Source organism: Bos grunniens, chromosome 24 (genome assembly GCF_055505025.1).
Source record: "Bos grunniens cultivar Pamir isolate PY7600 chromosome 24, Bosgru_T2T1.0, whole genome shotgun sequence".
Classification (NCBI taxonomy): Eukaryota; Metazoa; Chordata; class Mammalia; order Artiodactyla; family Bovidae; genus Bos; species Bos grunniens.
In genome coordinates this window covers 48642182-48714270 of record NC_141188.1, presented here as the reverse complement: position 1 = coordinate 48714270, position 72089 = coordinate 48642182, and the positions used below count along the sequence as shown (strand labels likewise).

The 72089-nt window shown below is 46.4% G+C and overlaps 1 long non-coding RNA gene and 1 pseudogene across 3 annotated transcripts; one reads left to right on the top strand and one right to left on the bottom strand.

Annotated features, from left to right (window-relative positions):
* The first annotated feature begins 11991 nt into the window (after nt 1-11991).
* On the top strand, nt 11992-13144 carry LOC147346231 (ADP/ATP translocase 2 pseudogene; annotated as a pseudogene). Its single transcript, XR_015153489.1, has one exon. The product of XR_015153489.1 is annotated as an ADP/ATP translocase 2 pseudogene (transcript).
* Nucleotides 13145-31670: 18526 nt separating this feature from the next.
* On the bottom strand, nt 31671-43643 carry LOC147346230 (uncharacterized). 2 transcript variants are annotated; one of them, XR_015153487.1, is made up of 5 exons: nt 43505-43643; nt 40287-40418; nt 39572-40022; nt 37671-38394; nt 31671-33579 (listed from the first exon to the last, which is right to left on the bottom strand). It is a non-coding gene; the product is annotated as an uncharacterized LOC147346230 (long non-coding RNA). The 2 variants fall into 2 exon arrangements; XR_015153488.1 differs by lacking the exon at nt 39572-40022.
* Nucleotides 43644-72089: the final 28446 nt, after the last annotated feature.

Genomic DNA, 72089 nt, shown 5'->3' with positions numbered 1-72089 from the left:
ATTAAACCATTAGCCATTTTGGTAAATAACATGGGAGATAAGAGAAAATATAGTCTCATATACTCTTCCAAGAAATTATCCTCTACTGCTGCTGCTAAGTCACTTCAGTCGTGTCCGACTCTGTGCGACCCCATAGATGGCAGCCCACCAGGCTCCCCCGTCCCTGGGACTCTCCAGGCAAGAACACTGGAGTGGGATGCCATTGCCTTCTCTGAATTATCCTCTAGTTAGGCATAAAGATACATTGCCTGTAAAAGGTTACTAAGCATTATAATGGGAGATTCTTTCCTTATCCAGAGTAACCTTGAAAACAGAACTTGAGGCGAAAGCTTACTTTCTGTGATTTTATTGGGACCTGCAATCCCAGGGAAGTAAGAGGAAGGGTGTTGTTTCAGAAATACATTTACTTTCTGTCCATGGTTCCTGAAGCAGAGATCCTATGACCCTGGTAATTTCATAAGTGAGAGAAATCTTGTTGGGTTTTGAAACAAGGGCTTTGAATCAGATGAGGTTGGGCACATTCAGGGTTGTATAGCCATAGACAAGGGCTTTGAATCAGGATCAGGGAGGAACGGGTTTCAGAAGCTGAAACCATCAGGATCTACTGGGCAGAGAATGAGGAGATAGGTGTTGTCAGTGGGAAGAGTAGACTGGATAAATAGGGCAAGAAAGCACAGGTGACCTGAATGCCAAGGAGGCGTGGTGACCTGGCCAAGGAGGGGCTATGTGGCAATGCGGCTATGTGGGGGTGAAGCAGGATATCGGAGCGTGCTCTGTAAGATGGGAAGTGGAGAGTAGGGTAAGGGAACTGGGCCGGCTGTCAGTGGAGCTGCCGTACATGCGCCCCTGTGAGCCATGACCCACCTCCCTCTGCACGTGTGCACTTGTAAGCCTGACCCACCTACCACCTGCTGGCGGGACCGGAAGGAAAACAGCCTCCGCCTCCAGAGGGTCAGGGCGGCCCTGGACCTAGAGCGGCTGCCGGGGCTCTGTCCTCCAGACCCCTCTTGTCTGGCCCCTAGTAGACCCTTTTCTCACCTTTTCCCACTCTCTGCTAACCCAGTTGTTGTTTAATCGCTAAGTTGTGTCCAACTCTCCGTGACCCCATGGACTATAGCCCGTCAGGCTCTTCTGTCCCTGGGATTTCCCAGGCAAGCATACCAGAGTGGGTTGCCCCAAATCCTTCCAGGAAAGAAGCACTGAATATTTGTCCAGTGCCTGCTAGGAGAGACACTCATCTTCCTCTCTGAATTCCAGAGTAACCTGGCGAAGTGGGTGGTGATAGCTTCCAGCTTATCAAGAAGGACTTGCCTTGGCCTTGATGGGGCCAGTCTCAGAGGCTGGCGCTGGGTGAAGCTCCAAGGGCCAGCTCAGCTCCAGGCCCACAGCCTGGCTGTGCCCACAGAGCACCTCTAACCTCCAGATTCCCAGGTGCCCCACCCACATCTAGTCCTGTTCTGTTATCCCTTTCTCAGGCAGGATGCCACCATCAGCCTGATGGCATGAGCCAGCTATTCAGAATCATTCCTTCATTCACTCATAAAGTATTTTTTGAGAGACCGCAAAGATTCAGACACGACTGAGCAACTAAGCACACACACATGTGTCAGGCAACATTCCAGGCTTGAGATAAATGCATTCCTGGCCTCATGGAGCTGGCATGAGGGCTGGCATTTATCAGGTGATAAATAAATATATATGCATTATATATATATTTATTTATAAATATATTTATTAATAAATATATATTTATTTATATATATTTATAAATAAATATATAACACAGTGTCTGATAAATAAATGATAATATATATAATGATAAATAAATAATATATAAAAATAAATATATAATATTTATTATAAAATAATGAATAAATATATAATATAGTGTCTTCCAAATTACAAAAAAAAAAAAAAAAAGCTGAACAGTGTAAGGAGAGAGAGACGGGGTAGACATTTGAGGAGAGTCCAAATCAAGTACAAGAGTGGCCCTGAGATGACGGAGGAAGGCAGCCAGGTGAAGAGTGAGTTTGGTAGGGATGAACTTGGTGTCTGTCTCCTCACATCCTTCATATCCATATCCTTCATTCATTCTACTTCTCTCTGTTCATCTGCCACCACCTTGGTTCAAACCACCGTGGTTTCCTCTCCAATTCTGCAGAAACTTTCAGTCCATTCTCCAAACTTCAAACTCCTGCAAAATGTACATCTGGCTACATGGCATAAACACTTTAGTACCTTCCCACTGCTGTTAGACTAAAACCAGCATCCTTCCTGCGGCCCCCATGGCTCTGCACAGTCTGACTGCCCCCACCCTCCTCTTGTAACACAGTCTTCATGGCCCCCAGCCCCATTCTCCCTAAACCCCATTCACTCCAGTCTTCTTGCACACACTCCCCAACCCATCGTTCTTTTACAACACCTTCTCCAACATTCAGCTTGGACAGCTCCCTTTGTTACTGCGGGCTTACAACCATATTTCTCTTTCCAATAGCATGTATTTATGCATTTTTATCAAGATGATTTAATTCTATGAGCTAGGACTCTATCTGTTTTTAATTACCATGGTAACTCCAATATCAAATACAGTGCTTGCATAGACTAGGCCATCAATTCATACTTATTGAATGAATGAATGAATGGCAGTTGTTCTTGAAGCAAGGGAAACACACAGCCTGTCTCCTTATGGCAAGATAGAACAAGCCTGGGAATCTGGAAATGGCAAGTGTAAGTAAATGAGCTCCAGGTCCCAGGCCAGAGCCAAGATGGCAGAGCTACCCACAACCCCAGACTTCACAGAGAGAAAGGGGGCACTCTTATGAGAGCAATTCAGACTGGCACCAGCAGCCAACTTCATTTAAAAAGGCATAACACTTTAATTATCATAGCACTCCAAAGGGCTAATACAGCTGAAAACTAATTGCTGGTAAAGGCTTCCTGGGTGAGGTCAGTGAGCTCAAGAAAAGTACCAGGACACAATGAGACTTTGAATTAGTATGCCAGGAGCATCCAAAACATATTCATTGTGTTCATAAAAATGCCTAAGTATATTAGACATGTTGGGACTTATTATTCATATTAGTTATAATATGGAAATCAAATTTTATTTCTAAATTGCAATCAAATGATATTTTCTATTAAAACTGTAATAGCGAGCCAAATTAAGCAATGCTATGGGTTACATATTAGTAATCCAGTTTTGTTATAACTCACATTTTTTTTTATTTTGTTATGAATCATCATGGGAATGAAATAAAACAAGATATTTTCCAAACTGAACTGAAAAGGCTTTTCTTTGGCATAACAGTAACTGCTTAAGAGCTCAAATTAGTAACACTGTCTTTGTGAAATAGACAAAGACATGCATGGTGATGAAGCTTCACACTCGTGGAAATAATTCACCTTTTTCTATCACATTGTCCTGCAGAACCAAGGGCAGAGGGACACAAAAGGTCAATTAATTAAATCTCCCGTATGAAGACAAAATTGTATGAAATCCCTCCTTAAAGGCTGACACCCCATTAAGAGCCAAATTTGATTTCTTTGCCCAAAGTGCAGTAGCCTTTCTTTAAACGTGTCCGGATCCCGCACTGCCTCTTGTACACAGTGAGTGAAGTGAAGTCGCTCAGTCGTGTCTGACTCTTTGCGACCCCGTTGACTGTAGCCTAACAAGCTCCTCTGTCCATGGGATTTTCCAGGCAATAGTACTGGAGTGGATTGCCATTTCCTTCTCCAGGGGATCTTCCCAACCCTGGGCTTGAACCCGGGTCTCCCGCATTGTAGACAGACGCTTCACCATCTGAGGCACCAGGGAAGTCTATGTACCTACTTGTACATAGTAGGTCTCCATAAAAGCTTGAGATGTTAACAAGTAAATCAATCACAATTTAACCATTTAGAAATATCTATTGATGTTATATAAACATATAAATCACCCATAACAACGTTTGGTACATGGAAGCTGCTTATAAATACAAGGTCTCTTTTCCCTAGCACAGTTCAAGATAGCAGTCACCTTCCATGGTCCATCTAAAAATCACTCTATTGATAATAGGGAGCAACTATTGAGTGATTAACATGTACCAGGCATTGTGCCAAGCCCTTTATGTACATTATCACATTGATCATTCACAACAGTCCTAGAAGTGAAGGCTACTCTTAGCTCCATTCTACAGATGAGGAAACTGAGGCACTGACAGGAAAGTAACTTGCCCAAGGTTACAAAACTTCTCTTTCTTTTAAGGTTTTTTGATGTGGACCATTTTTAAAACCTTTATTGAATTTGTTACAATATTGCTTCAGTTCTGTGTCTTGGTTTCTTAGCCACAAGGCATGTGGGATCCTAGCTCCCCAACCAGGACTTGAACCTGTACCTCTTGCATTGGAAGGCCAAGTCCTAACCACTGGGTCCCCAGGGAAGTCCCTACAAGGCTTCTGATAGTAGAACCAGACTTCAAGTTTGAGATTAGAGCTAGTGCTCTAACCACTGGTATTCGCTGCCTCTCACATCCAAGAAAGTTCCATAAACCTTATCTTTCCCTCAGAGCTCTGGCCAACACTCTCCCAGACCCTCAGGTGAAGAGAGTGGTTGGTTTTGCTTTAGATTCCCCTGGCTCACGTCCTCTGCATCCTCAAAAGCTGTGGAGAGAAAGCCCCAAGTACCCTAAAAATTCCCTTCCTGCTCCTGTGAACGGTGCCTTCTCAGGCCCCATGGTCCAAGAGTGTAAAATGGTCCCGATCAGACTAAGTACGTGGTATCACCCAGGACTTCCCTGCCTAGGAATATGAAGCATAAAGCTGGCCACTAAGTTCTGCCAGACCTTCCAGGTCCTCTCTGCCTCCAGCATCTGGGTCCGTCCATGCCAGCTGTGCTGGGCTGAACTGTGTCTGCGCCTCTCAAATTCTGTCTACCCAGGACCTCAGAATGTGCCCTTATTTGGAAATAGTGTCTTTGCAGATATAATCTGTTTAGGATGAGGTCATACTGGACTAGGGTGGGCCCTAAACCCAGTGAGTGGTGTCCTCACAGGAGAGAGAGACCTGGAGACACACAGGAAGAAAGGCCATGTGAGGACGGAGGCAGGGACTGGAGTGATGCAGCTACCAGCTCGGGAAAGCCAACGATTACTAGGAGCCTCCAGAATTTGAAGCAGGCATGGAAGGACCTACACTGGAGGCTTCAGAAACAGCAGAGTCCTGCAAACACCTTGACTTTGAACTCTGGACTCCAGAACTGAGAGAGAATAAACACTGTTGTTTCAAGCTGTGCATGGTGCAGTATTTTATTATGGTGGTGCTAGGAAGCTAATTCTTGGTTTTCCCACTTGCTCAACCCAGAGGCAGACGTCCCTTCACCTTTAGCCCTGAGCACCAAGCATCTCCACGAGATCAGCAGGCAGGGGAGGCCAGTGTGGTCCCTGGACCCAAGCCAGGCCCCAGACTTTGATCCCAGTCTGCAAAGAGGTAAGTCCAGAAATTGAGAGAAAGCATTTAGAAGCCTACAGCAATTTGACAGAGTAGTTTTATGTCTGTTGACTTCAGTAATAAAAAAATTGGGACTTGTACATTGTACATCTGTTTTTTATTTCATTTTACTGGTAATTCATTTTTACTGCGTTTTACAAAATATCCTTCTATGACATACTGAAAACTAAAGGGGAAAAAAAAGCCCTGATCATTCAGCAGCGAGTCTGAGAAACCTTGGAGGGGACCAAGGGCCTTTCTGGAAACATCCTTGAAAGGCAGGACCCATCATAAGAGCATTTCAGGCTTCTTCTTTGTATAATAACAAAGTCACCATGTTTTCTGGTGCTGATCCTGCTGCCCCCTCTGGGAGCTGCTACCACCTCTGACTTTTCCCAAGGAGCCCTAGGGCATCTCCAGCCACCACTCAAGGTTTGCCTTCCCTTCGTCCAGGGCCCAGGCCTCAGTGCATTTCCTGAGATGCCTCCCTGCCCCAGGGCCCCATGCGTACTTTATCCAGCCCCAAAGCAGTTGAGTGCTGCCTGGTGCTTGTCTTACACAAATGTTGGTCACTAGCTCTTGGTTTTGCTCCATCTTTACTTCCCTGCAGGCCCTGGTCCCTCTGGGAATCAGGCTGCGGGCTTGGGGGCCTGGCAGAGCACAACCTAGAAACCAAGCATTGAGCAGAATCACTCTTTCTGCAGAGCTGGGCCCACATACATGCTGCCCCTCCGAAGGGCTTCATCCTAAGCAGATTCCTCGTTGCCCTTTGCAGGTAGCCTAAGGCAGGCCCCTCCCCTCACTGCAAGCTTATACTGACGTACCTGAGCTCACCTTATGCTCCCAGTTCAGGCCAGCCTGGCCACCCCCGCAGGCATGAACACTAAGCTTTGGTGACAACAATTATGATGACTGATGTATATCTAGCACATTCCACATACCAGTAATGTTTAACTGCTGTGTCATTTCAACTCATTCACCCCTCACATCTCACGTGGTAGATGCTGCTGTTACCCCACTTTCAGATGAGAAAACTGAGGCATGAAGTGCTTGAGTAACTCATTTGAGGTTATCAGCAAGCAAGTGGCATAACTGTGATTTAGAGGTGGGTCCTCTGTCTCCAGGGCCCACCCCATGGCCCCGAGGGTGTGTTTCCTCTCAGCTCCCAGCCTACAGTTGTAATCAGACACCAGTGGAGAGTGCCATGTTCTCTGTTCTAATACACCATATCCTCCTTGACTGCAGAGTTCACACCAGGCCACTGTCACCAAGGGCCCCAGCCCCCTCTTTGTCTTGTAGGAAAGTGTTCAATGTCTTGTAAAAATCCAGAGTCTACAAGGCCTTTAGGAGGCGTGAGTTTGCTTCTACCTTTCTAGACTTGCACCCGTTCGCCTTCCCCAGCTCATGTTGCCTCTCCTTGGCCCTGCTAGCCAATCCCCTCTCCTTGCAGGCCGGCCCGGAGCACCTCCCTCAGCTGGCAAGTGACGTCAGGAGTATCAGGACTGTCAGGGAGAAGAATGGCCAGCCTCCTCTGGCTGATGCCTTAAATATTTTCTTTAGGCTGTTTGTTCATGTACTTGAGATAGAAAACGGTGATAATAAAAATCATGCATCTTCACTGGGGAAAATGTCAAGGTATATAAAAGCACAGAAAGGAAATAATTAAAGCCTCTTTCCATTCCTCCTTCCTTCACCTTTCCTATCTCCAGCCTCAGCAGTAATCAGGATTACCTGCTTCAGCCTTAGACCTGTGTTTGGTTATAGAAGTTGCTTTCTAGGCAGGTACAAACACCACCAAAAAGAGAAACCCTTTGCATCACTTTAGGTCATTTACCCCATCCTCTCCCACTCCCCACAGACCCCCAACCCACACTTCCTAAGACAAGAATTGAAGAAAATGAAGACGAGCACCTGGGGGCTGTGTGCCTGGTGGGGGGACAAGTCAGGCTTAGCTCAAGGGGGTGGGTGATAGAACAAGGAGGCAAGAGGCCCACAGGTGACATGCGCAAACCTGTGACTTCTGCAGAGGTCCGGACCTAGGAGAAAAACCAGAGACAGGGATAGTCTCCGGAAGTCCAGATATGGTCAATGCTGGGAGGAGACATATGCTGCCGCAGGGGCAGGAATCCGGCTGAGAAGCAAGCACGGAGCAGATGGCAGGCCAACACACAGCCTTCTCCACGCAGCTTTCCTTGAGGACCCGTGGCAAGTACAGATGCACTCAAAACCTCCCCCCGCCTCTCTCCATTGTTCCTTCCTTCCCCTTCCCTTCTCTTCTCTCTTCCCCTCCTCTCTCTCCCTTGTCCCTTCCTTCCCCTTCCCTTCTCTTCTCTCCTCCCCTCCTCTCTCTCTCCCTTGTCCCTTCCTTCCCCTTCCCTTCTCTTCTCTCTTCCCCTCCTCTCTGTCCCTTGTGCCTTCCTTCCCCTTCCCTTCTCTTCTCTCTTCCCCTCCTCTCTCTCCCTTGTGCCTTCCTTCCCCTTCCCTTCTCTTCTCTCCTCCCCTCCTCTCTCTGTCCCTGTCTTTCTCTGTCTCTGTATCCAACACTATGACTTCCCAGGTGGTGCTAGTGGTAAAGAACCCGCCTGCCAATGCAGAAGACACAAGAGATGTGGGTTCAGTCCTTGGGTTGGAAAGAACCCCTGGAGGAGGGTGTCCAACCCACTCCAGTATTCTTGTCTGGAGAATCCCATGGGCAGGAGAGCCTGGCGGGCTACAGTCCATGAGGTTGCAAAGGGTCAGACACGACTAAAGCAACTGAGCATGCACACATCCCAGTCTTCAAATCAGATGTGACTAGATCGTTGAATCATTCTGCCTTTGGAACTGTCTGCCTTTGCACATTCTTGGGTTAGCAGCTCTGGCTGGGGCAGCACAAGATTGGTGCAAAGTGCTCAGCTAACCCTCTCCCTATTAGCCCACTGAGAGAATAACTACATATAATAACCACCCTCCCTTTCTCTCCCCCAAAACCAAGAAAAGAATCAACCTTGTCATTTCTTTCCCCCTGGGGTCCACTGTGCTTCCCTTCAGAATCGGAAGTAAATTATCTCCAAAGAAGGGTTCATTAAGAATAAATAATAATTTGTGCTTTTAGCGCACCTTTTGTCTAAGTATCTCAAAGTGCTTTACTTAATTAATTAATTAAGAGAATTAATTAATTCAGAAAACACTCCTGGAGGGAGGGAAGGCATACTTAATGACACCTGTTTTCCAGGTGAGTAAACTGAGGCTCGAAACAATGGATTTGAGATCACAACAGGAGAAGTGAAGTGGGAGTGGTGGTGGGTGGACTGTACTTCAACTTGTGAGACTCGGGGCAACTAAAGGACAGAGTCGGGCAGGCCTGGGGGAAGGAAGCAGGAGGCTGGTGAGAGAAGCTGAGATGGCCACTCTAGAGCTCAGGTGGCATGAAGCCAAGATGAAGAACTGAGGCTGGAGGGAGAGGTCAAATCAACACCAGGTATGAAGACTGGGGTCAGATACCCTGGATTAGAACCCAGGCTGGTGGACTTCCCTAGTTCGTCCAGTGCTTAAAGAATCCGCCTGCCAAGGGACACAGGTTCGATCCTTGGTCCAGAAGGATTCCAAGTTCCGTGGTGCAACTAAGCCCACCAGCTGCAGCTTACACTCTAGAGCCCATGAGTCACAGCTACTGAAGCCCACGCACCTAGAGCCTGTGCTCCACAGTGAGAGAAGCCCGAGCACCACAAATAGAGAGTAGCCCCCACTCGCTGCAAACTAGAGAAAGACCCAGCACAGCCCAATCATAACAAAACAAGAAGAGCTGGGACTGCTGAGCTCCGCAGAGAAGCTCCCAGGCCCCGGCAGGCCAGGCACCCACACTGACTCACAAGGTTTGATTGGCTCCTCCAGGAGGTGGGCAGTTGGTTCACAATTAAACGCTCTGAGCCTCCAGCACCTCCTTAGATGCTCCTGACGGGGTCTAACGTAATCAGAGTCCATGCTCTTTGTCTGCAGATGTGGTGAGCAGGCGCCCCTGCGAGACCAGGTGAGTGCAAGGCAGCCCTCTCTGAACACCCTCTCCCCCAGCCTAGCCGTGGGGTACCCCCTCAGCTCCTCATTAACACCCTGATCACCCCAGACATGGCCCTGGGACTCAAGTCCTAGCATGACCTCTCTGACCTTCATCCAAAACAGGGGACAGAGCAGCAGAAACTTCCCCGCAGGACCCTCTCCACGTCCCCGCTGTGTAGGTCCAACCCGTCCCTCCTGCCCATCTAGTCCTCAGTCCCCAGCAAGGCTAATCAGGCCGCTTAAGCACGCGTACCTACATAGACATGTGCACACAGGCCCCGCGAACACGCCGATGCTACAAATTAACAACCCAAGCTTGTCTTTATCATTGTGTTTTTATTATGATGCTCCTCAATGATGTTTTTAAATGAATTTTGAATAGTCCCCGTAATTTGGTTTGTTCTACATTGCATCGCAAGTGCGAGGGCCCCGCAGGAATTGCTGCAAGGAGTAAAATATCATGTGAGCGTGGCTTCTGTTTGCCTTTCTGCTTCCTCATAATTAAGCTTTATTGAGTTGTAAAATGAATAACAATTAAAAAAAAAAAACCAACCTGTCTATTGATCCAGGTGCGACAGGCAGATAAATAACAGAAGTTTCTCCACTTCCTGACCTCGCCAAGTGGCCCCAGACTGTGCCTGCTTGCTCGCCCTTCCATTCTGGTTATGAGAAATAGGTCTCCCACAGCTGCAGATTTCTTCGATACCAGGAGGCAAACTGCCAATGTCTGCACTGGGAAGGGATTCCTAACCAAGTCTTGTCAAGGGCCAAAGTCAGCTAAGATTCTAGAGACTCCTGACTCATGTCTTCTTGATGCCTAAAATGCTGTTACTTGGGAAGTCTACCACTTTGGTGAAGGCACTGTGCCCTATCCACAGACAGTTAACTTCAGGAATTGATCACACATCAGAGTCTCAAACTTGACAGCCTAATAGGGCTGAGGGGATCAGGTTCTCTCAGGGAGCTGTCCAGCTGGGAGGTCTCTGCAGAAGTGGAACTCTGCTAATGTGGAACAGCAATGCTGAAGGGACGGCTGAGAGCTCAGAGCAGCATCTGGAGGTGGCCAGGTGGGGGCACCGACCCCAGGTAGTCTGGGCACCAGAGGGGCAAAGAGAGGAGCAGACACACTGAGAGGCTGCAAAGGGAGGGGCCCAAGGTACACCTCACCATGCTTTGTCTTTCCTGACAGAGGTTCCGAGAAAGCTAACCAGCTTGAATAGTTGGGGAACCCTGTTAGAGTTTTCAGTTATCCTAGGACTACAAATGAGTTATCTTAATTCTCAGATGGAAACTAGATTTCCAGACTGGACCCAACTCAACAATCACCTCGTTTTATAGGCAACTGTAGACTTTAGGAGATTCTACAAGTGAAATTATGTGAAAGAGCTCTCATTTATGGAGCGGGAAGCCTAGGACCACACAGATCCCCTCACAGATGTTCCATTAAAGCAGAAGAGGGGTCTGCATGGAGTCAAGGACTCAACCTACAGGCTCCTCTGTCCCTGGGATCCTCCAGGCAAGAATACTGGAAAGGGGTTCCATTTCCTTCTCCAGGGGATCCTCCTGACCCAGAGATCGAATCCATGTCTCCTACATTGAGGACAGATTCTTTACCCACCGAGCCATTGGGGAGCCCCCTGCATCACAGAGTATTCTGGACAAAGTCCCAGCTGGGAAGTGAAGGTTTCTTCTATCCCATACAGCCGTGGGCAGGTTCCATCCCGTGTGTGTGTGTGTGTGTGTGTGTTAGTTGCTCAGTAGTATCTTTCTGTGACCCCGTGGACTATAGCCTGCCAGGCTCCTCTGTCCATGGACTTCTCCAGGCAACAATACTGGAGTGGGTGGCCATTCCCTTCTCCAGGGGATCTTCCTGACCCAGGGATCAAACCCAGGTCTTCTGTACTGCAAGCAGATTCTTTACCATCTGACCACCAGGGAAGCCCTCCATCCGGCAGCCGTCCTCCAGGCAAAAGCCTGCTGAGACCTGGGCTCTGTTTGCATGTGTCCTGGGAACTTTGAGAGGCTCTCCCCACATGACAGTGTTTTCAGATGAACATTCTGGGGACCCCTAGTTTCTGAAAAGAAAAGGCTCCTGGCAGAGGAGCTGGAGGAGTGCTAAGCACAGTTCATACAAGTAGAATTCAAGGGGCCTCATCCTGAATATATGGGACAAAACCAAAGTGCTAGACTTCTAGTTTCTGGTTCCACATGTGAGGAGCTTGGAAGTTGCCACTCTGCCCTAGCAAGTAAAAAGCTAGACAGATTGGAAAATCGACAGCTCTTCTTAGATTTTTAAGAGACAAGAGGGTACAGGCAAACCTCTGCCCCCAAGACTGGAGATGGAGACAAGCAAATGCAGAGTCTTAGCTTCCTGGATCAGAGACTGGAAACCATGAGAGAAACCAGTGCTGGGGTCGGAAAACCGGAACCAAAACTGATGAATTGCTAGAGGTTCAGTGCGGACAAATCTGAGTGTTAAGAACTTCAGATAGCCCAGAGCCCCGGAGTCCAAGCCGGTTCCTCGCCGATCTTTTAGTCGTCCGCTTACTCTTTCCTTCCAAGATGACAGATGCCGCCGTGTCCTTCGCCAAGGACTTCCTGGCAGGTGGAGTGGCAGCGGCCATCTCCAAGACCGCAGTCGCGCCCATCGAGCGGGTGAAGCTGCTGCTGCAGGTGCAGCATGCCAGCAAGCAAATCACTGCAGATAAGCAGTACAAGGGCATCATAGACTGCGTGGTTCGTATCCCCAAGGAGCAGGGAGTCCTGTCCTTCTGGCGTGGTAACCTGGCCAATGTGATCAGATACTTCCCCACCCAGGCTCTCAACTTTGCCTTCAAAGATAAATACAAGCAGATCTTCCTGGGTGGTGTGGACAAGAGGACCCAGTTTTGGCGCTACTTTGCAGGGAATCTGGCATCAGGTGGTGCCGCCGGGGCCACTTCCCTGTGTTTCGTGTACCCTCTCGACTTTGCCCGTACCCGTCTAGCAGCCGACGTGGGCAAAGCTGGAGCTGAAAGGGAATTCAGAGGCCTCGGTGACTGTCTGGTTAAGATCTACAAATCTGACGGGATTAGAGGCCTGTACCAAGGCTTTAACATGTCTGTGCAGGGTATTATCATCTACCGAGCTGCCTACTTCGGTATCTATGACACTGCCAAGGGAATGCTTCCAGATCCCAAGAACACTCATATCTTCATCAGCTGGATGATCGCACAATCAGTCACGGCAGTTGCTGGGTTGACTTCCTATCCATTTGACACTGTGCGTCGCCGCATGATGATGCAGTCAGGGCGCAAAGGAACTGATATCATGTACACAGGCACGCTTGACTGCTGGAGGAAGATTGCTCGTGACGAAGGAGCCAAAGCCTTTTTCAAAGGCGCGTGGTCCAATGTTCTCAGAGGCATGGGCGGGGCGTTTGTGCTTGTCCTGTATGATGAAATCAAGAAGTTCACCTAAGTTATTTCCTAGTTTTTCTCCTGTGACTAGGCATGTTGTATTATATAACATATCTTGAGCATTCCTGACAGACTGTTAACTGTCTATTTATCAATGGCAACTATTTACTGGTTGAAAATGGGAAGCAATAATATTCACATGACCAGTTTTCTCTTAAAGCCATTTCCATGATGACGATGGGACCCAATTTTTTTATTTCAGTCACTCCTGGCAAATAACAAATTTGAAGAAATAAAAAATACCTGGAATAAAAAAAAAAAAAAAAAAAAGAACTTCAGATAGACCCACTCATAGTAGGGTCCCCACAATTTGGGGAGTTTTACCTCCAGGATCTTCACCAGATTGTCACAGTATGTCTCAGAGAAGTATCCTCTGACTTTTACAGCAGGGGGAAGGGAAAAGGAACCACTTTTATTATTTAAAAGGAGCCATTAAATAAGCAAAAACAGTCTGTTCTTCCTAATAAGACTTGCCCTCAGAGGAAACTAGTTAACCAGAGCCTAACCTGATGGGATATTATCAAAGCTTTACTGATCTGGGGGAGGGGAGATACCTAAAGTTAGTTCTAGCCATTTCCTGCCCTGGTCATGGGCGTGGGGGGTCGGGGAAGGAGGGAGATAGGTAGAGGGGAGCAGGATAGGGGGTTGCAGAATCTGAGAAACATCTGTGAAGTTCACAGTCAGGAGGCACAGGTTCACTAAAGGACTGAGACCTAATCACAGGGCTAAGAATGCTTCCCGTCCCTGCACACCCCACCACAATGTTACTAAGGGCTTATTTCACCTGGTTCATTCTGAATGGCTGTCAAGAAAAAAATTACAAAGCATACCAAAAGGCAAAAAAACAAAATTTAAAGAGACAGATCCATCATAGATCCAGACACGGCAAGGATATTGAAATTATCAGACCTAGAATTTAAAACAGCTATGATGTATATCCAGTCCATTTTAAAGGAGATCAGCCCTCAGTGTTCTTTGGAGGAATGATGCTAAACCTGAAACTCCAGTACTTTGGCCACCTCATGCAAAGAGTTGACTCATTGGAAAAGACTCTGACGCTGGGAGGGATTGGGGGCAGGAGGAAAAGGGGACGGCAGAGGATGAGATGGCTGGATGGCGTCACCAACTCGATGGATGTGAGTCTGAGTGAACTCCGGGAGTTGGTGATGGACAGGGAGGCCTGGCGTGCTGCAGTTCATGGGGTCGCAGAGTCAGACACGACTGAGTGACTGAACTGAACTGAACTGATGATGTATATGCTAAGGATGTAATGGATAAAGTAGACAGCATGCAAGAACAGATGGGCAATGTATGCAGAGAGATGTAAATCCAAAGAAGAAACCAAAAAGAAGAGTTAGATATTAAAAAAAAAAAAAAAAATAGAAACCTCCAAAATTGAAAAACAAAGAGATCACAGATTGAAAAAACAGAACAGATTCTAAGAACTATGGGATGTCTATAGAATAGAGAGTCCTGAAATTGTGAAGTCGCTCAGTCATGTCTGACTCTTTGTGACCCCATGGACTGTAGCCTACCAGGCTCCTCCCTCATGGGATTTTCCAGGCAAGAGTACTGGAGTGGTTTGCCATTTCCTTCTCCAGGGGATTTTCCCGACCCAGGGATTGAACCCGGGTCTCCCGCATTCCAGGCAGACGCTTTAACCTCTGAGCCATAGATCTATATAAATTTAGTCAGTGCAATGGCACAAATACAAAAGGCAAATACAAACCAATACAATGGAGCAAAGATTGCCTTTTCAACAAACAGTGCTGGAACAACTGGACATCTAAATATAAAGAAAATGAATCTAGGCACAGGCCTTACACCTCTCACAAAAATTAACTCAAACTGGATCATAGACCTACATGTAAGACACAAAAATATGAACTTTTTAGGAGATAGATAACATAGGAGAAAACCTAGATGACCTTAGGTGTGGCAATGGCTTTTCAGATACAACATCAAAGGCATGATCTGTGGAAAAAAAAAAAAAAAACAATTGATAAGCTGTACTTCATTAAAGTTAAAAACTGCATTAAAATTGAAAAGACAATTTTGAGAGAATGAGAGGACTAGCCACAGATAGGAAGAAAATATTTGCAAAAGGTAAATCTGGTAAAGAACTATTATCCAAAATATACAAATAACTCTTAAAACTCAACAATAAGAAAATAAGAAACCTGAATAAAGTGGATCAAATACCTTAACAGACACCTCACCAAAATACACATGGCAAAAAAAAAACGTATGCTCCATATCATGTCATCAGAGAAATGCAAATTACACCAAAAATAAGATTCTACTACACACCAATGAGAATGGCCAAAAATCTGAAACATTGACAACAGCAAATGCTGAGAAGGATGTGGAGTAGAAAGAACCCACCCATTGCTGGTGATAATGCAAATGGTATGTTCACTTTGGAAGGCAGTTTGGCAGTTACTTACAAAACTCACCGTATTCTTGCCATATGACCCAGCAATCATCCACAGAAAAACCTGCACACGTATGTTTATTGCTTATTCATAACTGCCGAAACTTGGAAGCAACCTTGATGTCCTTTAACAGGTAAATTAATAAACTGTGGTACATCCAGACGGGGAACTATTAATCAGCACTAAAAAGAAATGACCTATAAAACCATGAAAAGACATGGAGGAACCTTTGTGGTGGTGGTTTAGTCACTAAGTCGTGTCCTGCTCTTGCGACCCCAGGGACTGTAGCCTGCCAGGCTCATCTGTCCATGGAATCCTCCAGGCAAGAATACCGGAGTGAGTTGTCATTTCCTTCTCCAGGGAATCTAACATGGGTCTCCTGCCCTTCAGGCATATTCTTTACCAACTGAGCTATGAGGGAAGATCATACTGCTAAGTGAAAGAAGCCAATCTGAAAAGGTTATTATTGATTCCAATTATATGACATTCTGGAAAAGCAAAACTTAAGACCACAGTCAAAAGATCAGTGGTTGCCAGAGATTGAGGGTGGAGGGAATAAATAGATGCAGCATGGAGAATTTTTAGGGCCCTGAAAGTACTTTGTATGACACTCTAATGATGGGTACATGACATTATGTATTTGTCCAAACCCATAGAATGTACACCAAGAATAAACCTTAAAGGTAATCTATGGACTTTTGGGTGACTAAGATGCATCAATGTAAGTTTATTGGTTGTAACAAACATAACCCTCTGATGGGGGATACTGATGATGAGGTGGGCTATGCATGTGTAGAGTTAGGGTATATGAGAAATCCCTGTACCTTCACTAAGTTTTGCTGCAAATCTAAAACTCCTTTAAAAAAATAGTCTTTAAAAAAGTGCTAAACTAAATTATACTGCTAGCAGCCACCTACAATGCCAATGGTAACATGAGGGAAAAGATACTTAAGGTAGAGAGGAATGGTGGTGCGTATTCACAGAATAAGGGTGTGCATAGTTACATACTAGCTCACATTTTCACTTCTATTCCACAGGGCACATATTGTAGCAAAGTCCTTCACATGCGGGAGTCTTACACACGTTTGAAGTCTGATTTCTAGTTCATATTTTCTATGATTTTAGGGTGTGTGTGCTTGTGTATATGTTATGTATATATGTGCAAGATGTATACACATATTAAGTTTATAGGTGTGCAAGGGTGGGTTGATTCTGTGAAATATTTTTGCAAGTTGTACGCGTGTATTAGTATACACACGTATTAGTATATGCATGTATTAGTATATGCATGTTGTGCAGACATGTACACATGCCTGTGTTATATTTATCTGTGCACATGTGTGAATAATAATATTTCAGCTGTGAAGAGAGCACCAGCTATGGGTGAGGTTCTGAATGACTAGCTGGGCATAAAGACCTGGGTGTCTAAGCAGGCTCATTGCGGGGAGGTGGAACCTGCAGGCATAAGCACTGAAGGAAACACCCCAAGAACACGGCCACAGGGCGGAGGCTGACATCAAGGCCACGAGGGCTCGTGGCCTTGGAGGGCTAGGGCAGCTGAGCTCTGGTGGAAGCAGCCCCAGAGGAGCAGAGCTGAGCAGCGTCAGGCACAGGTTCACCCTGTGGAAGGAAGGGAGGAGGGAAGGTCAATACATAAAGAGACTTGAGGGTGTGAAGCCCCCAGGGACTCCTTCCCTCCTCACTCTCCAGATTTGCCCTCTGGGAGCTAGGAGGAGGCAGACACGTGGATTTATGTCAGATCTATCTATAAGCAATGGCTGGGTGGTGTTTCTGAGACCAGTGATGCAACATCCAGTTAATTCCAGTCACGAGGAAACTGAGGGCTTGGCTGAAGTCACTCCAGGAATCAGTTGAGTCCAGTGCACAGTATTCAGTAAATAACGATGGATGATGCTTCAGTGAGTGAAGAAATGAATGAAAGGGAAAGAAGGAAGAGAAAGAGTTAATTGAGTGGATCATAGAAACCATCCTGAACTTTCTAAGAAGAGGAAACAAGAGAAGGCTAATAGAGATGAATTCATTACAAATGGGGACTTGGATCTTTCTGTTTCCTGAGGGTGAAGAGGAGGTGTTGAAATAAAGTATATGCACACAGTACTTCACTTATTATTTTGAACTGTGTGTGTATAAAGGGGAGTTTTACATGAATATGTATTCAAGTCCATGAATGATACCCTGGATAAAGAAGGATAAGAAAACATTTGCTGTTTTCTTAAGTCAAAGACCTTCTGAGACAACAAGAGAGATTTAACATAATCATGAACAATCCCAACCGATTCATTCATTCTGCAAGCAGAGTCAACACTGAGCTGGGAGCAATGGTGGATGGCTCGATACATTAGAGCCAACTTGTACCCTGAAAGAGCCCGCAGAGATAAGGTGTGTCTCCCAACATTAGCATCCAGGAAGAGACGGCAGTGAGCTGAGAAGGGTACACAGGTGGCCTACAAGAAGAGTTAGAAGTCAACAGACGATGCTCTGTGTGTATGTGTGCGTCTGGGTGAAGGGCTTCTGTCGTTGAATGTCAGATTTTTGACCCGTTTTGATGGCTGGCTTTAGTGTGTATAATGTGAGGGAAATTGCTGCTATGATTTCCCGCCTCCCTCCATCATTCTGAGCCATGTTATTAGAAAGTCAGAGATAGGGTGCTCATAACGTTTACTGTCCAAAGTGGGTCTCCTGAAAGTGGAAGAAGACAATATTAATACCCATGCCAGCCACCTCGCGTGACCTGGGACTGTCCTGTGCAGAATGGGGCTGGTGGTTGTCCTGGTTACGGAGGTGAGCAGCAGGTTGTCCTAGAGTCCCCTGCAGCCATGGGGTGGACGTCCAGGGTCACTTCATGGTGGGGAATTCACACCATCCCCTTTTCCAGAGGATGGACCCTGCCCCATCCCATTCTGCAGTGAGGCTGACCCGTGGGGGCAAGATCAAAGGTCAAGCGGGGCAGAGTGGGAGCAAAGGCTCCTGGGGCCTCCAACATCTTGTCTCCCCACAGCCAGGCTCGGCGGTCAGCAAGCCTACTGCCCAGCCTGGGATCTTAGCACTTACTGTGTCCACTTGCGCCAGCCCAGGCAGGCGGCTCTAATGGATTATTCGCATTATCTCCCTCATCGCTGCTTAAATATTTATCAGACCATTATGTATTTAGTGGCCAGGCATGGGGAGTGGAAGGGGCAGGAGGCAGAATTGCTTGGCCAGATGCAAGGGTTAATTACAGATTGGATAAATCCCCTTCTGATTTAAAAATTAAATAAATAAACATGGTGAGGAGATTAAAAGGGAACTGTTACTTACATGTAAGGAAGTCCAGAACTGCCTGATCCAGGTTTTGGTGTCTTCCAGCGCCTCATTTTATTACCTCACTATTCCCTTCCCTTACCTGCAAACCTGTGGGCTGCCTGAGCCTTAAACCAGCTTCTAATTAAAAACCGTACTTCCGCTCTTGCTCCTCAAGCAACCAGTGTGTGGGAAAATTCAAGCTCGCCTAGAACCAGAGTCAACATCCGCCTCATAAAAGAAGTTCTGAAGGTAACTCCAGGGCTGGCACTGTGAAATATTGTTCATTATAATGAAGCAGCTGAGATAATGCTGTTTTCTAATTTCCCTTTCTCAGTCAGAAATTAAATAAAAAGTCATGTCTAAATTACAATACTGGATTGAGATCAGACGAGGGCCCCATGCAGAGAGCTCATGATCTATCCTTCCCACATTTTACAGCCATTAAAAAAGATTATTGTTGTTTTTTTCCCTTCCCTTTTCTTTGAGGCCATTTACATTTGTTCTGAACTCTCACTGTGTTTTATTCGAATCTCTTAAAAGTGCCAGGGCACATAATAAGTCAATCACAAACTTAAATTAAGAAAAAAACAAAACAGGCACCCAAGCAAACTGGGGCTCTGAACTCCAAGCTCAGTTACCTAGGGGGCCCCTAACTTGGCTCTTCTCCATCCGCTTCCAGTTGGCAAAGTCTTCTCCAGGGAGAGTCAGGGTGGGGAGGGCTCATTCTGTGCAAAAACTGCCTACGCTTCTACAACCCTCTCTTATAGCAGAAATGCCCCTTGGTCAAAATGAAAATGCTGGACTGGCTGGTAAAGTGTATTTAGAAAACGCTAATGAGCCTGTCATATCACAGTTAATTGAGCGTTTATTTGATTACTCAACCAGCAGAAAAGAGGAACACTGGCGCATTTTGGCAGGTATGATTCAGGCATTCTCTGTTCTGAGAAGTTGTTGGTATTCCTTGAATATTGCACAAAAGTTGGTGCCGAAAAAACATTATTTTTCCTGGAATTTATTAAGCAACATCATTATGAATCGTTTTCACTGCATGCAAGTCGCTTCCTATTAATCACTTAGATAATATGACTGGAGCGCCTACTCTGTGCAAGGCATCATGTGGGGATGAACAAGAGACGGTCTCTTCTTGAGTCCCTAGGATCAGAGCCCCTGAGATACTAGCATACTTGGGTGTTCATTTTCTCATCACAACAAGAGCCCATTGAGATTTTTAAATGTCATGTAAATTTCTGTGAGTTCAGGGCTCCTGGTGGGCAGACTCCAGGGAGGTGGGTTCCTGTGGGACACATCAGTCAGATAAGCCTTGGAAGAGGAGAAGGGCTTGACGGGGGCTTTGCGGACCAGGTAGGACTTAAAAATGAGGACAGAGGATAAGAAAACACTCTGAGGGACTTCCCTGGTGGTCCAGTAGTTTAGAATCTGCGCTTCCACTGCGGGGGGTGTGGGTTTGATACCCGATTGGGAAACCAAGATTCCACATGCCTCGAGGTGCAGCCAAAACAAACAGTCTAGGAAAGATCAAAGTGTGAGCAAAGGACTGGGGGTGGGAAGCACGGGGCATTTAAGGGCATGGGGCAGACAGGGTGCCCAGGGATGGTCTCCTGTGGCCACAAGCAACCTGTGTGCGGCTCCTCAGAAGGCCACTCAAGGTGACAGGACTGGAAATAAACACTGTGGTTCCCATGAGACATCTGACCCATGCTGCCCTTCAGAGCTGCAATGAAAATGACCAATGAGATCCTCTACAGCTGGACTCCAGCAACTGAGCACACACCCTTCTGACACAAAGTCTAATGGGCTGCTGCAGCAGCTCACATGCCATGGAGTGCCATGTGCAGCCCCAGAGGAAGCAATCAGAGAAAAGGGGCAGAGAGGCTGCGAGGTTTAATGGCAGGTGTTGTGGCGATGGGACTTCCAGGTGCACTAGCAATAGTGGTAGAGAAGCCTTCTGCCAACGCAGGAGACATAAGAGATGCAGGTCAATCCCTAGATCAGGAAGATGCCCTGGAGGAGGGCATGGCAACCCACTCCAGTATCCTTGCCTGGAGAATCCGAGGGACAGAGGAGCCTGGCAGGCTACAGTCCACAGGGTCACAAAGAGACGGAGTCTCGACTGAGCACGCACGCACATAGTGGCAATGACCTCGGGCTGAACTCACGTATGTCCTCTACTTTTGTCTGTTTGCAGTGGTTGTATCCTTTAAGTGTCAGCCAAAGCAGCTGCAGAATGGAAGCTCCCACACCCCGTCTACATTCTGCAAATGAGAATGCCATCATTCTTCCGAATCCTTGATGTGAGTAAGTTCAATTGGACTTGAAACCCACCTGCATCATCACAAAAACTTTCAACACTACATCTGTCAGTGAAAGAAAAGGGAGGCTGTTGAATTCTTTAAACATAATTTCAACCATTATGAATCTTTAATGATTGTAAAAAATGGCTTTAAATTTTTTATCACCCACTTGTGCAAACAAAGTTTCTTATCAAGAGTGACCACCAACGATTTGTAGAGATCATCATTAAAAGATCAGGCATGGTGTGTAGCCATTTCAAACACAAACTCTGATATGAAATAGTTACAATCATGGAAGGAAGCAAACTCAAGTTTCTCATTAAAATGAGGGAAATGTTTTATTCTGAAGCCATACATATTGTATAATATTTCCCAGTATACCATATTTTCTTTTTCATTTTGCATAATATAAAGAAAATGGAATGACTTTTTCTTCTAAATCTCACATAGAATCCCAGATCCCCTGCAATTTACTACAACGTGCCATACAAAGATTCTTATCTTCACGTGTATCCTGACTTTAACAGCTTGGAAAGTCCTGCTCTAAGGTATCTTGCTTGATCCTCAAGGACCTTCTCGGACCTTCATGGACATCCAGCAGTCAGCTGTCCCTTTACTACTGTAAGCAGATCATTGTAACTATAAGCCTTCCCCAGACCCAACAGAAAAGTCTACAAGGGCCAGAGATGGCACCTTATGACCTTGAGGTGGTTCTCCTTGGAGCTGTTCCATTGATACACTTCTGCTGTGGGTGCTGCCCAGGACTGAGCCCCCACCAGTAGAAAGACGTGGTAGAGGGCAGGGGGGAGAAATGGGCTGGGGGATGGGGGAAGTTCAGCTCTCAAATAGCAAAGACACACTCATTGGTTTACCCAATCTTGCGCCTCCTCTTTAGTTCTTTTAGGCTCTCTCTCCTCCACCTCTCGATTTTAAATAACTTCCTGAACTATAAAGGCAAAGAGTTCCAAATGAAAACTGATTGATAGCCTCATATAATTATATAATAAAAACATGCTGATATGCATATACATTATGCGTGGGCTCGTATGTCTATATGCATCTGCATCTATTCCAGGGGGAGGAATATGCAATAACGTCTTCTGAAACAAATTGTCAAGGTGTCAATAAGGACTCTCATAATGAATGTGTGGGTGTGATCTGGGGTAATTTCATTGCAATTATGTTGCTCGGGCTGATTTCCCAAGACAAGTCTTAAAGGCACAAGTCCCATTCCCAAGCGGAAAGCGGAGTGTTTTGCTTCCTATGGCATCTTCAAAGCATCACATTTCCAGGCCAAATGCCTTCCCTAGAGCACACCAGACCAATCAGAGGAAATCAGGTTGCCAGGCAGTGTCAAAGCTTCAGTCCACAGTGATAAGTTTAAAAAATTTTTGTGTCTGACACCCAACAATCTCAGCAACTGACTGTTAATGGTTAAAAAGTAAACAACAGCATAACCCAACTAAAGAAGTTAGAAGTCCCAGTGATGGGTACTAAGTGTATGAAACACTGTTCAAAGCGTTAGGGGATAAGGAAGAGCAAAGATGGGCATATGCTAGAGGGAAAAGGGGAATATATGTGGCCCTTAACCCCAAGAAAGTCCAGCCTATCCAAAAGGACAGATGCTCGACCAATGCTTGAACAAATGCTGATAATTCAATGTGAATGGAATGTAATAGAGGTTTACCCATGGGAACCCAGGGTGGGAGTAAGGACATAGGAAAGATTTTGTAAGACAACAAACTGTCACTTAAACTGGGCCTTGAAAGTAGAAAAAAAAAGTGCAATCAATATGTACTAGATTGTTTTGCGTAGTGCCCTGCCCTGTGCTGAGTACAAAGGAGACTCTCCCTCAACCACGTTTCCTGAAATGAAGTATAGACTCCATTCAGGAACTTTCTCAGCAGGGACAGGGGTCCTCAGTTGCCCATCCCTGAGACCAGGCTATCGAACTTGCTATCAGGAGAGCCATTTGTGGCCCAGGAAATAGTGTGAATGCTGGCCCTGGGGAACAGGGTTATGTCTGGGCCGTCTACAACAGCTACGACCAAAGGACTCCAGGAGACAGACTAGAAGAGGAAGAGAAAGAGGGGAGGGTTGAATATGGAGCGTGATTCCACAGGAAATGGAACAAGGGAGGAATCATCTTCTCTGCCTCCCGACAACATCTAAATCTAGACCAGGAAGCTCACACCAGAAACCTGGGCGTTTCTGTTGATGTCCCCTCACCCCTCACCCCTTGTTACCTTCCCTCACTTCATGTGTTCTGTCCCTCAGTCCTGTCAACTTGGCCTTTGTAACATCTCATGACTTTCTGGGTCTCTGCAGTCATGTCCTGACTGGCCTCTAGCTGCTTCCATCCATCCTTTTCCTGCTACCAGCCTGACTTCTCAAATACACTTAAAACTTCTCTCTTAAACATTCCAATGTCCCCCTCTCTGCCTCCCAGATAAAGCTTAAGCTCCCAGGCAGTTCCAAAGAGACATCGATACCCTCATGCCTCCTTGCCCTTCCATCTCTACCCCATCCTTTAACTGCCAAAGCCCACAGTCATGCTTCTTCTCAATTTCAGACCTTGACACATGCTGTTGGTTCTCTCTGAAATGCTCCCCTCTCCTTGCTCTCTTACAGGGTGAACTCACAGACAACTTTGAAAGCCTTGCTCAGGTTCTCCCTCTGGTATTCACCAGTGATTCACCATCTGAATTAGATCCCCCACCTCTGTGCTCCAGAGAGCTTCATATGTGCTGCCAGAAGAAACAACAAACTGTCTCTTTACAATCCACCATGCTCCTGTGCTGTGAGTAACCTGGTGGTAGGGACCATGCCCCTTACCTCTGTAAAGCCAGTACCCAACGCATGGCAGTTTCTGGCACATAGCATGTGCTCCATCAATGTTGGGAGTGCAAGGAGAGATGGATGCTTAGATGGATGGATGAATGGATAGATGGCTGGATGAATGGATAGATGGATGGGTAGATGGATAGATGGATGGATGAATGGATAGATGGATGGGTAGATGGATAGATGGATAGATGGATGGATGAAAGGATAGATGGATAGTTGAATGGATAGATGGATAGATGGATGGATGAAAGGATAGATGGATAGTTGAATGGATAGATGGATAGATGGATGGATGGATGGATGGATGGATAGATGGATGGGTGGATGAATAGATGGATAGATGGATGGGTAGATGAATAGATGGATGGACGAACGGATAGATGGATGGATGAGCAGATAGATGGATGGATGAATGGATAGATGGATAGATGGATGGATGGATGGATGGATGGATGGATGGATGGATGGATAGATAGATGGATGGGTAGATGGATAGATGGATGGACGAATGGATAGATGGATGGATGAATGGATAGATGGATGGGTGAATGGATGGATAGGTGGGTGAATGGATAGATGGATAGATGGATGGATAGATGGATAGATGGATGGGTGGATGGATAGATGGATGGATGAATGGATAGACGGGTAGGTGGATGGGCGGATAGGTATTTGAATGAGTTGACAGTGCTTAAGTAGCCTGAGCAACAATAAAAGGAGGCTCCTTCTTCCTGTCTATACCCCCACTAACTGAGTCTCTAAAACAGAATATCATATCCCCCTAAAACTCCCAGGACCTGATCAGTGAGCAGGAACACGATGGAAGCTGCAGAATTATATGGGAAACCAGTATGTTCATTGCAGTAGCTTAGACCCTAAGGGTAGGTCCTCCAGGGAGAGTAGAATATTACAAATCAAAGTAAAGGAAGCTAGTCACTTTATTCCAGCAGGCATCAAACCAATTTTAAGGATTTTTTTTTTTAAGAGAAGTCAAAAAAAAAAAAGAGAAAGTCAAGTTAGATTTTTTTTCCAGGATTTTTAAAGGAGTTTTTTGGAGACTGTCAAATCAAGTAAAAGGGAAGGAACTGTATAAATTCCATTTCTCTTTCTTTTTTTCTTTCTTCTAAACACTGAATAAGAGAGGATCAGACGAGTCATTCACCATCATACTAACAAGCTGCTAAGTCACTTCAGTCGTGTCCGACTCTGTGCAACCCCATAGACGGCAGCCCACCAGGCTCCCCCGTCCCTGGGATTCTCCAGGCAAGAACACTGGAGTGGGCTGCCATTTCCTTCTCCAATGCATGAAAGTGAAAAGTGAAAGTGAAGTCGCTTAGTCGTGTCCAACTCTTCGAGACCCCATGGACTGCAGCCTACCAGGCTCCAGTCAAGAGTACTGGAGTGGGGTGCCATTGCCTTCTCCGATCATACTAACATAAGCATCCTTATACCTAATCTATGTGCACAGCTCTGTATACATTCTTAGAATAAAACTCTAGAAGCAGAATTACAGACTTTTAAAGCATGGACATTTTTCAGCCTCTTTTAAAGAATTGCCAGCTTCCTCTCCAGGAAGGCTGTATCCACGTGCAGTCCCTGCTATAGAAAATGACTAGCTGTTTCACCATGTTCCTACCAACACTGAAGAATTCGTTTTTAAATATTCCCAGTTTGATAAGCAAAAATTAGAATCACACTGTCCTAATTTGTATCTCCTCGATAACTAGTAAAGTTGACCTTTTTCATAAGTATGGGCTGTTCAGTGAATTTGCTGTTAATTTTCATTCCTGACTTCCCTATTGGGTCTCTTGTCCTGTGTTATTGATTTTTAGAGGCTGATTTTAATATATTAACATCATTCATCCTTTACCGTTGTGTTGCAAATACTTTTTCTATCTCTTAAGAAATATTATTCACTCCACCCCAAGACTGAAAGCAAACTAGTGATCCTTCATTAAAAATTTAGTTCACAGTCCTGTGCTACCTGCTTCTGCGTATGCAGAAATGAGGAAGGCAGGTCACTTGTTCTCAGGAAGCTTGCAGTCTGGTTAACCTCATGAAGACAACTAGTCACAAACATATCCATGAAGCCCTAATAACACAAGTCTTCAGGAGGAGAGAGGGCTTGTGCTGGACAAGGAGGACTAGATCAGTTCTTGACAGAAAGAGGGGAAGGGGCAGGGTCTCCCAGGCAGAGGGAGGGAGGAGAAAAGGCACAGAGGTGGGAAAGCCTAAGGCATGTCTGAGGAAGTCTGGAGAGTCAGGTGTGAGTAGAGCAGAGATCTCTGCGGGTGACCCGTGGGAGGTAAGGTCAGTGCTGAGCATCTGAAATGCCTAGGCTTTCCCACGATGCTATTTCCCTGTCCTGGCTAGGCCAAGCAGGAGCCTTTGTCTCTGAGCCATTCAGACCTGCGTGTGCATGCTGTGTACATTCCCCTCTTTTACGATGGCTGTTATTTGTCAGAATTGATTAGCCTTTCTGTGTGGGAGCCATCTGCTGTCTGTCAGGCTCCTTGTCTCACCAGCGTGTTGATTTCAATAAATTATTATGGCACTTGGAGTCAGCTAAGTGGTTTGATGCTGTGAATCCCACACATCCAAATCGGAAGAGGACTGAGAGCCATTTAACACCATTCCTCCACTGCCTTCTCTCTTGGTCAACAGCGTCTAAAGGGAACCACGCTGTGTTATCTTGGGCTGCCCAATACATTCTGCACCATCTCCTTTCTTCTGTTTATATGACTGAGCAGATGATCCTGGCCTGACCACCACAAAACCCCGTTCCCCTGGACACAGGGACTGGTCCCAGAGCAGCCCTGTGGTGGGAGAAGCTGTCTCCACTGGGATGGGCAAACTGGAGTGGGTCATCTTTGCTGGCATGTGGAAATAGCTGGAGAGAGACAGGAAAAGATGAGACGCAGGCAATGCCCTAGAGGTACTGAGGCCTTGGCTCATGCCTATATCTCTTCCTTCAACTCTAGGAGCTGTGTCAGTTTCTACCCAGCTATAGGTGTTCTACATTTCTTTTTGCTTAAGCTAGTTGGAACTGAGTGTCTGTCACCCACAATACAGGGATTTCTGAATATACAGAGTTACTATGTTGCCCAAATCAGGTATAAGGGAGTCATCCTTTAATCTTCTTTCCCTTTTACCTCCAAACCTATTCAATCACGAAATCCTCTTGATTCTATCTCTAAAATGTTTTATCAGTTATTTCACTGTCCTCCCTAATTTTCTCTCACCTGGATGTAAATACTCCTAGCTGCTCTCCCTGGGATCCTGTCCCCTCCAAATCCATTTTCCACAGTGCTAAGTTGGTCTTTCTAGAACCCAACTCTTCTTCCAAAACTTCAGAAAATATCCATTGCCCATGAGACAAATCCAAACCTCTAAGCACAGGATACAAGCCTGTCTGTCTGCGTCTGGTCCACCCTCCTTCTCCAGTCCCAACTCTTAATATAGCCCACCTCCCAGTTCTTCCATGTCTCCAAGTCTTTGTACATGTTCTTCCTGCTGGCTCCAAGACCTTCCCAGTCTTGTTCATCTGGCTTCTGCTCTGGCCTTCCATTTGCACTTCATTTACAAAATACTCACAGCCCTACCGCAGACACCCTGAGCATAGCCTTCCTCTGGGAATATGCGGTACCTGGTGTTGGGGCTAGTGACCAGGAGATGACATAGCAGCATGGTTAAAAACATGAGCTCCAAGTCAGCAGGCCTCAGTTTGAGATCTGGTTCTCACCTTTACCAGCTGGGGGGACTTGAACAAGGCACCTAATCCTAAGGCTCATTTTTCTCAATGGGGAAAATAAACGAGGGTAGCTGTAAAGATTAAATGAGAAAACTAGGCAAAGTTCTTAGGTAGAACATAGCAGATATTCAATAAATGACAGTTGTCATCACTGTATTATCAATGATGTCACATCAACCTCACATTATCAGCATATGAACCTATTTACTCCCTTCACCTATCTCCTCACCCCAACCCTCATGATGAACTCCTTGGGAGCAGGACTGGGTGTTACACTTACTTTGTTCTGAATCCATGACCCCTATGTCAACGCAGCACAGACGTACAATAAATATTTATTTCATAACTATCAATCTCTTTTCACCCACTGTTTCACTGGGGAATACGATGGGGATAGGGAAAGAGGGCACTCCTATAACTCTCCCATTACCACTTGAACTCTCCATGGTTCAAAACTGATTAAGGACAGAATCTCCATAGGAAATAATTCAGAAGTGACATTCAGTGAGTCAACCACCCTTATGCGGGAACCAATGTGTTCCCTGATATACCAACACAACTGGTTATCTATCCAAAACCCTTTTCCCCATTCTTTTTTGCTAAACACTCTCTGAGTTTGATCAGTGACAATATTCAAGGAAGGTGATCCTATTCCTAACTCACGTTGTTGTTGCTGCTATGTAGTCGCTAAATTGGGTCTGGCTCTTTTGCAACCCCATGGACCGTAGCCTGGCTGTAGCCCACCAGGCTCCTCTGTCCATGGGATTTTCCTGGGAAAAATACTGGAGTGGGATGCCATTCCTTCTCCAGGGGATTTTCCCGACCCAGGAATTGAAGCCATGTCTCCTGCATTGGCAGGCAGATCCTTCCACTGAGCCACCACGGAAGCACTTAATTAATAAGTGTGTCTTTAAAAATCTAAATCCATCAGGACAATGCCACTCTGCTTGCTTGAACTTGGTTTGTGGATGGACATACGACCCAGAATGTGCCAAGGAGGGGGAAGTCCTCTGTGGAGTTTTTGAGCAAATTTTCCTTGTTTTAAAGAGACACAAGGAAGGGATAGTCCCTTTTCTGCTACCCCACATCATTTTATCTGCAAAAGATGTCTGATAGTGACACTGCCACCTGGTAACCATGAAAGAAGCCTACTAGGGTGGCAAAGCAGAAGAATGGAAAGAACCTGGGTTCTTAATGACATTGTCCAGCCACAGAATTTGCCAGTTCTGGAGCATTCTGCTTCAGAACTGCTTGCTTAATGAGATAATAAATTTGTCTCACTGTCTAAATCAGCTATCTATTATTTGCAGCCAACATCATCCTATCAGAATTCACCCAACTTTACAGCATTCTCCCAGTGTGTCCCTGCGCATTCTCTTCCTGGAGGTCACATAATACTCTCACTTCTCCGTGCCCTTTTTACATGTACTGCTTTCTCAAAGTTTATAATTCATCTTTCCCTCCTTTTATAACTGCATTTTATTCTCCAGGATCCTGGAACTTATCATGGTGCCTAGACTGGAATATAATAAACACTTAATAAATGATGAACAGATGGATAAATTTATGGGTGATGCACAGCTTACAAACCACTGACAGGCTTACAAACTTGCCGAGGAAATCAGAATAATATGAACAAACTATAGAACGACAAAGAATCACATTGTGTGATGCACAAGATTCCTAACAATTACAGAAATGCATATATTAGTACATGATATTAAAAAACATAACCAAAATAAACAAAACAATAATTGAGTGGACTACAATAATTACTCTCAGTAGCATTTTCAGTGGGTTCAATCTGTTTAGAGAGCAATAGGACAATATCTAGCAAAGGCTAACAACACTCTTTGACATAGTAATTTCACTTTAGGGGATATATTCTAAGGAAAAACCCAAATATATATAAATATATATGTGTGTGTGTGTGTATATATATATATATATATGAAAACATTTACAGAAATAGTACTTAAAATAGAAAGAAACAAAATATAACAACCTAAGCTATAATGGGACAGCAAAGCTAAGCAGACTACGGCATTGTAACTAAGAGTGAAAACTGAAAATGTCCACATATATTTAAATGCATACATAAAGTGGTGATAAATGAAAAATATAAAATAGCAACAACATGCTGATTTAAATTATATAAAATTTTACCTTAAAATATGTCAATATTGCCCACATTTTCATGGAATTCAACCCCTAGGTGCTTATATTCATGTATCTTACCTACGTATTTTATAATACATACATCTCCTGCTTTTCACAACCTATCAGCATGATATTGTCAATATACTGAAACAACCTGATGTCTTGTAAGATGAAGAGATGATTCAATATCTCTGTAGACTAAATTGTGACATAGAGATGAAGTGCTGGAGCAATAAAGTATACTACACTCCTTGCCAGGTGAAAGCAAACCGTGTATTGGAACTGAATTTTTAAAAAGCACCAACCTATAAGTAGCTGCAGAGTAAGTGTCAAGGACTGGGTTATTTTCTCTAGTAAGGCATCCATATCTGGAAGTGCTATAGTTGGAAGCCACTTCATCACTTTTATAATGATCTACGGCCATTCACCAAGATACAGCCACTTTCTGCATCAGACAGATAAATGATTTAAATGAGGTTGTCATAGGCATAACACAACTGTACATTTTGAGTCTCTGACAGATTTAACAATTTCCCCCAGGGTTAGAGTATTGCTTTTGATTTACTACTTTAAGTCTTCTATTTAGAACTTTCTAAAAAGGAAACCATTAAGTGAACAATATATTAATTCTGCCTCATACTAGATAAATCTATTTCAACTATACAGTCAGGAACTGAGAAAATAATATAAAATGACTTGAGGGTCCACTTGATGTCAACTATGATGCCGAAAGTTTCATTAATCACCTAAATCCTATAAAATCCCCCATTGATCTTTGGATCACAGTGGCAAACTGTATCCTCAGGAATTAGCTCAGAGCCAATGAAAGATCTAAAAAGGTACTGATGTCTCTCCCTTCCCACCAAGTCACTGTTACCTTGGTAAAAGGCTCTAGATCTCTTTGAAGACAGCCAAGAGCAAGATCTGCAGTATATACTTGTGATGTAATTACTGGGTCCTTCCTCAAATTTGCCTGGGCTCTGAGTCTCTGGCCGAAGTTTAAGAACTGAGTGAGGAACAATAATCTCCATACCTGGTGACTCAAAAGAGAGCTCTGTTCTCTACATCTGGTGTTTGCTACTTGTTTGTTTTGATTATATCGACCAAGAAGCTTTTAAAAGACGGTCCGTGTATTTCAGTGCAAAAGCCTTTATAATCAGTCAAAGTTAGTTATGAGTCGAGGATATTCTGATTACCGTACTAGCCTGCTGCCTGTATGAAACCATGCAGTATTAGACACTGTTAGCTGCTTACCCAGTTGTCACTCTCTACTTTTTCCTTGTTAGCAGAAACAAAATTTATTGCAGTAATGTGCCCAACGAAAAGTTCTCATGTTCTCAAATTCTCTTGCCATTAGTTTGCAGATATGTGACTTAGATTCTGACTAATCAGACAGATCTGCCTGAAAATTGGATTCAGAAGTGAGCAAAATGAAGAGGAGCCTAAGTGCAGTGGACCCGACATCTGGCAAACACACGGTGGAAAGAGCCAGCTCTGCGATGGTGAGAGTGCAGAGCATCTGGTGTCCATTCCTGAGAATTCCCAGTGCCAAGGAGCAGTGGTGCCTCACTAAAGCCTCCCCACAGCCCCAGGCTCTGCATCCTGCATGGGTACCTAATATCCTTTTATAAAATCCCTTTTCTGTTTAAGCCAACCAGCATGGATTATGTTGCAATTAAGAACATTAAATAATACATGTACCAACTTGCCTCTGGAGGCTTTTAAAGTGTCGCTCCTTGGTCTCTTCCCCTGGGGATATTAGTATCCCCAGTGAAATCAAGGATCCCGTTTCAGCTGTAGCACTCACTCAGCATAAAGCATGAGAGCCACTGCAGCTCCCTTCGAAGGTGCTGGCTCTTCCCTTTATGGTATTTCCCAGTGCCTTGGTAAAGGAAGCATCTTCTACTCCTTGTTGGGGTTAATGGGTGGGTGAGCAGGTTGCATGTGATAAATCTATTATCAATCTTATCTACCTAGTTTTTTGATTCTTTACATTGTATGAAATTTTTCTGATATCTTATTTTCATATAAGCTGTTATTAGTACAGATTTCAGTAAGCCATTTAAGAAAAGAATTAGAAATCCCAGATATATGAGGTAGCATGTTGAATCACACATCTTTGATAAGTGTACCTATATGTTTATTATGTTCCCCCAGAATGGAAAGTAAGTTTAGATGCTGGGTCACCAAAATAAATGAAAATTATTTCCTAGAGTCACTAACATAGATTCTCAAAGTGTCCTCCAAGAAGCTCTGTGGGGTTCTCTGAGCCCCTCTAGGAGTCAAGAACATAAAGCGCTGGGAACCATATTCCATTGCAGTCAGAACAACTCTAAATTCAACTTAGGGGCTTCTAGGTAAGCTTTCATTTGAGGAAGGGGTCAAAAGCTTTTTTACAAAAAGTTTGGCAAATCACTGAAATATCAATAGACCATCTTTGAAGTCCACCTGGAAAGCTCCATGTTTCTCTAATTACCATGGGCTAGTTTGCTGACCCTCATTGGAATCCTAAAGGGAACCTCCAGTAATGGCTGCCTGTTTTAAGGATGTTTTCTCCCAGATACGCAGGGCCCTGGCAGGAAGCCACACCCTTGCCTTCCTAGAGTGTGGCATGACATAGATATCTCTTGACAAGGGCACAAGCTAGAAAACCCCAATGGCAAGTAAACGGGGTGGGATGGCTCCTCCCAGGCCATGCAGCACACTCCATGGCCCCTGGGCACCAGGCACGAGGCTGCCAAGAAAGAATGAGAAGAGGAAGGAGGAGGAGGGGAGGCAGAAGAGGAATTACTCATCTGTGGAGGGTCAGTTGTGCCAAAGAACATCCACCATGTGCTCTGTTCCTGTGCTAGATTCGATTTGGCAGAGGAGAAGACAGCGTCTGTCCTTGCTTTCATGTTTCAGTCCATATTTACCGAGTAGCTCTGGTGCACTGGCACAATCCTCATGAAAACAAATCCACCCCGCAAAGCACTCACTACGCCTGGTACCAGAGCCTCACAGAAGCAAAACCCTTCCACACGAAACAGCGAGAGAACACCAAAAGACCTAACAATGTGGGTGTGAACAGGTTATAAATGGCCCTCACATTTGAAGGAAAAGGAGGCCAATGACTGAAATGGTCAAAAGTTATATACAAAAAAAAAAAAAGGGTTGGAGTTTAGATCACAGAGGTAAAAAAGATGAGAGTTTTCCAAGCAAGAGTGAAATGAACCACACACTGTCCACATATAAGGGCCCCTCCTCTGTATGTTTGTTTATATTGGCTTCCTCAGCTTGGCTGGTACAACCGCATTGGCTAAAGTGCAGGTGAGATCAAGGACTCTTCCAGCCCCAAAGGTCTGTGATCTAGAAACCCTCAGGGAACTGCCCCTACACCTGGAAGCCAGTTCGTTTCCATATGAAGAAAGGAACCCTCTGACCCCTGGCTCATGACTGTGTCTCCAAGATTGTAATTAGGAATGTGTGCAGCCCTCAGACCAGGGGACTTCAGAGAGTGTAGATGTCCTAACACAACCAGTCCAACCCTTTGAGCCCTAGTAATGTTGGATCAGCAGCATCTTTTCTAACCACAGGCTACATTAGCTCCTGGCACACAGTACACACTACTTTTGAACGACAAGTTTGCAGAGGACACAGATCACTTAGATGCTGCAACTACAAAGTGAATTTCAGACCAGGCTGAAAGCATCACATTCTGTTAAACATTTGTGAAGGAAGCAGCGGTACTTGAGAGCAAAGTTCTAGATTCGGATTGTTTGGGGTCAAACTCAATGCCACCAGTTCCCTTATGACCTTGAGCTTTGTCTCACCAACTGTAAGATAAGAATGGAGATCGTTATTGTGACTGAGAATTAAATGAAAACGTATTTAGCACAGTATCCAACAAATACTAATGACAATATTGAAAGATTGATTGATGGTACTTGCAAATCACAGGGGAAACGTCAGCTTTGCCTGCTTTTGCCTCAAATGTTGTTTGTTGCTGTTGTTTTAGTCGCTAAGTCATGTCCAACTCTTTTGCAACCCCATGGACTGTAACTTGCCAGGCTCCTCTCTCCATGGGATTTCTCAGGCAAGAATACCAGAGTAGGTTGCCATTTTCTTCTCCAGGGGATCTTCCTATCCCAGGGATCGAACCCATATATCCTACATTGGCAGGAGGATTCTTTATCACTGACCCATCAGGGAAGAACTTTGCCTCAAATAGCTAATGAAAATGATCCCAAGGGACCACCATGCACACAATCAGACTGGCCCAGAAACCTGAAGAAACACTTCCACTAAAGATCATGTCTCTGCAACAGGCTTTCTTTCACCTCTTGACTCCTCCCTCCTGTGCCTCTAGGCCTCTCTTCTGTGACAACTTCCTCCCAGGCCCAGATCACCCTAAACTATTTAATAGAAATTCTCAAAGTTGAAAGACACCATAGAAGTTGTCCAAGCCATACCTCTTGATGTTAGATCTATAACACCATTGGCAGATAAAGGCTTACCATTCATTTTTTTCCCTCCAGGTGTCTGAGTTTTAAGGTCTCTGTGGAATGAATCTCTGCTGGAGGAATCTCAGACCCTGATGGAGACGATGATCACCCCCACTCAGTGAGCACGCAATCTGTGCCCCGTCCTGGGCACGTCACAAGTATTATCCTATTTAATCCTCCCATTAACTCAAAGAGTCAAGTACTCTGATCATCCCCACCCTTCCCCACCCCCAACCCCGCCATGTTTTTCACAAGGAAACTGAGGCTCAGAGAGGATAAGTACTTTGAGTGAGGTCATACAGTTAGTAAGTAAGGAGATATAATCTGAACCCAGGTTGGCTGACTCTGTTTTTAGGGCTTGATGCATTTAGATTTAATAAAGCTGTGATTGATGGCTTATAGAGTTTTGTGTGGTTAAGACAGGCAGGAAGTGCTCACGAGGACTGGCAATGGGTGTCAAAAATTCTGGGCCAGGCAGAAAATCCTTTTTGAGAAGATGGCACCTTTGTGCATGTAGCTGGATGAGAGAGAGAGAGCGAGGGAAGAGTGGCAGGGAGAGCCTGGACCTCCCTGACTCTGTGTCAAGTGCAGAGAATAATATCTACCTCTCAGGTGGCTGTGTGGTTTCTCAATAGATAGCAGTTACCATGATTAAAATCCCCCAAATTGAGATAAGGGGACTGTTCTGTTGTGAGCTTCTAAGAAAATGTATACATTGCTAATTCATGGCCTCCCAAGTGCTGGTGAGATGGATCAGGTATGAAATCCTAGAACCCGCCTGGGCAAGAGCAGCTCTCCACCTGGACTGCAGGGAGGACCTGAAAGTCCAGAACATTCTGTGACCAGTCTCACTTTGATCTGCAGCAGCACAGGCCATCTGTCTGCCCCTCGTGCTGAACCTCTCAGTGGAGGGGAGGCTCTTTTCCCCTCCCTCCCCAACGTCATGAGTGAAAAGGTGTCCTCAGATCCCTCCGCACAGACGAGCACTTGGGCCACTTTGTCACAGGCCACTCCAGCCAGTGGTTGCTGTAGAGGTCACAGGTCTCCCAATCCTAAAAAGAGGTGGCCAGGGGTGGGGGTGGGCAAGTCTGGGACCATTTCCTTTTTCCCTTTATCTAGAGGAAGAATAAAGTGGGACAAAGCAGAAGCACTGCAAATACATGAAAAAATAGAAGGAAATAGAAGGAAAAAATAGAAGTAATAATACTCTCCTACATCTACAGAAGATGGCATATTCTATGCCGTCCTTCTTCCTGAGTGGACCCACACCTATTCTTCCGTTGATGGACAGACTTGCCAAGAATATTATTCCCGTTTGACAGGTGGGGAAAGTGGGACAGGAAGTAAGACCATTAGCTGAGCTGAAGCCAGAACCAAGACTTCGGTGTCCTTACCCAACACCCTCCTCTGAGTCCCGCTGACTCTGTGTCTCCAGCCACCTACAAGAGAGGAGTCCACACCTCCATTCCCAACACAAGGATGCACCAGATCTGATCCTGGGAAAGACATCAGTTTGGTTTCTGAAGACCGACTCTTCTTCCATCAAGCAGCCCTTCCCTCTTATCCAGGGGATACTATCCATTCCGAAGAAAAACCTGGAGCCAATTGTCTTCCTATAGGAACCAGTCTAAAAGGGCCACAAACACAGCTCTGAGAAATCAAAGCCCGGAGACCCAAGAGGTCCCAGGACTCCGTGTCCAAGAAGGTTCTGTGCAACCTGGATTTGAATGGGATGTCTAAACGCAGACTTCATTGGGTCTGTGATAAACTCAGGGATCGTGTCAATTTTCTAAAATCACTGGGGAGTGGGGAAATGGGTTAATAATCCCTAGGGAGTCCCACCCATAAAAGTTGTGAGTCTTTAACTAAATCCTCTTCTATGAGGATCTAATGCAACACCATTACCCTGGCCTGTGCCAAACATTTCCCCTGCAAATGGGCCCGTCCTGCTTCATCTGCCTTCAATCTGCCATGGACTCAGGCTCTGCCTTCTTAAGTGGGCTCAACCGTATTACAGGCTTCTATGGTGCTGTGGGGCTGCAGCGAAGCTCCATTTTATGTTCTTAAATATTCATAAGGAGCTTTGCAACATTAATATCTTAGATGGCTTACAAGAACACTTAAATACTGGCTCTTCGCTCCCCTCCCTTCTCCCCAAAAGTCCCAGCCTGTTCTAATTTGTGTAATGCATTGGGCCATTTTAATAATTGTCCAGGGATTTATTTGGTGGTTCTGCTGCCCCGTCGCACAGGGTGTAATTATGACCCCAGCCTCTCTTATGTGCTAATCCTGCTTGTTTCACTCACAGAGAAGCCAAGATTGGAGAGGGGAAATGCAGTACAGGCTAATGCACAGGAATTAAGTTATGGGCCTCAGCCATTTCCCTCCACCTTCCCACCCGTCGTCCTCCAGCATCGCCACTGCTGAATGTGGAATAAGCCACTGTCGCGGTGTTTGCAGGATGCTTTTAATTAAAGAGTGTGTTTCATCAAAAGGACCAGATTCAAGAATGGGAGACTAAGGCCATCAATGAGTACCCAAATAATAAACTTTTGGCACACCACTCAGTAACAAGAGTCTCAGAGTCGTGTCTTGTCCTACAGTGGCATGAAACTGTTGTCATGGTTTTGCATAAAAGCTAAATGGAATAGGAGCTGCCAGTTTTAACTCAGGAAAGGGGAGATACTGGCTATCTAGAACTCACTGGAATGTTCTGATATGATTCAAACACTAGAGACTTAGGTAAGTTGCTGTGTTCATCGCTCAGTTGTGTCCAACTCTTTGTGACCCCATGGGCCGTAGCCTGCCAGTTTCCTCTATCCATGGCCTTCTCCAAGAATACTGGAGTGGGTATTCCCGTCTCCAGGGGATCTTCGCAACAGAGAGATCGAACTCGGGTCTCCTGCATTGCAGGCAGATTCTTTACTGTCTGAGCCACCAGGAAAATAAGCCCCTTAGGGATGAATATGCATACACATGCAAATTAATAAAAAGCTGATTAAGAATGTTTACTCTCTAGGAATGAGTCTACTGTCACCTACTACCACCTTTCCTAGGTAACAATTCAAGTTCAAAAGCCTGAAGCTGGCAACGTTATGTGCTGGCCTGGAGCGATGGACCAAGCCTAAGCCTCATCTTCTTATCCCTCCCTGCTCCCACCCCCACCCTCAGAAGGTCCCCACGTGGCCTTTAGTCAACCCCATCCGATGTCCTGGGAAGATGAAGGCTTCCAGATTCCAGGAGTGTTTCCTGCAAAAAGCACTAGGAGAAGGCTTCCTGGCAGAGGTGAAATTTGAAATGGACCAGGCTTGGCTAGTGAGGAGCATTCCAAAAACAAGAGTAGATATGGACAATGGTAGCAAATAAAAGGCAATCCCCGCTCTAGACAATTAATTGGCTTGCCTGTTGCAGAAGATACTTACCAGGATGTTTTAAGAGATGAGGCTGGAAAGGCAGACTGAGGCCAGAACTTCATACTTAGGTGATGAGGTAGCCAGCTTTAGAAATCCAAACTCTGAAGGTACCTGGTACGTTTTCCCCAAAGAGATGAAATAGTCAAGAAACTCTCTGCTTCTGTTTCCACCACCTGTCCTCTGTCTTCTTTCCAGGAGACATAACTGGAACAGCATGGGCAGTCACTCCACTCCATCTTAAACTGCTCCTCTCCCCACATCCATGAATAAGCAGCTCTCTCTACCTGAGAGATTATCATGCATCCCTTCTGCTCACTCACATTCTCATCTTGAGGCTCCTAAGAGCACAACAAGACACCTCTATCTAGAGGACAGGGCAGGGATCTCTTCTCCCTGCTGCAGAGGACGACCCTGTCACAGGTGTATCTGTCCCTCACTGGGCTCACTGACAACAAAATCTTCCAGAACTCTGGCTCTTCACCACCATGACTCAGAATGGGATGAGGTCAGATCCTACTCAAGGAGTCCAGTGAAAGCCACGTGGTGTTGAGAAGGCAGAGTCCTAACTCCGCCATTACCTCCATGATTATAGAAAAACAGCTTCCCAGGTGGGCCTGTTTCCCCAACGACATAGTAAAGGGGCGGTTCTTGACCATCTCCTAGGTACCATTGGCTCTAAAACTTCAGGCATCTCTTTCTGCAGCAGAAGCACTTTGCTGGAACATGGTGTCACCTGGTAGACAAATTCCCCACATGGATTACAAAGATGGCTTTATAACCAAGGCCCCATTAACATGCAATTAATAACAGCATTCATCTCCATCTAATTCACAGAAGATTCTAAAATAGAAAAGAAGACCAACTGCTCCCACAACTGGCTCCCGCAGGCTCCTTGCTATCCCAGCGCCAGGATCACGGACTTTCCTTGTCAGAACATGATTTACAGCACTTGGAACAGTTACATAAATTTCCATAAGCATCCACAAATGCCCCAAACATCGAAATCCATGAGCAGGAGAGAGGGGAAGGGAGGGAGGGCACACTAGGGACTGTGGGCAACAGGGCAGCTCTGTGCCTGGGCAGCATGGTGGCTCCCCCAACTTAGGGCATTAAAGCTAAACACTACTAATCGTGAGTGGTTTGTCCTCTGCTGAGCACCTGAGCGCTAATTACATGCCTGGTTAACTCAGTAATGTACACACTGCTGTGCACCCAGCTCTCTCCCTCCCTCCACTTCACGAGATTAATGAGGGGAAGAAGGAGGTTGTTACAAACCTGTTTGTGGGGCTCTTGACACCTCCTGGGACGACAACCAAAAATGATCTGAACCACTTAGCACATGCCATTTTTCCCACCACCGCGTAGGGTGCCCAATCGTCACTTAACACAAGGGCTCCCTCCCCCAGCAGCTGAGCCCTGGGGCACAGTCAACGGGTTGGTAAATGTAGGAGGGGATGGGGCAAAGGTGCCCCCTCAGTGGAACTTTTACATAAATCCCTCCATGGTGTCCTGACGTCACATCTTCATTAGCAACTGTTCCCAAATGGCTCTCCTGGGCTGTTGGTTGTCTCAGGCTCATTGAAAGCTCTCTTGTCTCCCCACATATCCTTCCAGATGGGTCTGTCTTGTAGGGATTGAACTAGGCCTGCCTTCCAGGGTCACAATTGCCCTGAGGACAGGAGCCTGAAATTCCAAGGTCTCCTGAGCCCTAAACAAGGCAGAGACTCAACAAGACAGGGATGGAGGGCGCAGAAAGTTTTGCCAAGTGGAACAAAGGGGAATCTGGGAGTCCTCTAGACATCCAGACAACTGAACCCTGCCACCTTGGAACCCATCATCCATAGAAAAGGAGAGATGGCCTTCCTGCTGCCCTGAAAGCCATGGGATGCGCTTCTGCACTATTTTCTTACCTGGGTGTTTGTAGCCTCACTTCATCCTTTTGAAGAGCTTGTAGAGGGATGAGACGCTGATCGTGTCATTGAGCCCAGGCCTGGGCTTCTAGAAACATCCCTGGCTCCTGTCTCACCCGCCTTCAGAAACAACCCTCAATTCTGGCCTCCTTAGGGATGATCCGCTCACCCCAGGCCTGGCTGGAAACCCCTGGAATGGAATGAACCCCAGCAGCAGGTGTGTTCTGCCTGTGTTCAGTTCAACAAGCATGTACTGAGAGCCTCCCATGTGCTTTCAAGGGGCTTCCAGTCAAGCAGGGAGTGAAACAGTCACAACATCCACCGATCATGTGCATCCCTGCATTATACATGAAGCAGGAGGGGTGCAGAGAACCCATCATTAACTGTGGAAGAGAGGGATGCCCAGGAACACATCTCTAGCAGAAAGATCTCAGGGAAGACCAGGAGTTTGCTGGATAGACAGGGCAGAAATGGGGCAGCAGAAAGAACAGGAAAGAACATGTATAAACGCACGGAGATTTGAAAGGGCCAAGACAACTTAAGGTGACTCTCTTTTCCCAAGTCTCCCCTCCTTCCCTCTCCTTTCTCTCCCCCACCTTCCTTCTTCTCCCTCCCCATTTCCTTCAATGGTTTTCAGAGGAGTGTTGCCAGAGGCTCATGGCCAATGCAAACCCTCCAGGGACCCTCAAGGTTGAACAACAGCCCCTGTTCTCACCATGGCAGAAAAGGGCTCTCAGCCAGTCTGGGCTCCTCCACATCCTCTTCCGGTACTTCTGCCTCCTTCCTGGGACTGCGTATCACCTAATTAACCACAGGTAAACCAGTGACCTGTGGGGCAGATTTACATCTTAAAAGAAAGAGAATGTGATGGTTAATAAAATGAATGTGTCTCTCATGGTGGAGGTTCAGGCATCAAGAATAGACCCTCCTGAGCTGTTTTAGAGCAGGGGTCCCCAACCCCCAGGATCTAATGCCTGATGATCTGAGATGGAACTGATGTAGTAACAATAAAAGTAAAATGCACAATAAATGTAATGGCTTGAATCATTCTGAAACCATCTCTGATCCCATTTGGTGGAAATGTAGTCTTCCACGAAACCAGTCATTGGTGCCAAAAAGGCTAGGGACTGCTGCAGGATGGAGCACCTCCTTGACTGCTCTTCAAAGGATAACAGGGAGGCTGGACCAGCTCAGGTACAATGAGCTCTAGAGCATCTCATTACATCACAAAATCTCAAGGCCTTTGAAAAAACAAACTCCCCCCAAGATGAAAGATGGATGCTCTGGGATCTAGTGTCTCTTGCAATGATCAGAAGACAGGTCTGGGTTCCTGATCAAAGCCAGGAGCCAGGGGATTCTGCCTGGCCTCCCAGATCAGAAGGGGACTGAAGGCTGTGCCGAGCCGCCCTTAGCAGCTCACCTTGCCTTTGCTTCACATCGTTTCTGGGCGGGTAGTCCCATCCCAGCACCTCTACCCTCCATCCCCCCAAACCCTGGTCCCTCTCCGTTTAAAGTAGGGACCTAGGAGTACCCCTGGAAAATGCCCTCCACCTCCATCTGTGGAAGCACCGGGGGATTGGGGGGATGCCCCTGGAGCAGACCAGCAGGGAGGTCACATGTCCTCAGTTTGCTCCTTCCCGGGGCTGCCCAGCCCCTGCCACGCCAGGTGATGGACAGGGCTGGCCCCGCCCACCTCCGCTTCCCAGAAAAGCGGAAGCTCTACGCGCACGTTCACAGGGTCCCACCACAGCCACACATTGACAACTGCAGAGTTTCGCCAACCACACCGTCTTTTAAAAATAAAAAATAAACAAGTCATCCCAGAGACCGCCTGATTACATCACGGGTTATCACCCAGCCAAGCTTTTACATGGGCCCACGAGAGAACTCGGCCCGCTGGCCGGCCCCACGGCCACCCGGCCATAGATCACGTCTGCAAGCCCATGGAGTTCATTATCTCCCTAATGCTGCTGCTTCTGTGGATCATTAGAAAGAAACTTGACCTGACCTGTGAACTCTGAAATTGATTGTTGCCTTGAAATGGTCAACAGCCCATTTTCTAATCGATGCACGGAATAATTTTATACATATTTAAATTATATATTAACTTTAATGCTTGTTAAATTTATCTACCACTTTCCTCCTGTGCTTCTTTTTCATGTGCTGCAACTCCGAAGGGTATATTTACTATTGGGTGGAAGGAAAAGAGGGGGGGAGGGGGGTCTAGGCCAAGACCAAGTGAAGAAGGAAACAGAAGTCCCAGGGCTGAGCCAGAGGGCGTGGAGGACTAGTTCTAAAGCAAAGTATGTGCGATTCTGGGAATATGTGTGTGTGTGAGTGTACGTATGAGAGAGTGACGTATTATGTGTACAAAAGTATGTGTATCTGGAAATATATATATGTATATATGTGCATGTGGGTGCGTTGAAGAATATGTGTGTGTAGATATGAGAGTCATGTGTGTGTCTATGTATGTATGTAAGAGTACGTGTTTATCTGGGAAAATATATGCGGACATGTATGTATTTTCTCTCCCATGCACTCTCCCTCAACTTATCAAGTGGTCCAAATGCCCAGCCTGAGCCCCAGTGCTGAGATTAAAATTTCTCCCATTGATGTGCATTAAGGAGCTATGGATGCAGGGGTTTTGTCTGAAAAGGGCAGACTCAGACCATTACAGTCATCCTGAACGTGGCTTGAAATTTCCGGTACTGAAAGGGGTCCCCAAAGTGCTAAACTGTCTGGAAAGAAGGCCAAAACTACTGATGGTCTGCAAAGCAGATGTTCTTAATCTGGTGTTCATCAGCCCAAGACCTCTGTGGATCAATGAGTCCCTTGAAATTGAAGAAAGTGCACATGTGCATGTGTGCCCAGGGAGAGCCTTTGTCACAGTCACCGGCTTTCAGAAGGTTTATGACTGCAGATCAGATGATGCTGATTATGTTTGCAGACGCAAGGACTGCTTCTGGGCTCCCCCTCGCATCTAGCACTTTCAGACGCGGCCCTGACACCCCTGCCCTTCCTTCCATATGGGCCAAAACCCACCGTGGGTCTCTAACCCTGAGCCAAGAACACGTGATGGAGCAACAAGCAACTGTCTCCCAGTTCAGAGTCCAAATCAGCGTGCCTGCTCCACCTTCCCGACCCGACCTCCCAGAGTTTGGACACACCCAAGAATTAAACTCAGCTTGCCCCTGTGGCTAGGGTGTAAACAGATACAAGCAAACCTTCTAGAAACAATCCGCAAAATATTCATGCCTGTTGTCTCAGTTATTTTACTTCTAAGAATCTATCCTAAAGAAATAGTCAAACTGCAAACAAAGGTTTGTGCATGGAGATGTTCCTTGGAGTATTAATACTCAAGCAAACAACTGGAAACAGCCTACTGTCCAGCATGACAGGAAGAGCTAAAAAATGCAATGAATCCATGTGAAGGACTGCTCTCCTGCCATTAAAAAGCATATTTACATTTATGAGCCATGTTAACAAAATTAACTATTAATAATTTAAATTGCCCATTGTTTATGTTCTCAAAAGTAGGTTTAGTAGAAGTTTTGGTGGCATGGAAAATGCCTACAGTACAATTATGCAGTAAAAGTATGATATGGTAAAACTTCAGTTTTTTAATGCATAAACAATAGAAAAAGCTACAAAATAGTAATAATGGTTTTTCAGAGGCAGAGTGATTTTTCTGGCCTTTACATATATTTCTGTACTTCCTAAGTTTCTGTTATGTGTTGATTTAGTTTTTTAAAAAAAGGAAAAAAAACTAAATGAAAAAAGAAATTCTGCTTTCCAATCCGTCCACCACAAGCCATCTCTAACTCCAGACCCCAAACTCAAGGACTCCGCATTTCTGTTCCCTTTACAAATAAACTATAATGCCACCAAGTTTGTTAGAGGTCCTTGAAATAAAATCAAAACAGTACTTACCTCCGCTGTGCCTTCACGTTTCCACGTTCTTCCTTAACTCTCAGGATCCTTCCTCAGGCAATCTTTTATTTCCCCTTCCTCTGCTTAATTCCTCACTTACAAATCAATGTCCAACTTAGATGAGAAAATATAGCCTGGGTTGTTTCTTCCAGGTGGAAACAAGAGGAGGGGGTTGGGCAGGGAAGCAAAAAAAAAAAAAAAAGGAAGTGGTGAGAAAGACCAGCTTTCCCCACCTAGGTTGCTACCTACTTTCCCAGGGAGATCAAGGTCATCTAATATGTACTGCCTTGACTTTCTTCCCTCTGCCTCAGAGACTCCCCGCATCATTATCATCCATCCTTTCATCCTCCCCCCACCCCCCACCGTCTCCAAGGAAGACGTATTCTTTTAGTTGGCCAAGGTGCAACCTCTCCACCTGGACTATTGATCCCATCCCTTCCCATCCCTCCCAGCCCATCGCTAGATCAATCATCCCCAAGCTCTCTAGGATCTGCGATCTCCCCTCCCTAGGGGCTCGCTCCCCTTCTGCAGAATCAGACTGCGTGGCTCTGAATCCCTGCTCCACTACTTAAGAGCTGAGCAGTCTGCTTCCCCTCTCTGCGCCTCAATTTCCATGTCTGAAAGACTGGAACAATAACAGTTACTGGAATAAAATGAGGTACTGCCTTTAAAACACTTAAAGCAGGGATGTCACATAGCCAGTGTTAACTGCTTCCATTATTTGTGTGGTCTTTAAGCCTGCTTGGGGAGAAAGAAATGGCAACCCATTCCAGTATTCTTGCCTGGAGAATCCCATGGACAGAGGAGCCTGGCAGGCTACTGTCCGTGGGGTCACAAGAGTTGGACAGGACTTAGCGACTAAACCACCACCACCACCAAAGCCTGCTCGACTGGCTCCCATCTGGGGAAATGCCTTCCCCAGCACCCTTCTCCCTTTCTCCTCCATTCCAATGTTCTGAATCACTCCTTCCTATTAAGGGAAAATTTCTCGCTGTCTGGAATTTCTCAGGTTCTACCAGATCTCAGTACCCACCTTCTGGGTACTGTCTCCCTCACCCACAAAACCAACTTTCACTGGCACTAGCCATGGCATCCCTGAGCCCCTGAGACTTCCTTCAGCCTTCACCCTCCTCCAGCCCCATCGTGACTGAACCCTCCCACCCTGCTCCAGACTTCGGTCTCCTTGGCCTCCACTGGACCATTTTTGGTTCTCCATCTCTACCTCAGGCTCCCTCTTTGCAGCTTCATCTACTAACTCCTCGTCTGTTTGCTCTCAATGGAAGTTCATCCTCAAAGTTCTGAAGCAGGGCCCTCTCTTCCCCCTCAACCCACTTTCCCTGAGTGATCCTGTCAACCTTCACAGCTTCTTCACACATTGATCGCTCCCATGTGAGAAGTTTCTTCAAGCAGAGAAGAGGGTGGAACGGAATAGCTGCCAGAAAGGCAACAGCCAGTATCTTCCAGAGGGCAAAAGGAGACGGGAGAGAATAGAGGGCCCGGGGCCAGCATTACTTACAGATTGAGATAGGGGCCAATATGGGATGATTCCCGAGGTTTAAAATAGTTCTCCACCTCTCAACGGCTCCTCGAGGCTATCGGTGTTACCACCTGAGAGTCCGCTCTTCAGCTGAAGGCTCTGAGTCTTTTTACTGTAGTGTCCACCTGCGGCTCTCATGGCGCAGTGAAAAGAAAAATAAAGCGGGTGAAGGAGTCAGGAGACCTGTGCGAACCCCAGCTCTGTCACCAGCGGTGCCTTTCCTCTCATGAGCTCTTCACTGGCAAAAAACAGGTAACGTCAATCCTAGACGGCCGTTGGGAATACTGTGGCCAATCTTCCATTTTCTCCTCTTTTCTCCATCTTGGTCTCAGTTTCTTTATCTGTGAAATGGGAATGACAGCACAAATCATTTATAAGCCCCTTTGAGCAACTCTCCTTTGACAGGATTTGGCCCCAGTCGTCTGCCTTACTTAGGAAGTGACTCCTGATGAGAGTCTACAGGTCAACTAAATAATATTCTTCCCAAACAGATGACTCAGAAGCAGCTGAGCCCACCAGGGGTAGAATCAGCTTCATCTCTGCCAGACTGGAAGGTGCAGCTCTAGGTCTGTGGCAATAGGGGCTTGTTAACACGTCATTCCGGAAACCAACCTCCTGTCCCATTTAGTAGATCCCCACTCTGTTCTTGGTACACAGTAGGCTCCCTTCCCTGCTTCTAACAAGTTTTGTGATAATATAATTTTTTTTTTTAAAGTTTATGGGCATTTAGGAAAGCCCTGAAGATTCCCAACTGGGCAGGATAGGTTGCTGAGCTGGAGTTTGCCCACTGATTTCTTGCCTAAGTTTCTTTCCATGGCATAGTTAGTATGTCTGTTGCTCAAGCAATCCCCAAAGTGTGGGGAACCTGTGGACCGAAGGTGCTCCATCACATCAGCCATATGCCACACCAGCCTTCTGTCCAGAAGCCTGGGATAATAACAGTTCATATTTATCGGTCACTGTCCTAGATGCTTTATATGCCTGAGCCCACTTAACACTTAAAAAGTTGTAAAGGGTAATATGATTATAAATCTTGTTTTCGAGATGAGGATACAAAACACAGAGGTTACTTGTCCCAGTTCAGTCAATTGTTGAGTCATGTAGGACTCTTCGAGACCCCATGGACTGAAGCACACCAGGTCTCCCTGTTGATCACCAACTGCCGGAGTTGACCCAAACCCATGTCCATTGAGTCAGTGATGCCATCCAACCATCTCATCCTCTGTCGTCCCCTTCTCCTCCTGCCCTCAATCTTTCCCAGCATCAGGGTTTTTTCAAATGAATCAGCTCTTCCCATCAGGTGGCCAAAGACTTGGAGTTTTAGCTTCAACATCAGTCCTTCCAATGAACACCCAGGACTGACCTCCTTTAAGATGGATTGGTTGGATCTCCTTGCAGTCCAAGGGACTCTCAAGAGTCTTCTCCAACACCACAGTTCAAAAGCATCAATTCTTCAGTGCTCAGCTTTCTTAATAGTCCAAATCTCACATCCATACATGACTATTGGAAAAACCATAGCCTTGACTAGGCAGACCTTTGTTGGCAAAGTAATGTCTCTGCTTTTTAATATGCTGTCTAGTTTGGTCATAGCTTTTCTTCCAAGGAGCAAGTGTTTTTTAATTTCATGGCTGCACTCACCATCTGCAGTGATTTGGGAGCCCAAAAACATAAAGTCTGTCACTGTTTCCACTGTTTCCCCATCTATTTCCCATGAAGTGATGGGACCAGATGCCATGATCTTAGTTTTCTAAATGTTGAGCTTTAAGCCAACTCTTTCACTCTCCTCTCTCACTTTCATCAAGAGGCTCTTTAGTTCCTCTTCACTTTCTGCCATAAGGGTGGTGTCATCTGCATATCTGAGGTTATTGATATTTCTCCTGGCAATCTTGATTCCAGCTTGTGCTTCATCCAGTCCAGCATTTCTCATGATGTACTTTGCTTATAAATTAAATAAGCAGGGTGACAATATACAGCCTTGACGTACTCCTTTTCCTATTTGGAACCAGTCTGCTGTTCCATGTCCAGTTCTAACTGTTGCTTCCTGACCTGCATACAGATTTTTCAGGGGGCAGGTCAGGTGCTCTGATATTCCCATCTCTTTCAGAATTTTCCACAGTTTGTTGTGATCCACACAGTCAAAGGCTTTGGCATAGTCAATAAAACAGAAATAGATGTTTTTCTGGAACTCTCTTGCTTTTTTGATGATCCAGCAGATGTTGGCAATTTGATCTCTGGTTCCTCTGCCTTTTCTAAAACCAGCTTAAATATCTGGAAGTTCATGGTTCATGTATTGTTGAAGCCTGACTTGGAGAATTTTGAGCATTACTTTATTAGCATGTGAGATGAGTGCAATTGTGTGGTAGTTTGAACATTCTTTGGCATTGCCTTCCTTTGGGATTGGAATGAAAACTGACCTTTTCCAGTCCTGTGGCCACTTCTGAGTTTTCCAAATTTGCTGGCATATTGAGTGTAGCACTTTCACAGCATCATCTTTTAGGATTTGAAATAGCTCAACTGGAATTCCATCACCTCCACTAACTTTGTTCGTAGTGATGCCTCCTAAGGCCCACTTGACTTCTCATTCCAGGATGTCTGGCTCTAGGTGAGTGATCGCACCATTGTGATTATTTGGGTCATGAAGATCTTTTTTGTATAGTTCTTCTGTGTATTCTTGCCACCTCTTCTTAATATCTTCTGCTTCTGTTAGGTCCTTACCATTTCTGTCCTTTATTGAGCCCATTTTTGAATGAAATGTTCCTTTGGTATCTCTAATTTTATTTAAGAGATCTCTAGTCTTTCTCATTCTATTGTTTTCCTCTATTTCTTTGCATTGATCACTGAGGAAGGCTTTCTTATCTCTCTTGCTATTATTTGGAGCTCTGGGTGAATTTGACTCAGATGACCATTATATCTACTACTGTGGGCAAGAATCCCTTAGACAAAATGGAATAGCCATCATAGTCAACAAAAAAGTCTGAAATGCAGTACTTGGATGCAGTCTCAAAAACGACAGAATGATCTCTGTTCATTTCCAAGGCAAACCATTCAATATCATGGTAATCCAAGCCTATGCCCCAACCAGTAACGCTGAAGAAGCTGAAGTTGAACGAATCTATGAAGACCTACAAGAGCTTTTAGAACTAAAACCCCAAAAGATGTCCTTTTCATTATAGGGGACTGGAATGCAAAAGTAGAAAGTCAAGAAATACCTGGAGTAACAGGCAAATATGGCCTTGGAGTACAGAATGAAGCAGAGCAAAGGCTAATAGAGTTTTGCCAAGAGAATGCACTGGTCATAGCAAACAGCCTCTTCCAACAACACAAGAGAAGACTCTATACGTGGGCATCACCAGATGGTCAACACCAAAATCAGATTGATTATATTCTTTGCAGCCAAAGATGGAGAAGCTCTATACAGTCAGCAAAAATAAGACTGGGAGCTGACTGTGGCTCAGACCATGAACTCCTTATTGCCAAATTCAGACTTAAATTGAAGAAAGTAGCGAAAACCACTTGACCATTCAGGTATGACCTAAACCAAATCCCTTACAATTATACAGTGGAAGTGAGAAATAGATTTAAGGGACTAGATCTGATAGACAGAGTGCCTGATGAACTATGGATGGAGGCTCATGACATTGTACAGGAGACAGGAATCAAGACCATCCCCAAGAAAAAGAAATGTAAAAAAGCAAAATGGCTGTCTGGGGAGGCCTTACAAATAGCTGTGAAAAGAAGAGAAGTGAAAAGCAAAGGAGAAAAGGAAAGATATACCCATTTAACCTCTCTGGTCCTCTAAAATTGACGATGACAATAGCACTCGCCCTACGGGTTGTGAGGAAGATGAATTAATGCAAGTCAAGTGTGTAGGACCTGCCTGGCTCACAGTCAGCAAAAAACATGTTTGATCATCCTCATGACCATCATTTAGTCCTCATTTTGCACAAGTGGTCCATCAAAATGGCTCGGGTTAGTTCTGTAACTACTAATCTGAGCTATGTGAGTTCTTTTTAAGGTTTGACCTTGGGGGCCTGAACTCTTATGGAGATCACAGATTCTGACCCTAAAAAGAGAGACTAGACCCAAATGAGGGCTGTACCCACAGCACATTTATAGAAGTCTGAGATGTTTCCAAATAAAGCTCCATGTATCAAGAACCTGAGAAGAGAGATACTAAGTCACCAAAAACATTCAGCTTCCTTCAAGGTAGGAGGAGGGGGGGTGATTTGTTTTCACAAATATTAAACTTTCCAATTTTCTTATAACAGTGGTGGCTTCATCAAAAAGACGGAATTGGATGCCCAGATTATTATGAGACAGGCCATGGCTTAATCTTCACAATGTTTTTGTATTTGAGAATAAAGAGGCATTGAGCACTTATCTAAAATTGCAACAGCCAACAGCAGAGAAGGAAAAAAGCCCTGGAGGTGCATGGCTGTGATCTGCATATGTACATGCTTTAGAGTTCATTATGGAATCACAGAGTCAAGGCATCTCAGAGCTAGAAGGAACTTCAGCATTCCTCTCTTTCAACTCTTTCTTCTTACAGATGGGGAAACTGAGGCCCAGGGGAAGGATGTTAGTTACCCAGCTTCACTCAGCTAGTTTGCTGTTGTTCAGTCACTAAGCTGTGTCTGACTCTTTGCAACCCCATGGACTGCAGTACACCAGGCTTCCCTGTCCTTAGCTATCTCCTGGAGCTTGCTCAAACTCATGTCCATTGAGTTGGTGATGCTATCCAACCATCTCATTCTCTGTTGTCCGCTTCGCCTCCAGCCCTCAATCTTTCCCAGCTTCAGGGTCATTTCTAACGAGTTGTACCAGGTGGCCAAAGTATTGGAGCTTCAGCATCAGTCCTTCCAAAGAATATTCAGGGTTGATTTCCTTTAGGGGCTTCCCTGCTGGCTCAGACAGAAAAGAATCTGCTTGCAATGCCAGAGACCCGGGTTTGATCCCTGGGTTGGGAAGATTGCATGGAGAAGGATATGGCTACCCACTCCAGTATTCTTGCCTAGAGAATTCCACAGACAGCGGAGTCTGGTGGGCTACAGTCCATGGGGTCACAAAGTTGGACACAACTGAGCGACTCAGCTAGCTAGTGACAAGCTAACTGCACTTCCTGTGTAGAAAGCTGTGAAATAAAAGTTGGGCAGGGAGACGGTCCACTTATTTTAATAACAAGATGCCCTCCACCTTCCCTGTCTGGACAGGACTCTTCTCCAAAAACCTTCACTTTGAGCCCCTCTGTAATATGCCTCTGTCCAACCACACTCTCCTATCTTGGCTTCCATTCAGCCAGGCTCATCTCCCACTGCCACCAGCATGGCTCCCACACTGTCAGGAATGCCTTCTTCAGCCCACTGTGCTAATGTGAAGTCTTTCCTTCAAAGACAGGTGAGAGGCAACTTCTTTGAAGTTTCCTCTGAGCACCACAGCCACAAGAGTGACTGTGACCTCCCAGAGCAAGTTCAGTCACCAGACGTGCACTGAGAGGCATGAGAAGTCTCTCAAGGGAATTCCAGAGCCCCAGTCTTCACCCCAGCCCTGCTTCATGACTGCAAACAGATCATTTACCTCTCCAAGTCTCAAGTTCATCTGCTCGAAAATACTTTGCATGTTTCAAAAATTAAATAAAATTACACATCATAGCATATTAGGGACTCAGATAAAGGAAATATATACTTAAGATACATTCTTTAATTCACCAATATGTAGTACAGGTTTTTGTCCTAAAATTGGTTCCTATTTATATTGGCTTTGTCATCACAACTAGATGGTAAGGAAATACAATTAAACTCCATGACACCAGGAATTTTGCCCCTTTTATTCCCTAGACAACCCCCCGTGCCTCATACAATGCCTGGCAGACAGCAGGCACTCGGCAAATGTTTGTTGAATAAATCAGCAAACTTTTCTTATATCCCCTAAAGAGTTCAGATCCACAGTAATAACAGGAAGTCTTCTGTTTGCATAAGGAATTACATTATTCAAAGCATTTTCACATATAAAAAATGTGCTTGATACTCAGACAATGCTGTGCAGGAGGAAGATGGGGTACTATTATCTGTCCCCAAGTCCTAGGTGAGGAAACTGGGATGCAGAAGCCAGTTTTCAAGGTGACAAAACTAGGAAGTGGCGAAACAGGGATTAAAGCCATTTCCCAAATCCAGGTTGAGTCCACTTTTCGACTGCCACATCCAGTAAGTGCTCCTGGAAGGACTGATTAATTTGGATTCTAATTTTGATCAACTTGGTGAAGCATTTGATGACTGTGACGAGTTCCCTGACTTCCAGAAAAAAGACATCTCTGAGTGTGGTGGCCAGATAAAGGGGAGCTGGGGCAGTGGGAGGGAAGTGAATTAGAGAAACTGTTCCTTCAGCAAGACAAATTTGTCTGGGGAAACCATGCCTGGCTGGGGAAGCCAATTGGAAAAGAATGATAGAGGGCCGGCTCCTGAGGTTCATCAAAGTCATTTGTTGCAGGTAAGCTCATTTTTCACAGGCCAAGGGGATATTTACCTGGAGTACACCTTTAAGGAATAGCCGACAGATTGAATGGTACGATGCTTTATTATATTTCACACCCTGGTGATTCAATATGATGGAGGCAGAGGAGGGGGGACAGCGTTCTGGAGGGAGAGCAAAGGAGAAAGGCGGAAGAAAGAGATATTAAAATGTCCAGCAAAGGGGTGTCCTCCTTCTCGGGTGCCTGGGGCAGAAATCGACCGCAGTGGAAAGTGTACAAACGGCACGCCCTGTGGATGACACTGATCAGAGAGCGGGTGGCCCACAGCAGTTGACCTCACCCCTCTCTCCTGACCGCTCCCTCAGTGCCTGGTCACCCCGAGACCATTTTCCAAAAGGTCTTCACACAATTCTTGGAAACCCAAAGGGCTGTGTTCTGTCCTGGTTCTGCCACTACTTTAGCCAGGCAAACTGAGGCAGCACATTTAACCTTGGCAACACGGTTGACTGTCTGTACAGAGACCAATTCCCTAATGATTTCTAGGCTCCCTTCCAGCCCTACATTTTATGATTCCAAGTTAGCCCCAGAGATCTTTTTTTTTTTTTTTCTTTTTTCCTCTCTCTCCCTCCATGAATTCCATTTCTTAAATTGACAGCGTGGGTCCAAGCCTGCAGCCCCAAATCGGATAATCTCTGCAGCTGATAACAAGCAAAAGAGAAGCCAGGCAACAGCCATATTCAGCCCCAGAGATCTAACCTTCTCGGGAAACACCTGGCTTTCAGGACAGCCCTCACACCCCTGTCCCACCAGTTGGCCATCTAGAAGTCAGCCTAAATCATCATCGGAAGGAGCATTTCCGATGGCTCTTCCCTGCCGGATGGCCCCCTTACCTGCACACTCCTATCGTTGCCCCTTATCTCTTCAGACCCCCCTCTAAGTGCCTTTCCATTCGCTCAAATCAATCTGGCCCACCGTCTGCAGTGGAAGGTGAACGCTTGCCCTTATTCCTTCCTTGTCTTTCTGCCTGTCCCCACTTGTGATTAGGCCACCTTGAGGATATAAGTCATGGGCTGAAGATGGTGGGTTCTGTGTCCCTGAAGCTGGGGATGCAGAGCCCTGACGTCAGCCTGATGCCACCACCTCCAGACTTCTTTCAAGTAAGAGAGAAATAAGCTACCTCTTTGCTTATGTCTCAGCCTCTTGGGTTTTCTGTTGTGTGCAGCTGAGCCCCGTGAGAACCGAAATGTGAATGGAGGAAATTGCTTCGTCTAAGGGCCTCGCCACTACATTCACCATTCGACACCCACGGGGCTCAGCGTGTGACAGGGACCACGTGAAGATGTGGAGGATGGCGGGAGGAGGGGAGCACAAGGTGGTTAACTTCCCTCGCCTGCTTCCTTCTCCCCCCTCCCCAGGCCTGGCCCTGGGTGGGGGCTTTGGGGAAGGCGGATGTTGGGCTGGGCACCCACCATGTTATCTTCAGTGTCCTCCCTCCCCTGGGAAGGATGTGCTTCCAGAGGTCTGACTGGGGAATCCAGAGGCTGTTGGGATACAGAGGATTTACTCTGTCTTTAAAAGTCCAACTGATGTGAACTTGAGTTTGGGGTGTGGACCAGACCCCCTTCTCTTCACCCTAATCTCTCCTCTGTCAGTGTGACTTGGGACTGGAAACTTTTATTAAATACCTTCCTGTTTAGAGCGCCGAGGAAGCATGCCAAGTATGGATTGTGAAGCCGAAGCTGTGTCATCAGCAGTCTGTCTGTCATTTAGCAAGGTCTGGAGGCAGCGGGGCCCATGACAAGCACTCTGGATGAAAAAGAAGGACCAGGTGGAGAAAAATCCAGGGAGAACTGGGCTGCCTGGGGCCATGTAGAGCCAGGGGGCGAGGAGGCAGAACCTGGGAGTGTGGGGATGAGAGTCCTGGAAAGTAAGGGATGGTAGTTCAGTTCAGTCCCAAGAGCAGTCCCTGAGCACTTTCTATCTACCAGGAAATACAAAGGGACCTCCCTGCCCGCCGTTGGAGCTCAGAGTCTAGAAGAGATAAGGGGCTTTGTGCAAATATCTAGAATATGATGATTTCAAGTGTTGGAGAAGATGAATAAATCAAGGGCTGTGGAAACACCGAAGAAGGAAAAACAGATTCTGCTTGAGGGCGAGAAGAAGGCTTCCCGCAGGAAATGGCCTTGGGCCGGGCTGGCGGACAGGGTAGCCCTCTGCCCCCACCTCCCCGGGCTGGAGGGAGGGAGGCGTCTAAGCAAAGGGAGCAGTGGGACTACAGCAGGAACCTGCCAAGAGGGGAAGTTGCTTCTAACTTCACAATTGAGTCGATAAAGTGGATGAACAGTTTTTGGACAGCAGCCTCCTCAGAGGATGCGTACAGCCTTATCAACCTGGAAATGGTCGTTCTCCCCACACCCACAGAGACAGGCATGGAGCCCAGAAACTCCAGGTAGATGGCATTTTCTGGGACCGAGTCTGGCAGTGGAAATAGCTTTGCTGAAACTCAGGTGACAGGGGAGGTCAGCAGGCCAAGTGCACGGTGGCTCTCCTGACTCTCCCCTGGATGCCTCTGAACAGACTGGAAGCACCGACCATGACCCCGGAGCCCAAGTCAGTCTCTGGTGAAGAACTTGGGGACATCAGAGCTGCCCTGCACTCTCCTTCACCGAGAGACTCCTAGGTACTTGGGTCCCAAAGGGACACAGTGACAGGAAAGAGACACATTAGCCCCCAGCCAGCTTCTCAGGCTCACACCACAGTTACAAGGCATGGAGCGCACACGCCAGATGACAAGAGGGTACCTTCAAAGAGCCATGACAAGGCAGTTAGTGAGATCTCACATGGCACAGAATAGATGAGCAGAGATGCAGGCATGGTCAATCCAAGAGTACTTCCTGAAGGAAGCAACACTGAATCCTGAGATCCTGGGAAAACAGGCACTCCTGCATTGGTGATTGTATCAGTCACCTATCACCGTGTTAATGCTATGTAACATACCATCCCAAACTCAGTGGTTTAAAGCAACAGTCATTCACTCACACATGCCCTGGCTGAGCTTGATTCCAAACTGCGGGCCAGGTCCAAGTGCATACATTCGTTTCTCATCCTCCTTACATCACGGGTCAAGGAGGGACACATTTCTCATGGCCATCAGAGAAGCACAAGAAGACACATTAACATCATACCTTCTGATTTCCCATTGACCAAGGCAAGTCATATGGCCAAGCCCTTCATCAAGGAGGTGAGGTATACACTCAGTCTACCATGAAGTCACAGCAAATCACAGCCAAGTCCAACTTCAATAGGACAGGAAGTGTGTGTGTATGTGTGTGTGTGTATAGAATGGGTGTGGATGGGTGAGAAGGAAATGAATTTTTTCAGTTTATCACAGTGATGGAGAAAGACGGAAAGCTGGTCCACACAGAAGGACTATACGAGCAAAGCGGTGAGTATGAGTCTGCTCTGGGAGACAGCCGGGAAGATACTTACAACCCAGATAGAAGGGGTGAGCTGAGCAGGTAGAGGATGGAGCCCCACCTGTCTCTGGCGATGAGGCTGGGGACAGAAGTGGGTGGCAAGCCAGCTAACGAGGTCTTTCTTGGGCCCTTGCCTCTTCTCCTTGATGAATTAAGAAATTAGCAACTGGAAGCAAGAGATCTCACCCCTGTAGGAAAATATTACAACTCGCCGAATTCCTGCTTCCCCCCTGAGCTTTCTGGGATTTTCCCAGACCTGAGCTCTGGCCCTTGTCTGAGCAGAGGGTGTGCACACTCTGGGGCACTGCCACCCCAGCCCCTCAGAAGGCACTGGAGGACCCACTAGATCACCATGGTGTGTACTCTTGTCTTGAGGTCCCTCTAGACTCTAAGCCTTTGGGGCCTGGTACTGTATTACACACCCTTTTTTTTTTTTTTACAATCTCTAAACAGCAGGGGCTCCCTAACCACATATAGAATAAATGACTGAATGGTAGACAATGCTGAGGAAATCAGGAAGCACCATTTCTGGAATAAAAAAACTGAGGAAACTAGGTCAGCTGGACTAGCCACAATCAAGAGAGTCCTATTAATAGAAAACGCAAACATTATTTAGGGACAGGAGCGTGAAATGGGAAAGGGGAAGGACACTTGAAGGTGGATAGAAACTCAGTCTTGTGTGAAAACACAAACTTGGGCAGAAATGAAATTGCTGGCGAGGTCGTCAGTTCTTAAAGAAATGTAGTTGTGGGTAATGGCCCCGGGGAAAGCTTCATGGCAGATGAGCCTGCCAGCTACCTTCTGCAGAGCCCAGAAAGGTGCCGCTAGCAAGAGGGCATGCTGGGGGGTGCCTTGCCAGCCGCACCAGGAGGGCTGTCCAGAAGCCACATCTGCACTGCGACAGGATTTTTCTTGCCTTACAGTAGGGTTTCTCAATGGGGATGCCGTCTCCCTTGCCTCCTCCAGGAAGCCTTCCAGGATAGGTAACACTATAAGACTGACTTAATTCTAAATAAAGCACACAAATTCCCCTTCCTTGATAATTGACTTTAACACATTCTATTTAACTCTTGATCACAGAGTCTTTAAATTGTCTCTTGTATATCAGTCTTAAAGTAGGAGTCACAGCTTTCCTTTCCTGTGAGTCCCTCCTCCAGGCTGGACACATTCCTAGTTATTATTAAATTCCCTTCAACAGAATGTGGGGTAACTGTGTGGTAACACTGATGAAGATCAAAGACATAGATCAGAAGTCCAGGACCTCCTGGTTGAAGCAAGAGATTTGACATGAAAAGTGCTATCTTAATAATGGATCATGTTGGAAAAGGAAGAGAACGTCATAAGCTCAGTCCTTTTCTGCCCCATCCCAAGCCCTTGAACTTGATCTAATGAAAATAGCTCATGTCTCTGATGCTTGTTCCTTTCCTTTAATTTTCAGTAAATGTCCTTGAAATCCCCTAGACTTTCTCATACCTAAATCAGGATAGAGCAGGTCAGACTGCCCAGAGGGCCCACAAGGAGGACCATGGAGCTGAGTCAAGGTGGGGGCACTCAAAGGCAGGCACCTGGTCTAGGAGCCATTATCACATGGCCTTCCAAACACCGAGTCCTCCAGGAAGTGGTCCCCGGCTACCGGACCCTAGGCCAGTGTCTCCAGAGTACCACTCCGGGATGGGCTCTGCCCTGTGGAGGGCTGAGAAGGTGGAACTCGTGTTCTCCCCACCCGTGATGGTCTGTTCACGGAGGGCCTCCTCCTGGGAGCCTAGCCTGGCTATCAATACAAGCGCCAGTCTCCACCTCACCTGGCATCCTTGTCCAGAGAGGCCTCAGGATGACCGATCACGGGGTCTGCCTCTATATATACAGTCCTGGTGAGGGCACCCTCAGGCTGACCCGGTCTTGCTGTGTGAGCTGGAGAGACGATGGGGGTGCCAGAGAGGATGTCTCTGGGCCTGGCCACGTGGCCCCGTGGGAGTAGGGGACACGAACGCCCTGGCTCAGAGGTTATCCTACATCGTGTTCTACAGCGTAAGGCTCCCATTGGTCGACTGGCTGGTTCGTTGGTTCTTTTGACAAGATGACCTTGGTTAAGGGCTGGGGTTTCAGAGGCCAGGGGGCTGCTGTGTTGGGGGTCCTGGTGGACGACAAGCTGCCAGGTGGCTGTCCTTTATTCCTGGCACACTTGAGGCTCTGCCTCTTTGTGAAGATTGACTCTGAGGCCACAGACTCACACTGGGGATTAATGGGAGAGGCGGGAGCTGCCCCCAGGACCCCCACCCAGGTGTCTTCTCCTTCCTGGTGCACAGTGTCTCACTGGGTGTCAGTTTGGCAAAAGGGTTTCTAATTCCTCTGAGAGAAAGGTTATACACACTCAGACTCACACACGCTCACACAACTCTGACACACACTCACACACACTCAATCTCACACACATTCACTGTCACATACAGATTCCCAACCATTTTCTCAGACATACAGTGGAAACAGGAGTTGTCGTAAATTAACACCTTACACTCCTATGCAGGAGGAGAAGGGGACAACAGAGGATGAGATGGTTGGATGGCATCACCGACTTGATGGACATGAGTTTGGATAAACTCCGGGAGTTGGTGATGGACAGGGAGGCCTGGTGTGCTACAGTCCGTGGGGTCACAAAGAGTCGGACACGACTGAGCGACTGAACTGAACTGAACTCCTATCATACTTCTGGCTCCACAAAGGACTCATAGCTAGTACTCTTAAACCTTCTATTTGTTTTTACCTCCTTCCCAAAGTAGGCCAGCAGGTCTTGTTACTGCCAAAACACTGAAGTATGGAAAGATTTAGCAGCTGACTCCAGGCAGAAGATACACATCATTGGTCCAAAGCAGTGCTGGATCAAACATCCTGTAACATGTGGGTCATCCCACAGGCAAGAACACCAAGGCTGGGAAACACACAGCAGGGTCAAGAAGGAGGCAGGGATCCAGCCTTCAGCCCAGGCCTCCCTCTGAGTTGCTGTGTGACGTAGGCCAAGTTACCTCATTTCTCTGGAGTGTGAAGTCCATGCTTTCTGAGGCCCCTGGGCCCCTGGGGTAGGGACAACTTTTGCTGTCTCACTTACTCTCCTCCCCTTCTCATGGAGCTGCTCCCACAACCACTCTAACCTCACACTCTGTCCCCGGGCACCTGCCCTGGCCGAGGCTGAATGAGACAGGGGAGGCATGCAACCCTGCAGGCTGGAGACATTCACGAGACATTCTGTTTGGAAGTGGGGACGCAAGACTGCCCTCTGAAGGTCAGGCTATAAGGCGTGGTTTCAGAGGCAGTGAGCAGCTGGGTTTCAGTTGACTGGAGGAGGGAGGCTGTCAGAGACACAAGCCTGCAGGGAAAGGCAAGCGAAGCCCTGCAGCCCTCACAGTCCTCAAGGCCAGCCATATCTTCACCTTCCTGACATCTGGGGACAGAAGCAACTAATTTCCTCTTCAGCTTATCCTGGTATGAACTGGGTTTCTGTCACTTGCAACCAACACATTCCTGACTGACCTCCATCTGCATTTCCCTTCTCCCATTGCCAACTTCAGCACTCAGGCTTTCTCTGCCTCCCTTGCAGCTAATCATGAGACACAGTTGGACAAGACACAGCAGACACCTACTGCTGAGATCCCTTTCTTCCCACCTCTGAAAGTTAGAGTTCTGTCAGAGCCATTAACGATTCCAGCTGCCATAATATTTCTTAGTTTGGGCAAGGAGGGAGCTCCCTTTAAGACACTCTAATTGGTTTTCTGCTTCATGCAACCAAAACACTCCTGTTGCACTGGTAAGAGTCTCCCCCACCAGAATGGAGGGGCCAGGTGGTCATTCACACAGGACCATTCAACCCCACACTGCCTTTCCCCTCGGTCAGCCTCATGCCTGCTCGCCAAGATCCAGAGGTACCGACATCAACTCTGGGATGTCAGAAAAGTGTGACTGTGGTGTGTTTGACTTGGGAGGAAGCCTGGCTGGCCCCAGTCCTCAGGCCCAGAGATACTGCTAAATGAAAGTGTTGCTGCATGATACTGATGAGCAAAATACCCCATCTGGATAATCCTCTTAAGTCAGAGAAGAAAATAACAAGTGTGATTGATGATCCTGGGATACCTGAGGCTGGGGCCAGGACTGATCTGGAGAGCACTCAGAGTGCTCCTACCCAGCAAACAGGGCCTTGGCAGGGGCTGGAGGCCAGGCCAGAGCTCACAGGAAGGGCCCGTCACATCTTCTGCCTGCTTCTCCTGCACACTCAGGGCTGGATGTGCTGATCAGAAAAGTCCCCTCAAGCAGCCTGAGGGAGAGGAAGGAGACATCGACCAGGCTTGCCCACTCCTGAGATTTAGTCCCGTCTCACTGCAAAATTTGTGATTGCCAGAAAGCATTTTCACAAGCCTTCATCAAATATTAAAGCTAGAAGTCACCTTAGAGATGGTCCAGTCTAGCCCTCCTTCCAAAACTGAAGAGGGTGAGGCCCAGAGGAAAAGTCTTGACCCAAGGCCCCCAGCACGGGGAGGACAGAACCATACCAGGGTCCCGTGTCTCCTGGCTTCCCTCAGCCGTTTGCTGCTGCAAACATTCCCTTTCATTGTTGAATTATTTGTCGGGTAAAGAAAATTATGATAGAACGGGTAATGAACATCCTAGTCAAGGGAGAATGTGGAAATGCATTAGCTATCTACTGCTGTGTATAACAAGTTAACCCATAACTTGGTGATTTAAAACAACAAGCATTTATCCTCTCCTGGTTTCTGTGGGTCAGGAATCTGGGACCTGCTTGGCTGAGTGGTTCTGGCTCAGGGTCTCTCATGAGGTTGCAGTTAAGGTGGGGACTGAAGCCAGGGGAAGGGAGAGAGGTAGAATAGAGAGCATCCCCAGCATGGAAAGGGCAGGGGACAGTAGGGATGCCCTGTGAATCTGGGGTTACTGAGTTGAGTGAGGCTGAAGTGAAGAAGGGGTGGTGGGCAGGAAGTGATAAGAAGTGAGGCCAGAGAAGCTGCATTTCCATTTACATATCACTTCTTTCTGGAAACTTTTTCTAAAATTACAAAATTTTCTGCCAGTTCCCTGGCTCCCTGCATTTACCCAGACTGCATGATTATAACTGTCTCTTACTCTCTGTTTTACTCTTATATACTTATATTCAATATAGTATATATATTGAACTTGTAGTATATAATGATAATAACTAATAATTATATATAATGATATAATGATAATATATAATCAATATATAATGATATGTTGATATATAATGACAATATATATTGATATATAATGATAATAATAACTAACAATATGTAATGATATATGTTGTCACATATATAATTATAACATATGTTATATAATAGGAGAAGGCAATGGCACCCCATTCCAATACTCTTGCCTGGAAAATCCCATGGATGAAGGAGCCTGGTGGGCTACAGTCCATGGGGTCCCTAAGAGTCGGACATGACTGAGCAACTTCCCTGGCACTTTTCATTTTCATGCATTGGAGAAGGAAATGGCAACCCACTCCAGTGTTCTTGCCTGGAGAATCCCAGGGACGGGGGAGCCTGGTGGGCTGCCGTCTATGGGGTCGCACAGAGTCGGACACGACTGAAGAGACTTAGCAGCAGCAGCAGCAGCATGATATAATGATAATGATAACTAATATATAATGATAATAAATACAATGTATATTGATATATATGATGATAATAATAATAGTAACTAACAATTACTGAACTCATATCAAATAAATGCCAGCTCCTGTGCTAAGCAATTTACTCAGCAGAGGGATAATATTTTTAAATAATAACTGACTTTTGCTTTTCCCCGTGTGTCTTTCTTGCCCTGAACGTCTTAGAAACTGGGGAATTAGAACCAGCTTAGAATAAAGAAGTCAATGAAGTTGATGAATGAATTTTTTAAACTCCCTGAAAGAATGCTAGCCTTGAAAATATTTTATTTTAAAAATTTGGCAGCTTGACCAAGACATGAAGTTTAGTCCAGAAGCCTGACTTTGACTCCTAGCTCTCTAAGGGCCTGGGGGACTCAGTCGCCAAAGGTCACACAGGAAGCAGCTCAGAAGAAGCCGCCAAGGGCTGAGCAGCAGGGACAGGAGCGGAAAGAAGAGTATGACAGCGGCTCGGACGTCACCTCTGAGGCCCCACCACCCAAATGGGCACCAAATGTGGGGCAGACTGGGTGACGGAGGAAGGCCAACCTCCCTGGCCTTCTGAAGTGTGGGCAGGAGCCGTGAAGTCTGCTCTGCATCTGCCCTGGCACCTGTGTGTCCAGGTGGCCAAGGTCAGAGTGAGTGTCTGGGCTCCTGGGCTAATTGCGTTGCAATGCCTGTTGAGGGAGGGATGTATGAATGCAGTGTGGGCTGGGGCTCCCATCAAAGGCATGGGGAAGGCTGGGAAGGGCCAGGGGACCAGAGCGATGGGCAGACACTGCGTGGCCTGCCTGGGCCTGTGACCACTGGACATGGGGACCCACAGCCCTTGCAGCAGGTGCTACTGGGATAGACTGACATCCAAAGATGAGGTGAGACAGACCACACGCCGAAAAAGGACAGACCAGAGACATGCTGGATCTGAAGGCCTTCTCCCAGTGCCAGGACACATCACACACACACACACACGCACATACACGCATGCACCGCTCCCTCAGACTAAAATGACCCTCCAGATAAGGGAAAGGAAAAAGAGAAAGGAGAGAATCATGAGTTTATTCATTTTTGCCCCAAAGTGACTATACTCAAAACCAGGACAGATTACCTTTAGTTGGTAGAATTAAATTTTCTGCCCCCTTATGGATATGTGCAAGCTCATGAGCCAGGTTCAAGTGGGAGAAATGAAGCTAGCTTTGCTTACCTGGCTTCCTTCTCATCGCCATGAAGGACAAGGAAGCCTGGCGTGCTGCAGTCCATGGGGTTGCAAAGACTCGAACACAACTGAGCAACTGAGCAACAACAACAGAGTCTGTGGTATTTTGTTATTGCAGCCCAAACAGCCTGCCCCTGGCTACGTCTGCCCGTGAACTCTCCTGCAGCCCTCTCCCTGCACCTCTGGTCTCAGACCACCTCCTCTAATCACCCTGCCCTCCTCCGGGAAGGCCTGCTTTCTCCCAAGCCTGCATCCTCCCTTCCCACCCACTGGGCACTTGCAGATGAACAGAATGTTGGAGAACATTCTGAACACAGAGGAAACAGCTGGGTTCCAAGTGGCTCCAACAGTGACAGGTCATGAGACCACAGTCTAGACATTCGACCTCTCAGCCTCAGTCTCCATATCATAAAAATGGAGATACTGATAAGGAAAACTATTCTTACCACAGTCACTGTGAGTCTTATGTGAAATTATAGCAGTATCAAATGAAGTCCAAGAACCAGCTGTCTCAAAAGCTCAGATATGTTCTAAGCACCGTCTGTGATTAGCTCAAGCAGTGTTCAGGGACTTCATTTCACAGATGGGATAACTGAGGCCCAGATGTGCAGTGCCTTACCTCAGGCTATGTGACATCCGTGAGGAGCCAAGCCAATGTCTTCGCTGAGACCCTGGGCTGCAGACAGTGACCCACCTGCCCCTCTCCAGGGAGCTCAAGTGTCCTGTCTCCTCACACCCTGAAGACTTTGCTCCCTCAGCCAGCAGCCCCCTCCCTCGCAGCATTTTGATGGTGATAATATGAAGCCTTGCACTTTCCACCTGGCTGTTGTGTCTTGAGGAGATGGGGGAATAGAGGTCTCGGGTGGGAGAGGAACCAGCACTGTGAACGTGATCCTCCAGTGGTTTGTGCAGCTGCCATGGTCTGAATGTTCGTGTCCCTCACATCCACCTGTGGATAACCTAATGCCCAAGGTGATGGGATCAAGAAGTGAGGCCTTTGGGAGGTTATCAGATCCTGAGGGTGGAGCCCTCATAAATGGGATTAGTGCCCTTATGAAAGAGGCCTCAGAGACACCCCTCACTTGTTCCCTCACTGAGTGAGGACACGGCAAAAAGCTGATAGCTATGAATGAAGAAGATGGCTCTCATTCAACCATGCTGGCATCTTCATCTTGGACTTTCCAGTATCCAGAACAGTGAGAAATCAAATTCTATTGTTTATAAGCTATGGAGAAGATTCTTGAGAGTCCCTTGGACTGCAAGGAGATCAAACCAGTCAATCCTAGGGGAAATCAGTCCTGAATATTCATTGGAAGGACTGATGCAGAAGCTGAAACTCCAATACTTCGGTCACTTGATGCAAAGAGCCAACTCATTAAAAAAAGACCCTGATGCTGGGAAAGATTAAAGGCAGGAGGAGAAGGGGATGACAGAGGATGAAATGGTTGGATGGCATCACCGACTCAATGGACATGAGTTTGAGCAAGCTCTGGGAGGTAGTGAAGGATAAGGAAGCCTGGCATGCTGCAGTCTATGGTGTCGCAAAGAGTCGATCACGACTGAGTGACTGAGCAACAACAAAATCTGTGGTGTTTTGCTATTACAACCCAAAAAGACTAAGACAACAGCCAATGCAGAAGTATTTTAATATATTAAAATCCACAGGGGCATATCTGTGGGACACTTATCCCATTCTGGTTACTTAGTGAAGGACAAAGCTGAGTCTAGAAGGCTGGCCTTCTGATGCCTAGCCCATTGCTCCTTTTAGTAACCCCATCAGTCCTCCCCAAGTGGGCCACTCAGAGAAGATGATCAAAATCTGGATGGTATTTCTTCCTTCGCTGTAAACTTCTCTGTTCTCCACTGCCTCTCTATCTTGCTTAAGACTTCCCCTACCAAAGTATAATTACCCAGCAGCAAGCCCAACTTTAGAGGGTGCAGCCCAGTCCTGGACTCACCCTGGGATCCTTGCCTGGATCCCAGGCCTCCAGGTCCTACACTCTTCCCAGTTGCATACTAGTAAATAACTTGAGGCACCTGATGTAGAGCGTTTGCTGATGTCCATGACATTAATATTCCCACCATGGAGGATTTTAAACTACCAATGGTTAAACAACTAGATCACAAAATCCCTGAATGCTTAGCAATCAGCTCTCCTGAGCTGATATGAGCCAGTTCCAGGTGCTCTCACCCTATCGGCTCAGAGGTCTGGATGCCCAGATGGCACAGCAGGAGGTCCACCACTGAGTCTGGGCAGCATGCACTCTCCTTACTCCCACCACCCACCTCCAGGCCAGGGTGCCCTGAAGTTAATGCAACTGAGAATCTTTATTGTCTTTCCCTATACCCAGAGACTGAGAGAACTAACTAGCACCAATAGCAGATAGAGATAGAAGTCAAGATACAGACATAGACATATAGACAGGAAGATTTCCTCTGTGTCTCATATATTTTGCAACCTTATGGAAGTTAAAAAATGGAAACACAATGATAATTATAAAAGTGAAAGTGTTAGTCACTCAGTCATGTCCGACTCTTTGTGACCCCATGGGCTATAGTCCACCAGGCTTCTTTGTCCATGGTATTCTCCAGGTAAGAATACGGAAGTGGGTAGCCATTGCCTCCTCTATGGGATTTTCCCAACCCAGGGATTGAACCCGGGTCTCCTGCATTGCAGGCAGATTTTTTACCATCTGGGCCACCAGGGAAGCTCAATAATAATAATTATTATTATCAAATTAAAGACTATATAATCCTGGTGGAAGCATCTGGGCTATACTCCCCACCTGTGAGCTGGTTCCTGCTGGTGTCAGCATCCTTGTAGAATATGTGCTGTTCTGCCCTTTCGGGGGCTCCTGTGTCCAGACCCATTAGCAGGCAGCGAGCGCCCTGAGCAGCCGCTGACACGTACAAAGCATCGCCGGTGGGTGGACCGTTTGTTTGCTTTTCGGCAGTGTGAAGGTTGAGTTGAGTCATTTTGCACCCAATTACTTTGCAGTAAATTTGCCGGATGGTTCTTGTCCTGCGGTATTGATCCAGCATCTCACCTTGAGCTTGTTTATTGACACATCAAATTCAGAAGTCAGGCCCGCTCGATTGACCACTTCCCAATTAGGGCATTTATATGATGTCACCGAGGCTCCTTGTCATGTTCCGAAGAGAGCCATTTGTCCCCCCAACCACCGCCGCCGCCCGATCGCCTGCAACCAAGTTGCCATTTTTCTCTGACCTTTCCGGAGACAGATGGCAGTCCATAAAATACATCATTAGCAACGTGTCATTTTATCTTGCTGCTCTTTCTCTACGTGAAAGGTGCCTCATTCAACAAAAGATTCTGCTGCCGATTTCTCCCCAGAGAGAGGCTTACAACTGTTTATTTGCTGGAGTAACGGACGGCAGAAACAAGCACTTCCTTTTGCATCAGGGGGATGCCCCTTGACCCTATTTGGAAAGGAGGTATTTGGGCAGTGACACAGAGCAGACTACAGGGGTGGGGAGGGGATGGAGGAGGAGTAAAGAACACGGCCAGATGTCAATAAGACGGCACCCAGTGACGTGGTGATTTGATCACACCCGAACAGTCTCCCAGTGGAGAGTCTCAGTCCATTTCAGACTGCTGCCTTTTAATCTGCCTGTGTGTGTTGGGGGTGGAAATGACTGTGAAATTCAGAATGTCGTGGAATGTGTGCTCTTAGCCTTGAACTTGAGGTCAGAAGATTCCAGCCCTTCACACAGCAAGGTAGCACTTTTTACTCCACTTCTGGGACCAGCTCCCAGTGGAGGGGCAGTGGGGTGAATTCAGGTCCTCCACTTCCTGACATAAGGCTAGAAACAGCTAGTGTGGAAGCTCCATGACGGCAGGCACCAAAGACAGGAGGGCCAGAGAAGGCTTTGCCCGAATGCTTGCTGAATATTGATTGACAGAAGTTCAACTCAGCATACATAGAAAGGTACATATTGTGCAAATACTAAATATATATTCGTAACACCAGGATCCGTAGTTTGCACAGAATTTCAGAGGTCATTTATATAATGTGGAGAGGAAATACGACTGGCTGAGACACTTGCTCAGTGGGAGCAGAGCCAGGACTGGGGCCCAGGCTTTTGGACACATTTTGCTGCATTACACTCAGGGCCCCATAAGTGTAGCATAAGACAGAGGTTCACGCTTTTCAAGTCAAGGCTGCTGCTGCTGCTGCTAAGTCACCTCTGTCATGTCCGACTCTGTGTGACCCCATAGACGGCAACCCACCAGTCTCCCCTGTCCCTGGGATTCTCCAGGCAAGAACACTGGAGTGGATTGCCATTGCCTTCTCCAATGCATGAAAGTGAAAAGTGAAAGTGAAGTCACTCAGTCGTGTCCAACTCTTAGTGACCCCATGGACTGCAGCCCACCAGGCTCCTCAGTCCGTGGGATTTTCCAGGCAAGAGTACTGGGGTGGGGTACCATTGCTTTCTCCATCAAGTCAAGGCAGACAGAACATAAGACTGTGAAGCACAATGGGTAAATGAGGGTGCTTCCTAGAGGTCAGAGGTGCCCAATCTGGGGGTCTTGGCTGCCTGGAGGGCTGAGAGGATCAATATCAGCTCAGCAAGCCGTAGCCCACTCAGGGCCCTCAGACTGGGAAGGCTGGTGTGTGAATAGAAGGGTGGAAACGGAAATCTATCCCAGGCATTCATTGCGGCCACGTAAGAGGTCAGGGGTCAGAGCTGCCCCCAGGGTGAGTGCCTGCTCTTCCACGGGCCACCCCCACTCACTCTCAGTGCCTCCCAGAAAGCCACCAGGTCTCAGGTTAGAGCAGGGCCTGAAGGGGCCTCACATCATTCTTTGTCTTGAAGATCAGAGCCCATGGCTTAAAGACCTATGATGATAAATTCCGTAATTAAGTTCCTCAGATAAATCAATCGGTGAAGTGGCCCGTTCTTCATTTTACTTTCAACTTTCTTTCTTTAATCAGAGTCTGATCCAGCTAGGAGCAATTCTTATCCTCATGGGTATGGAGAATGGATGAGGAAGGCCTTCAGGGACCAGAGGCAACCAGGAATAATGGGGAGAGATAACATTTTAACAAGCATAGCTGTCAGTCCCTCCCTAGAAAGTCCACCATGGTGGGAGATGCTTATCCACATGTCTCTCTCTTTTTTTTTTTTTAGCATGCAGGATCTTTGTTGTGGAACACGACTCCAGCTGTGGTGCGCAGGCCCAGCAGTTGCAACATGAGGGCTCCAGAGCGAGGGCTCAGCAGTTATGGTGTGCATGCTTAGTTGTTCCCCAGGATGTGGGATATCAGTTTCCTGACCAGGGACTGAACTCATGTCTCTTACATCGCAAGGTAGATTCTTCACCCCTGAATGACCAGGGAAGGCCCCCACACAAGTGTTGTTGTTTTTCTTTACCTTTTAGCATTTGCTTATAATTAAAAGAGGAACATAAAAAAAACACACAGGGCATGGTACCTGGCCACCAGGGGCTTGCAATCTATTTAGGAAAATGAGGAACATTCAGGAAGCAAGAGAGCATAGCAATGCATTGTAACAAACAGCATACAGTATGTTGTAAGTGGTAATGAGGCTGAGCATCATGGGAGGTTGTGGTAATCGCCCCAAGTTGTCAGTAGTGACGAGTGTTGACTGGATTATCAAGGGGAGATTTGGCAGATGGTAAAAGCTTGTTTAGTTCCACTTCATCCTGTGCCCGAGAAAGACCTGAAATCGTAGGTCCACCATCTGCTAAGAATGTAAAGAAATAGTCACATTCTGTAGTTTTTCAAACTACAGAGTACGACCCACTAGTGATGATATCAGCTCATGAGGTTATTAGCAACATGTTTTTAAATGCAAGGTAATGGAACAGTGGAATGGGGTAGAATAGAACGGAATAAAATAGAATAGATTAGAGTAAAGTAGAATGTAAAGAATGGAATAGGTAGAAAAGAGCAGAGTGCAATCGCTCTGTAGTGAATCACAGTGTAACACTTTTATTTCACATGTGTGTGAGTGCTGGGGGATATACTAGGTCCAGGTGTAAAAATGCATTTTTCTCTGCGGGTCATAGTCAAAATAATCTGAAAGAGACTGTCATGGGAGATTCTTTTCCTTCATCATTTTCTTTTACCAGAAGAGATATCTGTCTAACCAAATCCTTGCCCCAGTTCAATGCAATTCAACGAACATCTTATTGAGCACCTACGACCTGGGGTTGATCCCTGGATTGGGGAGATCCCCTGGAGAAGGGAAAGGCTCCCCACTCCAGTATTCTGGCCTGGAGAATTCCATGGACTGTATAGTCCATGGGGTCGCGAAGAGTTGGACACGACTGAGCAGCTTTCACTTCCTCGCTTCACTTCACTGTGTGCCAGGCCCATGGGGAGTACAGAGCCAAGCTAAACAGTGTGCCTGCCCCATGCACGACCTTCAGGAATGAGTCCATGTGCAGCTCTCAGCATTTACTCTGTGCTCTGTTCAGAACACAGCCTTGAACAGGAGTGCCATGGGCAGCACCCACAGAGCCCGGGGTCTAGTATGAGAAAGGCAAGCAGGTGGGTCAACCAGCGCAGGTACTGAGTCGTGAGCAGGGCTCGGGAGGGGACCTGGTGCAGGCTGGGGGAGCGAGGAAGTCGGGATGCACTGAACTAAGCTGTGACCCGAGGGAAAGAGGGCAGCGACCCCAGCAAGGCGGAGGAGTTCCAGGCAAAGAGAGTGACCAGAGGTAATTAGGCTAAGCGATTCGTCCTGATTTGCCCAGAATTGTATCTGGTTTGGGCACAGAAATTTCTGCATTCCATGAAACCCCTTAGTTCCAGGCAATCCGTATGGTTGATCATTCTAGAAGCAAGAGAAGGTGTGACGTATTCTGGAAATTGAAATTGGCTCAAGATTATTGCATGTTTAATAAGAAAGGTATCTTAGATTTGGTCTAAAATCTAAAGGTTGATCCTAAGTCATCGTGTTTAAATAGTGGTTGTTTATTGCTTCCTTAGTTCAGTTGTTTTAATTTTTTAAATTAATGTTTAAATCTGTAACTCTAGAGCAGGCCTCAGAGAAGGCAATGACATCTCACTCCAGTACTCTTGCCTGGCAAATCCCATGGACGGAGGAGCCTGGTGGGCTACAGTCCACGGGGTCGCTAAGAATCGGACACGACTGAGCGACTTCACTTTCACTTTTCACTTTCATGCATTGGAGAAGGAAATGGCAGCCCACTCCAGTGCTCTTGCCTTGAGAACCCCAGGGACGGGGGAGCCTGGCGGGCTGCCGTCTATGGGGTTGCACAGAGTCAGACACGACTGAAGCGACTTAGCAGCAGCAGCAGCAGCAGCAGAGTAGGCCTAAAGCTGAAACCCGGGGCTTTGGGAAGCAGACAGGTAACACAAATGAGAGACTGCCAACCGGTGAGAGTGGCAGCAAAAGGCTGCAGGCCCTGAGGGACCGTTACCAAATGTCCTGATGCTTCACAGGAAGCCCCAAATCAGAATTTTTATGTCTCCTAATGTTAAAGTAGTGGTGACAAATTCAAGATATATATATAGAGAGAGATAGATAGATAGATATAGATAGTGCCAAAGTATTCTGTGACTCTTCATTTCTACCCCTCATATCACCATTCATAGCACCTGGCCAATGGAACCACTGCCCCCTTTTGGCAGCACGGCCAAATTGCAGGATATTCTTTTAGAGGAGAAACAGCTCTCTTTGTTTTAGAGTCCCCAGGATAAAACAGGTGAACCTCTTAATATGGAAAAGGTTGCATGGGGATCAGGAGTGAGACCAAGAAAAAGAAAGAAAGGCTAAGTGAAAAGCTCCAAAAGCCAAGCATGCCAGTGTCCCAGGTTCCATGACAGGGAATCAAAGTCAGCTAGCAATTGATCTTGGGTTGGGCCTTGACTATGACACCTCAGCATGAAAGTGGCTGTCTTCCTGGCTGATTTATAAAACCCCAAAGAAAATCCTCTGGGCTGCATCCTTGGCCCACCCTGAACCAAGGCAGCCTGCATCCCATCAGCAGTGAGGCCAGGCCCCTGGAGAACAGCCGCAATGGTTTCAGCATCTGCAGATCTGAGCATGTCACGACTCACTGCAGCCAAGGCAAAGCTAAGTGGCCCTGGGCACTTGGGCCTGCCCTCAGGACTTAGCGATGACACTAGGGTAGGCAGCTCTGCCCGTGGGTTTCCTGTACCTCCCATTGCAGATTCCCCCAACGGGCTGCCCTGGCTTCACTTGGCTCCAGGTCTCTCCTTCCTCGTCTCTTGGGCTGTTTGTCTGCCTATCTCCTTTTCCTTAATTTTCAAAAGACAAGTCCAGTCACTGATTAAGTAAAAGGATTTCCATCTACATGGTAGGATTTCAGGGTCATCTTTTTTCTGCTACCAGTTTTCCCCCAGGTACTACCCCAAGTATCTATATCTTAGCAGCAGAGATAGGCTTTAATTACACTATGTGAAATAAGGCTTAAAATGCAAACAGCAATGCCTGTACACCCACATGCACAAACATGCATGTGCATGCACACACAGTGTACATATATGCATACAAACATGTGCACACACAAAAGACCAGGAGTCAGCCGTCCTGGTGGGCTCCCTTCCCAGTGTGCTGCTGACCTCTGTGTAAAATCAGGGGATACACTTCTCTTCTCTGGCTTCAGTTTCCTTCTCTGTAAAATGAAGGAGTGGAAGTGAATGACTTGGTTCAGTCAACCTCTCTGATTTTCTACAAAGTCTGCTGAGATGCAGACTCACTAGTAGAAGGTGTTTTCTTGAATCAGGAGACAGCATGGCAGCACAGTGGTCATACGAAGGAAGGGCAGGACTCCACCGAGGGGGAAATGGAACCCAATGCGGGGCAGGGGCTACAGGAGCTGCAGACCCAAGCACTGACTTCCCTTCTGCTCAAGGCTGGGGGTGGCTGCCAGGTATCTGTGACACGCATCTCCAGATGAAATTCCGTGTCTGATTCTGCCCTTATTTCCTCTCTGGGCAAACCTCTGTGCTGGGGGCTGGAGAGAGCTGCCTTGACCTCAGTTCTTACCCCCCTGCTTTGGGATGTCTCCCACCAACCCTTTCACGGAGAGACGGCAACTCTAGGACACTGCTGTCAGATCGGAGCAGGAAAGACCCCAGGGGTAGGGCAGGCAGCACAGCCACCGAGAGCAATGCCTTTGATTCACAGTCTGCGATTTAAGCCCTAACTCTGTTGCTTGGGCCCATTCCTTAATCTCTAGGACTCAGTATTCTCATCTGTAAAATGTGATTAACAATTGTATCTATCCCATAGGGTTGTTGTGAGAAGAAGTATGAAGTTTCTTTGAACTCTCACCATCCCTAGATCCATATAGTTTATGAAGGACATCGAGGCCGACCATCTGATCCCCTGAAGTGCAGCCCGCCAGGGCTTCCTCCAACCCCCCAACCCTTACCCCAGCCCCCTGCAAGTTTTCCTGAGATCTCGAGACTCTTCCAGAAAAGACAGCTGTTTAAATCAAAGGCCATGCTGTCTTAGTTAACTTTGCCACCTGGTTTTAGTAAGAAAGAATACCAAGCGTAACACAAAATCTTAACTGAATCAATGTCACTAAATAATTTTGGCAACATTTCACACTGAAATATCATGAGTACTTTATTAAGAGCTGATAAGTAAATTTCCCTTTTTCTTAAATTGTGCTAGAATGTGCGGAGGCATAAATAATTGCTTGAGCTGCTGCTCTAAAGTGCTTCTTCACAAGTTGCAATATCATCTATTAACTAGTTTACAATCATTCCAGCGGGTCTCTGTGCATCTTGGAATAATTTACTTTGCCAAGCAACTGTGATGAATCATTTATTCATCATTATTAAAGTATTTATAAATGCTGCTTTAATCTAGCCTTCTATTTCCTTTTGCTTCCTAGCAGCATATTGACCAAAAATAAGAACGCTTATGGTAGGATTTTTACTTGGCTCCTTAGTTGTTTTTTAACCAAAAGAGCATCTCTCCACCTGCCTACCTGGCCAGGCTCTCTGTGCATGCTGGCTAAGTGAAAGGAAAGGGGTTCCCCATTCTATACACTAGGGATGGGAAGAAAGAGAAGTAACATTTATTGAAGTTCCACCCTTTGGTCCAGGTACCTTAGCAAATTTTTTTTGAATGTTTAACATGTACCATTCACCATTCTAAGAACTTTTCATGTACCATCTAACTTAATGTTCTCAATGATAATTTCTAACACTTGCACAGCACTTTTAAAATG